Here is a 72089-nt window from a genome sequence, read left to right as displayed (position 1 = left end):
GTGACAGGACCAGTTACACAGTCTGTTTATAGAGACTGGACCAGTTACACAGACTGTTTATATGGACTTGAGCCATCACACAGACGGTTTATAGAGACAGGACCAGTTATGCAGGCTGTTTATAGAGACAGGACCAGTTACACAGACTGTTTATAGAGACAGGACCCATCACACACGCTGTTTATAGAGACATGACCAGTTACACAGACTGTTTATACAGACAGGACCCGTCACACAGACTGTTTATAGAGACAGGACCAGTTACACAGACTGTGTATAGAGACTGGACCAGTCACACAGACTGTTTAAAGAAACAGAACCCGTCACACAGACTGTTTATAGAGACAGGACCAGTTACACAGACTGTTTATAGAGACAGGACCAGTTACACAGACTGTTTATAAAGACAGGACCAGTCACACAGACAGTTGATAGAGACAGGACCCGTCACACAGGCGGTTTATAGAGACAGGACCAGTTATGCAGGCTGTTTATAGAGACAGGACCAGTTACACAGACTGTTTATAGAGACAGGACCCATCATCACACGCTGTTTATAGAGACAGGACCAGTTACACAGACTGTTTATAGAGACAGGACCAGTTACACAGACTGTTTATAGAGACAGGACCAGTTACACAGACTGTTTATATGGACTTGACCCATCACACAGGCTGTGTATAGAGACAGGACCCGTTACACAGACTGTTTTCGAGACAGGACCAGTTGCACAGGCTGTTTATAGAGACATGACCAGTTACACAGACTGTTTATAGAGACAGGTATCGTCACACCGACTGTTTATAGGGACAGGACCAGTTACACAGACTGTTGATAGAGACTGGACCAGTTACACTGACTGTTTAAAGAGACAGAACCCGTCACACAGACTGTTTATAGAGACAGGACCAGTTACACAGACTGTTTATAGAGACAGGACCAGTTTCACAGACTGTTTATAGAGGCAGGACCCGTCACATAGACTGTGTATAGAGGAAGTCCAGTTACACAGACTGTGTATAGAGACAGGACCAGTTATGCAGACTGTTTATAGAGACAGGACCAATTACACAGACGGTTTATAGAGACAGGACCAGTCACACAGACTGTTTATAGAAACAGGACCAGTTACACAGCCTGTTTATAGAGACAGGACCAGTTACACAAACTGTTTATAGTGACAGGACCAGTTACACAGTCTGTTTATAGAGACTGGACCAGTTACACAGACTGTTTATATGGACTTGAGCCATCACACAGTCTGTTTATAGAGACAGGACCCGTTACACAGACTGTTTATAGATGCAGGACCAGTTACACAGACTGTTTAAAGAGATAGGACCAATCACACAGACAGTTGATAGAGACAGGACCCGTCACACAGACGGTTTATAGAGACTGGACCAGTTATGCAGGCTGTTTATAGAGACAGGACCAGTTACACAGACTGTTTATAGAGACAGGACCCATCACACACGCTGTTTATAGAGACAGGACCAGTTACACAGACTGTTTATAGAGACAGGACCAGTTACACAGACTGTGTATAGAGACAGGACCAGTTATACAGACTGTTTATATGGACTTGACCCATCACACAGGCTGTGTATAGAGACAGGACCCGTTACACAGACTGTTTTCGAGACAGGATCAGTTACACAGGCTGTTTATAGAGACATGACCAGTTACACAAACTGTTTATAGAGACAGGACCCGTCACACAGACTGTTATTAGAGATAGGACCAGTTACACAGACTGTTTATAGAGACTGGACCAGTTGCACAGACTGTTTAAAGAAACAGAACCCGTCACACAGACTGTTTATAGAGACAGGACCAGTTACACAGACTGTTTATAGAGACAGGACCAGTTACACAGACTGTTTATAGAGACAGGACCCATCACACACGCTGTTTATAGAGACAGGACCAGTTACACAGACTGTTTATAGAGACAGGACCAGTTACACAGACTATTTATAGAGACAGGACGAGATGCACAGGCTGTTTATCGAGAGAGGACCAGTAACACAGACTTTAAAGAGACAGGACCAGTCACACAGTCTGTTTATAGAGACAGGACCAGTTATACAGACTGTTTATATGGACTTGACCCATCACACAGGCTGTGTATAGAGACAGGACCCGTTACACAGACTGTTTTCGAGACAGGATCAGTTACACAGGCTGTTTATAGAGACATGACCAGTTACACAAACTGTTTATAGAGACAGGACCCGTCACACAGACTGTTATTAGAGATAGGACCAGTTACACAGACTGTTTATAGAGACTGGACCAGTTGCACAGACTGTTTAAAGAAACAGAACCCGTCACACAGACTGTTTATAGAGACAGGACCAGTTACACAGACTGTTTATAGAGACAGGACCAGTTACACAGACTGTTTATAGAGACAGGACCCATCACACACGCTGTTTATAGAGACAGGACCAGTTACACAGACTGTTTATAGAGACAGGACCAGTTACACAGACTATTTATAGAGACAGGACGAGATGCACAGGCTGTTTATCGAGAGAGGACCAGTAACACAGACTTTAAAGAGACAGGACCAGTCACACAGTCTGTTTATAGAGACAGGACCAGTTATACAGACTGTTTATATGGACTTGACCCATCACACAGGCTGTGTATAGAGACAGGACCCGTTACACAGACTGTTTTCGAGTCAGGATCAGTTACACAGGCTGTTTATAGAGACATGACCAGTTACACAGACTGTTTATAGAGACAGGACCCGTCACACAGACTGTTTATAGAGACAGGACCAGTTACACAGACTGTTTATAGAGACTGGACCAGTTACACAGACTGTTTAAAGAAACAGAACCCGTCACACAGACTGTTTATAGAGACAGGACCAGTTACACAGACTGTTTATAGAGAAAGGACCAGTTACACAGACTGTTTATAGAGGCAGGACCAGTTACACAGACTGTGTATAGAGAAAGTCCAGATGCACAGACTATTTATAGAGACAGGACCAGTCACACAGACTGTTTATGGAGACAGGACCAGTTACACAGTCTGTTTATAGAGACAGGACGAGTTGCACAGGCTGTTTATCGAGAGAGGACCAGTTACACAGACTGTTTAAAGAGACAGGACAAGTCACACAATCTGTTTTTTGAGACAGGTCCAGTTATACAGACTGTTTATAGAGAGAGGACAAGTTACACAGGCTGTTTATAGAGACAGGACCAGTTACACAGACTGTTTATGGAGACAGGAGCAGTTACACAGACTGTTTATAGAGACAGGACCCATCACACACGCTGTTTATAGAGACATGACCACTTACACAGACTGTTTATACAGACAGGACCCGTCACACAGACTGTTTATAGAGACAGGACCAGTTACACAGACTGTGTATAGAGACTGGACCAGTTACACAGACTGTTTAAAGAAACAGAACCCGTCACACAGACTGTTTATAGAGACAGGACCAGTTACACAGACTGTTTATAGAGACAGGACCAGTTACACAGACTGTTTATAAAGACAGGACCAGTCACACAGACAGTTGATAGAGATAGGACCCGTCACACAGACGGTTTATAGAGACAGGACCAGTTATGCAGGCTGTTTATAGAGACATGACCAGTTACACAGACTGTTTATAGAGACAGGACCCATCATCACACGCTGTTTATAGAGACAGGACCAGTTACACAGACTGTTTATAGAGACAGGACCAGTTACACAGACTGTTTATAGAGACAGGACCAGTTACACAGACTGTTTATATGGACTTGACCCATCACACAGGCTGTGTATAGAGACAGGACCCGTTACACAGACTGTTTTCGAGACAGGACCAGTTACACAGGCTGTTTATAGAGACATGACCAGTTACACAGACTGTTTATAGAGACAGGTCCCGTCACACCGACTGTTTATAGGGACAGGACCAGTTACACAGACTGTTGATAGAGACTGGACCAGTTACACTGACAGTTTAAAGAGACAGAACCCGTCACACAGACTGTGTATAGAGACAGGACCAGTTACACAGACTGTTTATAGAGACAGGACCAGTTTCACAGACTGTTTATAGAGGCAGGACCCGTCACATAGACTGTGTATAGAGGAAGTCCAGTTACACAGACTGTGTATAGAGACAGGACCAGTTACGCAGACTGTTTATAGAGACAGGACCAATTACACAGACGGTTTATAGAGACAGGACCAGTCACACAGACTGTTTATAGAAACAGGACCAGTTACACAGCCTGTTTATAGAGACAGGACCAGTTACACAAACTGTTTATAGTGACAGGACCAGATACACAGTCTGTTTATAGAGACTGGACCAGTTACACAGACTGTTTATATGGACTTGAGCCATCACACAGTCTGTTTATAGAGACAGGACCCGTTACACAGACTGTTTATAGATGCAGGACCAGTTACACAGACTTTTTAAAGAGATAGGACCAATCACACAGACAGTTGATAGAGACAGGACCCGTCACACAGACGGTTTATAGAGACAGGACCAGTTATGCAGGCTGTTTATAGAGACAGGACCAGTTACACAGACTGTTTATAGAGACAGGACCCATCACACACGCTGTTTATAGAGACAGGACCAGTTACACAGACTGTTTATAGAGACAGGACCAGTTACACAGACTGTTTATAGAGACAGGACCAGTTATACAGACTGTTTATATGGACTTGACCCATCACACAGGCTGTGTATAGAGACAGGACCCGTTACACAGACTGTTTTCGAGACAGGATCAGTTACACAGGCTGTTTATAGAGACATGACCAGTTACACAAACTGTTTATAGAGACAGGACCCGTCACACAGACTGTTATTAGAGACAGGACCAGTTACACAGACTGTTTATAGAGACTGGACCAGTTGCACAGACTGTTTAAAGAAACAGAACCCGTCACACAGACTGTTTATAGAGACAGGACCAGTTACACAGACTGTTTATAGAGACAGGACCAGTTACACAGACTGTTTATAGAGACAGGACCCATCACACACGCTGTTTATAGAGACAGGACCAGTTACACAGACTGTTTAGAGAGACAGGACCAGTTACACAGACTATTTATAGAGACAGGACGAGATGCACAGGCTGTTTATCGAGAGAGGACCAGTAACACAGACTTTAAAGAGACAGGACCAGTCACACAGTCTGTTTATAGAGACAGGACCAGTTATACAGACTGTTTATATGGACTTGACCCATCACACAGGATGTGTATAGAGACAGGACCCGTTACACAGACTGTTTTCGAGTCAGGATCAGTTACACAGGCTGTTTATAGAGACATGACCAGTTACACAGACTGTTTATAGAGACAGGACCCGTCACACAGACTGTTTATAGAGACAGGACCAGTTACACAGACTGTTTATAGAGACTGGACCAGTTACACAGACTGTTTAAAGAAACAGAACCCGTCACACAGACTGTTTATAGAGACAGGACCAGTTACACAGACTGTTTATAGAGAAAGGACCAGTTACACAGACTGTTTATAGAGGCAGGACCAGTTACTGAGACTGTGTATAGAGAAAGTCCAGATGCACAGACTATTTATAGAGACAGGACCAGTTACACAGACTGTTTATAGAGACCGGACCAGTCACACAGACTGTTTATGGAGACAGGACCAGTTACACAGTCTGTTTATAGAGACAGGACGAGTTGCACAGGCTGTTTATCGAGAGAGGACCAGTTACACAGACTGTTTAAAGAGACAGGACAAGTCACACAATCTGTTTTTTGAGACAGGTCCAGTTATACAGACTGTTTATAGAGAGAGGACAATTTACACAGGCTGTTTATAGAGACAGGACCAGTTACACAGACTGTTTATGGAGACAGGAGCAGTTACACAGACTGTTCATAGAGACAGGACCGTCACACAGGCTTTTAATAGAGACTGGACCAGAGACACAGGCTGTTTATAGAGACAGGACAAGTAACACAGAATGGTTATAGAGACAGGACCCGTCACACAGACTGTGTATAGAGAAAGTCCAGTTACACAGACTGTGTATAGAGAAAGGACCAGTTAGAGAAAGTCCAGTTACACAGACTGTGTATAGAGAAAGGACCAGTTACGCAGACTGTTTGTAGAGACAGGACCAGTTACACAGACTGTTTATAGAGACAGGACCAGTACACAGGCTATTTATAGAGACATGACCCGTCAGTCAGACTGTTTATAGAGACAGGAGCAGTTACACAGACTGTTCATAGCGACAGGACCCGTCACACAGGCTGTTTATAGAGACAGGACCAGTTACACAGACTGTTTATATGGACTTGAGCCATCACACAGTCTGTTTATAGAGATAGGACCCGTTACACAGACTGTTTATAGAGGCAGGACCAGTTACCCAGACTGTTTATAGAGACAGGACCCGTCACACAGACGGTTTATAGAGACAGGACCAGTTATGCAGGCTGTTTATAGAGACAGGACCAGTTACACAGACTGTTTATAGAGACAGGAACCATCACACAGGCTGTTTATAGAGACAGGACCAGTTACACAGACTGTTTATAGAGACAGGACCCATCACACAGGCTGTTTATCGAGACAGGACCAGTTACACAGACTGTTTATGGAGACAGGAACCATCACACAGGCTGTTTATAGATACAATACCAGTTACACAGGCTGTTTATAGAGACAAGACCAGTTACACAGACTGTTTACAGAGACAGGACCAGTTACTCACACTGTTTATATGGAGTTGACCCATCACACAGGCTGTGTATAGAGACAGGACCCGTTACACAGACTGTTTAAAGAGACATGACCAGTTACACAGACTGTTTATAGAGATAGGATGAGTTACACAGACTGTTTATAGAGACTGGACCAGTTACACAGACTGTTTAAAGAGACAGGACCCGTCACACAGACTGTTTATAGAGACAGGACCAGTTACACAGACTGTTTATAGAGGCAGGACCAGTTACACAGACTGTGTACAGAGAATGTCCAGATACACAGACTAATAATAGAGACAGGACCAGTTACACAGACTGTTTATAGAGACAGGACCCGTCACACAGACGGTTTATAGAGGCAGGACCAGTTACACAGACTGTTTATAGAGACCGGACCAGTCACACAGACTGTGTACAGAGAAAGTCCAGATAAACAGACTGTTTAAAGAGACAGGACCAGTCACACAGTCTAGTTTATTGAGACAGGTCCAGTTATACAGACTGTTTATAGAGAGAGGACAAGTTACACAGGCTGTTTATAGAGACAGGACCAGTTACACAGACTGTTTATGGAGACAGGAGCAGTTACACAGACTGTTTATAGAGACAGGACCGTCACACAGGCTTTTAATAGAGACTGGACCAGATACACAGGCTGTTTATAGAGACAGGACCAGTAACAGAGAATGGTTATCGAGACAGGACCCGTCACACAGACTGTGTATAGAGAAAGTCCAGTTACACAGACTGTGTATAGAGACAGGACCAGTTACGCAGACTGTTTATAGAGACAGGACCAATTACACAGACGGTTTATAGAGATAGGACCAGTCACACAGACTGTTTATAGAAACAGGACCAGTTACACAGCCTGTTTATAGAGACAGGACCAGTTACACAAACTGTTTATAGTGACAGGACCAGTTACACAGTCTGTTTATAGAGACTGGACCAGTTACACAGACTGTTTATATGGACTTGAGCCATCACACAGTCTGTTTATAGAGACAGGACCCGTTACACAGACTGTTTATAGAGGCAGGACCAGTTACTCAGACTGTTTATAGAGACAGGACCAGTCACACAGACAGTTGATAGAGACAGGACCCGTCACACAGACGGTTTATAGAGACAGGACCAGTTATGCAGGCTGTTTATAGAGACAGGACCAGTTACACAGAATGTTTATAGAGACAGGACCCATCACACACGCTGTTTATAGAGACAGGACCAGTTACACAGACTGTTTATAGAGACAGGACCAGTTACACAGACTGTTTATAGAGACAGGACCAGTTACACAGACTGTTTATATGGACTTGACCCATCACACAGGTTGTGTATAGAGACAGGACCCGTTACACAGACTGTTTATAGAGACTGGACCAGTTACACAGACTGTTTAAAGAGACAGAACCCGTCACACAGACTGTTTATAGAGACAGGACAAGTTACACAGACTGTTTATAGAGACAGGACCAGTTACATATAATGTTTATAGAGGCAGGACCAGTTACACAGACTGTGTATAGAGAAAGTCCAGATACACAGACTATTTATAGATACAGGACCAGTTACACAGACTGTTTATAGAGACAGGACCCGTCACACAGACGGTTAAAAAGGCAGGACCAGTTACACAGACTGTTTATAGAGACAGGACCAGTTACACAATCTGTTTATAGAGACAGGACGAGTTGCACAGGCTGTTTATCGAGAGAGGACCAGTTACACAGATTGTTTAATGAGACAGGACCAGTCACACAGTCTGTTTATTGAGACAGGTCCAGTTATACAGACTGTTTATAGAGAGAGGACAAGTTACACAGGCTGTTTATAGAGACAGGACCAGTTACACAGACTGTTTATAGAGGCAGGACCCGTTACACAGACTGTTTATAGAGACAGGACCAGTTACACAGGCTGTTTATAGAGACAGGAGCCGTCAAACTGACTGTGTCTTGAGACAGGATCAGTTGCAGAGACTGTTTATCGAGTCAGGACCCGTCAGACAAACTGTGTATAATGGCAGGACGAGGTACACAGGCTGTTTATAGAGACAGGACCAGTTTCATAGACTGTTTCGAGACAGGACCAGTTACACAGACTATTTATAGAGACAGGACACGTCACACAGGCTGTTTATATACACAGGACCAGATACACAGACTGTGTATCGAGAAAGTCCAGATACACAGTCTGTTTATAGAGACAGGTCCAGTTGCACAGACTGTTTATAGAGACAGGACCAGTTACACAGACTGTTTATATGGACTGGACCCATCACACAGGCTGTATGTAGAGACAGGACCAGTTACACAGACTGTTTTCGAGACAGGACCAGTTACACAGGCTGTTAATAGAAGACATGACCAGTTACACAGACTGTTTATAGAGACAGGACCAGTTACACAGTCTATTTATAGATACAGGACCAGATTCACAGACTGTTTTTGGAGACATGACTAGTTGCACAGGCTGTTTATTGAGACAGGACCAGTTGCACAGATTGTTTATTGAGACAGGACCAGTTACACAGACTGTTTGTAGAGACAGGACCAGTTACACAGACTGTTTAAAAAGACAGGACCCGTCACACAGACTTTTTATAGAGACAAGACCAGTTACACTGATTGTTTATAGAGACAGGGCCAGTTACACAGACTGTTTATCGAGACAGGACCAGTTACACAGCCTGTTTATAGAGACAGGACCAGTTATACAAACTGTTTATAGAGACTGGACCAGTTACACAGACTGTTTATAGAGACAGGACCACTTACACAGGTTGTTTATAGAGACTGGACCAGATACACAGTCTGTTTATCGAGACATGACCCATTACACAGACTGTTTACAGAGACAGGGCCCATTACACAGACAGTTTATAGAGACAGGACACGTGACACAGACTGTTTATAGAGACAGGACCCGTCACACAGACTGTTTATAGAGACAGGAACCGTCACATAGACTGTTAATAGAGACAGGAGAAGATGCACAGACTGATTAAAGAGGCCGGACCAGTCACACAGACAGTTTATAGAGACAGGACCAGTAACACAGTCTGTTTATAGAGACAGGACGAGTTACACGGGATGTTTATAGAGACAGGAAAGTTACACAGACTGTTTATAGAGACAGGACTAGTCACACAGACTGTTTATAGAGACAGGACCAGCTACACAGCCTGTTTATAGAGACAGGACCAGTCACACAGACTGTTTATAGAAACAGGACCAGTTACACAGCCTGTTTATAGAGACAGGACCAGTTACACAAACTGTTTACAGAGACAACACCAGTCACACAGGCTGTTTATAGAGATAGGACCCGTTACACAGACTGTTTATAGAGGCAGGACCAGTTACACAGACTGTTTATAGAGACAGGACCCATCACACAGACGGTTTATAGAGACAGGACCAGTTATGCAGGCTGTTTATAGAGACAGGACCAGTTACACAGACTGTTTATAGAGACAGGAACCATCACACAGGCTGTTTATAGAGACAGGACCAGTTACACAGACTGTTTATGGAGACAGGACGCATCACACAGGCTGTTTATAGAGACAGGACCAGTTACACAGACTGTTTATAGAGACAGGAACCATCACACAGGCTGTTTATAGAGACAGGACCAGTTACACAGGCTGTTTATAGAGACATGACCAGTTACACAGACTGTTTATAGAGACAGAACCAGTAACACAGACTGTTTATATGTACTTGACCCATCACACACGCTGTTTATAGAGACAGGACCAGTTACACAGACAGTTTATAGAGACATGACCAGTTACACAGACTGTTTATAGAGACAGGTCCAGTTACACAGACTGTTTATATGGACTTGACCCATCACACAGGTTGTGTATAGAGACAGGACCCGTTACACAGACTGTTTTCGAGTCAGGATCAGTTACACAGGCTGTTTATAGAGACATGACCAGTTACACAGACTGTTTATAGAGACAAGACCCGTCACACAGACTGTTTATAGAGACAGCACCAGTTACACAGACTGTTTATAGAGACTGGACCAGTTACACAGACTGTTTAAAGAGACAGAACCCGTCACACAGACTGTTTATAGAGACAGGACCAGTTACACAGACTGTTTATAGAGACGGGACCAGTTACATAGAATGTTTATAGAGGCAGGACCAGTTACACAGACTGTGTAGAGAGAAAGTCCAGATACACAGACTATTTATAGATACAGGACCAGTTACACAGACTGTTTATAGAGACAGGACCCGTCACACAGACGGTTTATAGAGGCAGGACCAGTTACACAGACTGTTTATAGAGACCGGACCAGTCACACAGACTGTTTATAGAGACAGGACCAGTTACACAATCTGTTTATAGAGACAGGACGAGTTGCACAGGCTGTTTATCGAGAGAGGACCAGTTACACCGATTGTTTAATGAGACAGGACCAGTCACACAGTCTGTTTATTGAGACAGGTCCAGTTATACAGACTGTTTATAGAGAGAGGACAAGTTACACAGGCTGTTTATAGAGACAGAACCAGTTACACAGACTGTTTATAGAGACAGGACCAGTTACACAAGCTGTTTATAGAGATAGGATCCGTCAAACTGACTGTGTCTTGAGACAGGATCAGTTGCAGAGACTGTTTATCGAGTCAGGACCCGTCAGACAAACTGTGTATAATGGCAGGACCAGCTACACAGGCTGTTTATAGAGACAGGACCAGTTTCATAGACTGTTTCGAGACAGGACCAGTTACACAGACTATTTATAGAGACAGGACACGTCACACACGCTGTTTATATAGACAGGACCAGACACACAGACTGTGTATCGAGAAAGTCCAGATACACAGTCTGTTTATAGAGACAGGTCCAGTTGCACAGACTGTTTATAGAGACAGGACCAGTTACACAGACTGTTTATATGGACTTGACCCATCACACAGGCTGTATATAGAGACAGGACCCGTTACACAGACTGTTTTCGAGACATGACCAATTACACAGGCTGTTAATAGAGACATGACCAGTTACACAGACTGTTTATAGAGACAGGACCAGTTACACAGTCTATTTATAGATACAGGACCAGATTCACAGACTGTTAATATTGCCTTGAGCCATCACACAGGCTGTTTCCAGAGACAGGACCAGTTACACAGACTGTTTATAGAGGCAGGACCCGTTACACAGACTGTTTATAGAGACAGGACCAGCTACACAGGCTGTTTATAGAGACAGGACCAGTTACACAGACTGTTTATAGAGACTGGACCAGTTACACAGACTGTTTAAAGAGATAGAACCCGTCACACAGACTGTTTATAGAGTCAGGACCAGTTACACAGACTGTTTATAGAGACAGGACGAGTTTCACAGACTGTTTATAGAGGCAGGACCCGTCACACAGACTGTGTATAGAGGAAGTCCAGTTACACAGACTGTGTATCGAGACAGGACCAGTTACGCAGACTGTTTATAGAGACAGGACCAATTACACAGACGGTTTATAGAGACAGGACCAGTCACACAGACTGTTAAGAGATACAGGACCAGTTACACAGCCTGTTTATAGAGACAGGACCAGTTACACAAACTGTTTATAGTGACAGGACCAGTTACACAGTCTGTTTATAGAGACTGGACCAGTTACACAGACTGTTTCTATGGACTTGAGCCATCACACAGTCTGTTTATAGAGACAGGACCCGTTACACAGACTGTTTATAGAGGCAGGACCAGTTACACAGACTGTTTATAGAGACAAGACCAGTCACACAGACAGTTGATAGAGACAGGACCCGTCACACAGACGGTTTATAGAGACAGGACCAGTTATGCAGGCTGTTTATAGAGACAGGACCAGTTACACAGACTGTTTATAGAGACAGGACCCATCACACACGCTGTTTATAGAGACAGGACCAGTTACACAGACTGTTTATAGAGACAGGATCCGTTACACAGACTGTTTTCGAGACAGGACCAGTTACACAGGCTGTTTATAGAGACATGACCAGTTACAAAGACTGTTTATAGAGACAGGACCCGTCACACAGACTGTTTATAGAGACAGGACCAGTTACACAGACTGTTTATAGAGACTGGACCAGTTACACAGACGGTTTAAAGAAACAGAACCCATCACACAGACTGTTTATAGAGACAGGACCAGTTACACAGACTGTTTATAGAGACAGGACCAGTTGCACAGACTGTTTATCGAGGCAGGTCCAGTTACACAGACTGTGTATAGAGAAAGTCCAGATACACCGACTATTTATAGAGACAGGACCAGTTACACAGACTGTTCATAGAGACCGGACCAGTCACACAGACTGTTTATAGAGACAGGACCAGTTACACAGTCTGTTTATAGAGAAGGACGAGTTGCACAGGCTGTTTATCGAGAGAGGACCAGTTACACAGACTGTTCATAGAGACAGGACCAGTCACACAGTCTGTTTATAGAGAAAGTCCAGTTACACAGACTGTGTATAGAGAAAGGACCAGTTAGAGAAAGTCCAGTTACACGGACTGTGTAAAGAGTAAGGACCAGTTACGCAGACTGTTTATAGAGACAGGACCCGTCACACAGACTGTTTGTAGAGACTGGACCAGTTACACAGACTGTTTATAGAGACAGGACCAGTACATAGGCTGTTTATAGAGACAGGACCCGTCAGTCAGACTGTTTATAGAGACAGGAGCAGTTACACAGACTGTTTATAGAGAGAGGACCCGTCACACAGACTGTTTATAGAGACAGGACCAGTTACACAGACTGTTCATAGAGACATGACCCATCACACAGACTGTTTATAGAGACAGGACCAGTTACACAGACTGTTTATTGAGAAAGGACCAGTTACACAGTCTTTTTATAGAGACAGGAGCAGTTACACAGACTGTTTATAGAGACAGGACCCGTCACACGGACTGTTTATAGTGACAGGACCAGTTACACAGACTGTTTATAGAGACATGACCCATCACACAGACTGTTTATAGAGACAGGACCAGTTACGCAGACTGTTTATTGAGATAGGACCAGTTACACAGACTTTTTATAGAGACAGGACCAGTTGCACAGGCTGTTTCTAGGGACAGAACCCGTCACACATATTGTTTCTAGGGACCGTACCCGTCACACAGACTGTTTATACAGACAGGACCAGTTACACAGACTGTTTATATGGACTTGACCCATCACACAGGCTGTATATAGAGACAGGACCCGTTACACAGACTGTTTTCGAGACAGGACCAGTTACACAGGCTGTTAATAGAGACATGACCAGTTACACAGACTGTTTATAGAGACAGGACCAGTTACACAGTCTATTTATAGATTCAGGACCAGAGTCACAGACTGTTTATAGAGACAGGACCCGTCACACAGGCTGTTTATAGAGACAGGACCAGTTACACAGACTGTTTATAGAGACAGGACCAGTTTCACAGACTGTTAATATGGACTTGAGCCATCACACAGGCTGTTTACAGAGACAGGACCAGTTACACAGACTGTTTATAGAGGCAGGACCCGTTACACAGGCTGTTAATAGAGACATGACCAGTTACACAGACTGTTTATAGAGACAGGAACAGTTACACAGTCTATTTATAGATACAGGACCAGATTCACAGACTGTTTTTAGAGACAGGAATAGTTGCACAGGCTGTTTATTGATACAGGACCAGTTACACAGACTTTTTAGAGAGACAAGACCAGTTACACAGACTGTTTATAGAGACAGGACCAGTTACACAGACTGTTTAAAGAGACAGGACCCGTCACACAGACTTTTTAGAGAGACAAGACCAGTTACACAGACTGTTTAAAGAGACAGGACCAGTCACACAGTCTGTTTATTTAGACAGGTCCAGTTATACAGACTGTTTATAGAGAGAGGACAAGTTACACAGGCTGTTTATAGAGACAGGACCAGTTACACAGACTGTTTATAGAGACAGGACCGTCACACAGGCTTTTAATAGAGACTGGACCAGAGACACAGGCTGTTTATAGAGACAGGACCAGGAACACAGAATGGTTATAGAGACAGGACCATTCACACAGACTGTGTATAGAGAAAGTCCAGTTACACAGACTGTGTATAGAGAAAGGACCAGTTAGAGAAAGTCCAGTTACACAGACTGTGTATAGAGAAAGCACCAGTTACACAGTCTTTTTATAGAGACAGGACCAGTTACACAGGCTGTTTCTAGGGACAGAACCCGTCACACATACTGTTTCTAGGTACCGTACCCGTCACACAGACTGTTTATACAGACAGGACCAGACACACAGAGTGTTTATATGGACTTGACCCATCACACAGGCTGTATATAGAGACAGGACCCGTTACACAGACTGTTTTCGAGACATGACCAATTACACAGGCTGTTAATAGAGACATGACCAGTTACACAGACTGTTTATAGAGACAGGACCAGTTACACAGTCTATTTATAGATACAGGACCAGATTCACAGACTGTTAATATGGACTTGAGCCATCACACAGGCTGTTTACAGAGACAGGACCAGTTACACAGACTGTTTATAGAGGCAGGACCCGTTACACAGACTGTTTATAGAGACAGGACAAGTTACACAGGCTGTTTATAGAGACAGGAGCCGTCAAACTGACTGTGTCTTGAGACAGGATCAGTTGCAGAGACTGTCTATCGAGTCAGGACACGTCACACAGGCTGTTTATAGAGACTGGACCAGTTACACAGGCTGTTTATATAGACAGGACCGGTTACACAGACTGGGTATCGTGAAAGTCCAGATACACAGTCTGTTTATAGAGACAGGTCCAGTTGCACAGACTGTTAATAGAGATAGGACCAGTTACACAGACTGTTTATATGGACTTGACCCATCACACAGGCTGTATATAGAGACAGGACCGGTTACACAGACTGTTTTCGAGACAGGACCAGTTACACAGGCTGTTAATAGAGACATGACCAGTTACACAGACTGTTTATAGAGACAGGACCAGTTACACAGTCTATTTATAGATACAGGACCAGACTCACAGACTGTTTTTAGAGACAGGACTAGTTGCACAGGCTGTTTATTGAAACAGGACCAGTTACACAGACTTTTTATAGAGACAAGACCAGTTACACAGACTGTTTATAGAGACAGGACCAGTTACAGAGACTGTTTATATGGACTTGAGCCATCACACAGGCTGTTTATAGAGACAGGACCCGTTACACATACTTTTTATAGAGACAAGACCAGTTACACAGACTGTTTATAGAGACACGACCAGTTACACAGACTGTTTAAAGAGACAGGACCCGTCACACAGACTTTTTATAGAGACAAGACAAGTTACACAGACTGTTTATAGAGACAGGACCAGTTTCACAGACTGTTTATACAGACTTGAGTCATCACACAGGCTGTTTATAGAGACAGAACCCGTCACACAGACTGTGTATAGAGAAAGGACCAGTTAAGCAGTCTTTTTATAGAGACAGGACCAGTTACACATACTGTTTCTAGGGACCGTACCCGTCACACAGACTGTTTATACAGACAGGACCAGTTACAGAGACTGTTTATATGGACTTGACCCATCACACAGGCTGTATATAGAGACAGGACGCGTTACACAGACTGTTTTCGAGACATGACCAATTACACAGGCTGTTAATAGAGAGATGACCAGTTACACAGACTGTTTATAGAGACAGGACCAGTTACACAGTCTATTTATAGATACAGGACCAGATTCACAGACTGTTAATATGGACTTGAGCCATCACACAGGCTGTTTACAGAGACAGGACCAGTTACACAGACTGTTTATAGAGGCAGGACCCGTTACACAGACTGTTTATCGAGACAGGACCAGTTACACAGGCTGTTTATAGAGACAGGAGCCGTCAAACTGACTGTGTCTTGAGACAGGATCAGTTGCAGAGACTGTTTATCGAGTCAGGACCCGTCACACAGACTGTTTATAGAGACAGGACACGTCACACAGGCTGTTTATAGAGACAGGACCAGTTACACAGGCTGTTTATATAGACAGGACCAGTTACACAGAAAGTGTATCGTGAAAGTCCACATACACAGTCTGTTTATAGAGACAGGTCCAGTTGCACAGACTGTTAATAGAGACAGGACCAGTTACACAGACTGTTTATATGGACTTGACTCATCACACAGGCTGTATATAGAGACAGGACCCGTTGCACAGACTGTTTTCGAGATAGGACCAGTTACACAGGCTGTTAATAGAGACAGGACCAGTTACACAGTCTATTTATAGATACAGGACCAGATTCACAGACTGTTTTTAGAGACAGGACTAGTTGCACAGGCTGTTTATAGAGACATGACCCGTTACACAGACTTTTTATAGAGACAAGACCAGTTACACAGACTGTTTATAGAGACAGGACCAGTTTCACAGACTGTGTATATGGACTTGAGTCATCACACAGGCTATTTGTAGAGACAGGACCCGTTACACAGACTGTTTATAGAGGCAGGACCAGTTACACAGACTGTTAAAAGAGACAGGACCAGTCACACAGACAGTTTATAGAGACAGGACCAGTCACACAGATGGTTTATAGAGGCAGGGCCAGTTACACAGACTGTTTATAGAGACAGGACCAGTCACACAGACAGTTTATAGAGACAGGACCAGGTACACAGTCTGTTTATAGAGACAGGACGAGTTACACAGGCTGTTTATAGAGACAGGACCAGTTAGACAGACTATTTATAGACACAGGTTCCGTCACACAGACTGTTTATCGAAACAGGACCAGTTATGCAGGCTGTTTATAGAGACAGAACCAGTTACACAGACTGTTTATAGAGAGAGGACCCATCACACAGGCTGTTTATATGGACTTGACCCATCGCACAGGCTGTATATAGAGACAGGACCCGTTACGCAGACTGTTTTCGAGACAGGACCAGTTACACAGGCTGTTTATAGAGACATTACCAGTTACACAGACTGTTTATAGAGACAGGACCAGTTACACAGGCTGTTTATAGAGACAGGACCAGTTACACAGTCTATCTATAGAAACAGGACCAGATTCACAGACTGTTTATAGAGACAGGACCAGTTACACAGACTGTTTATAGACACAGTACCCGTCACACAGACTGTTTATTGAGACAGGACCAGTTACGAAGGTTGTTTATAGAGACAGGACCAGTTACACAGACTTTTTATAGAGACAGGACTAGTTACACAGCCTGTTTATAAAGACAGGACCAGTTACACAGACTGTTTATAGAGACAGGACCCGTCACACAGGCTGTTTATAGAGACAGGACCAGTCACACAGACTGTTTATAGAGACAGGACAAGTCACACAGGCTGTTTATAGAGACAGGACCAGTTACACAGATTTTGTATAGAGACAGGACCAGTTACACAGACTGTTCATATTGACTTGACCCATCACACAGGCTGTATATAGAGACAGGACCCGTCACACAGATGTTTCCGAGACAGGACCGGTTACACAGGCTGTTTATAGAGACAGGACCAGTTACACAGACTGTTTATATGGACTTGACCCATCACACAGGCTGTATATAGAGACAGGACCCGTTACACAGATGTTTTCGAGACAGGACCTGTTACACAGCCTGTTTATAGAGACAGGACCAGTTGCACACGCTGTTTATAGAGACAGGACCAGTTACACAGATTGTTTTCGAGACAGGACCCGTCAAACGGGCTGTTAATAGAGACAGGACCAGTTACACAGACTGTTTATAGAGACAGGACCCGTCACACAGTCTGTTTAAAGAGACAGGTCCAGTTATACTGACTGTTATAGAGACAGGACAAATTACACAAGCTGTTTATAGAGACAGGACCAGTTACACAGACATTTTATAGAGACAGGAGCAGTTACACAGACAGTTTATAGAGACAGGACCCGTCACACTTGCTGTTAATAGAGACAGGACCAGTTAGACAGGCTGTTTATCGACACAGGTCCCGTCACACAGACTGTTTATAGGGACAGGACCAGTTATGCAGGCTGTTTATAGAGACAGGACCAGTTACACAGACTGTTTATATAGACAGGAGCCATCACACAGGCTGTTTATAGACACAGAACCCTTTACATAGACTGTTTATAGAGACAGGACAAGTCACACAGGCTGTTTATAGAGACAGGACCAGTTACACAGATTTTGTATAGAGACAGGACCAGTTACACAGACTGTTCATATTGACTTGACCCATCACACAGGCTGTATATAGAGACAGGACCCGTCACACAGATGTTTCCGAGACAGGACCGGTTACACAGGCTGTTTATAGAGACAGGACCAGTTACACAGACTGTTTATATGGACTTGACCCATCACACAGGCTGTATATAGAGACAGGACCCGTTACACAGATGTTTTCGAGACAGGACCTGTTACACAGCCTGTTTATAGAGACAGGACCAGTTGCACACGCTGTTTATAGAGACAGGACCAGTTACACAGATTGTTTTCGAGACAGGACCCGTCAAACGGGCTGTTAATAGAGACAGGACCAGTTACACAGACTGTTTATAGAGACAGGACCCGTCACACAGTCTGTTTAAAGAGACAGGTCCAGTTATACTGACTGTTATAGAGACAGGACAAATTACACAAGCTGTTTATAGAGACAGGACCAGTTACACAGACATTTTATAGAGACAGGAGCAGTTACACAGACAGTTTATGGAGACAGGACCCGTCACACTTGCTGTTAATAGAGACAGGACCAGTTAGACAGGCTGTTTATCGACACAGGTCCCGTCACACAGACTGTTTATAGGGACAGGACCAGTTATGCAGGCTGTTTATAGAGACAGGACCAGTTACACAGACTGTTTATATAGACAGGACCCATCACACAGGCTGTTTATAGAGACAGAACCCGTTACATAGACTGTTTTCGTGACAGGACCAGTTACACAGACTGTTTATATGGACTTGAGCCATCACACAGGCTGTTTATAGAGACAGGACCAGTTACACAAACTGTTTATAGAGACAGGACTAGTTATGCAGGCTGTTTATAGAGACAGGACCAGTTACACAGACTGTTTATAGAGACAGGACCCGTCACACAGGCTGTTTGTAGAGACAGGACCAGTTGCACAGACTTTTTATAGAGACAGGACCAGTTACACAGACTGTTTATAGAGACAGGACCAGTTACACAGACTATTTATATGGACTTGAACCAACACACAGACTGTATATAGAGACAGGACCCGTTACACAGACTGTTTTCGAGACAGGACCAGTTACACAGGCTGTTTATAGAGACATGACCAGTTACACAGACTGTTTATAGAGACAGGACCTGTTACACAGGCTGTTTATAGAGACCGGACCAGTTACACAGTCTATTTATAGATACAGGACCAGATTCACAGACTATTTATAGAGACAGGACCAGTTATACAGACTGTTTATAGACACAGTACCCGTCACACAGACTGTTTATAGAGACAGGACCAGTTACACAGACTTTTTATAGAGACAGAACCAGTGACACAGCCTGTTTATAAAGACAGGACCAGTTACACAGACTGTTTATAGAGACAGGACCCGTCACACAGGCTGTTTATAGAGACAGGACCAGTCACACAGACTGTTTATAGAGACAGGACAAGTCACACAGGCTGTTTTCGAGACAGGACCAGTTACACAGACTTTTTATAGAGACAGGACCAGTTACACAGACTGTTTATAGAGACAGGACCAGTTACACAGACTGTTTATATGGACTTGACCCATCACACAGGCTGTATATAGAGACAGGACCCGTTACACAGACTGTTTTCGAGACAGGACCAGTTACACAGGCTGTTTATACATACATGACCAGTTACACAGACTGTTTATAGAGACAGGACCCGTCACACAGGCTGTTTATAGAGACAGGACCAGTCACACAGAGTGTTTATAGAGACAGGACCAGTTACACAGTCTGTTTATCGAGACAGGACCAGTTACACATACTGTTTGTAGAGACAGGACCAGTTACACAGACTGTTTATAGAGATAGGACCAGTTACACAATCTGTTTATAGGGACAGGACCAGTTACACAGACTGTTTGTAGAGACAGGACCAGTTACAGAAACTGTTTATAGTGACAGGACCAGTTACACAGATTGTTTTCGAGACAGGACCCGTCAAACGGGCTGTTAATAGAGACAGGCCCAGTTACACAGACTGTTTATAGAGACAGGACCAGTTACACAGATTGTTTATAGAGACAGGACCCGTCACACAGACTGTTTATAGAAACAGGACCCGTCACACAGACTGTTTATAGAGACAGGACAAGTTACACAAGCTGTTTTCGAGACAGGACCAGTTACACAGACAGTTTATCGAGACAGGACCAGTTACACAGACTGTTTATAGAGACACGACCAGTTACACAGACTGTTTATAGAGAGAGGACCAGTTGCACAGATTGTTTATAGAGAGAGGACCAGTTATACTGACTGTTTATAGAGATGGGACCAGTCACACAGACGGTCTATAGAGGCAGGACCAGTTACACATACTGTTTATAGAGACAGGACCCGTCACACAAACCTTTTATAGAGACGGGACCAGTTACACAGACTGTTTACAGAGACAGGACCCATCACGCCGGCTGTTAATAGAGACAGGACCAGTTAGATTGGCTGTTTATCGACACAGGTCCCGTCACACAGACTGTTTATAGGGACAGGACCAGTTATGCAGGCTGTTTATAGAGACAGGACCAGTTACACAGACTGTTTATATAGACAGGACCCATCACACAGGCTGTTTATAGAGACAGAACCCGTTACGTAGGCTGTTTTCGTGACAGGACCAGTTACACAGACTGTTTATATGGACTTGAGCCATCACACAGGCTGTTTATAGAGACAGGATCCGTTACACAGACTGTTTATGGAGGCAGGACCAGTTACACAGACTGTTTATAGAGACAGGACCAGTCACACAGACAGTTTATAGAGACAGGACCCGTCACACAGATGGTTTATAGAGGCAGGACCAGTTACACAGTCTATTTATAGATACAGGACCAGATTCACAGACTATTTATAGAGACAGGACCAGTTATACAGACTTTTTGTAGAGACAGGTCCAGATACACAGACTGTTTATAGAGACAGTACCAGTCACACAGACAGTTTATAGAGACAGGACCCGTCACACAGATGGTTTATAGAGGCAGGACCAGTTACACAGACTATTTTCGAGACAGGACCAGTCACACAGACAGTTTATAGAGACAGGACCATGTACACAGTCTGTTTATAGAGACAGGACGAGTTACACAGGCTGTTTATAGAGACAGGACCAGTTAGACAGACTGTTTATAGACACAGGTCCCGTCACACAGACTGTTTATAGAGACAGGACCAGTTATGCAGGCTGTTTATAGAGACACGACCAGTTACACAGACTGGTTATAGAGACAGGACCCATCACACAGGCTGTTTGTAGAGACAGGACCAGTTACACAGACTTTTTATAGAGACAGGTCCAGTTACACAGACTGTTTATATGGACTTGACCCATCACACAGGCTGTATATAGAGACAGGACCCGTTACACAGACTGTTTTCGAGACAGGACCAGTTACACAGGCTGTTTATAGAGATATGACCAGATACACAGACTGTTTATAGAGACAGGACCAGTTACACAGGCTGTTAATAGAGACCGGACCAGTTACACAGTCTATTTATAGATACAGGACCAGATTCACAGACTATTTATAGAGGCAGGACCAGTTACACAGACTGTTTATAGACACAGTACCCGTCACACAGACTGTTTATAGAGACAGGACCAGTTACACAGACTTTTTATAGAGACAGGACCAGTTACACAGCCTGTTTATAAAGACAGGACCAGTTACACAGACTGTTTATAGAGACACGACCCGTCACACAGGCTGTTTATAGAGACAGGACCAGTCACACAGACTGTTTATAGAGACAGGACAAGTCACACAGGCTGTTTATAGAGACAGGACCAGTTACACAGACTTTTTATAGAGACAGGACCAGTTACACAGACTGTTTATAGAGACAGGACCAGTTACACAGACTGTATGTATGGACTTGACCCATCACACAGGCTGTATATAGAGACAGGACCCGTTACACAGACTGTTTTCGAGACAGGACCAGTTACACAGGCTGTTTATACATACATGACCAGTTACACTGGCTGTTTATAGAGACAGGACGAGTTACACAGACTGTTTATAGAGACAGGACCAGTTACACAGTCTATTTATAGATACAGGACCAGATTCACAGACTGTTTATAGAGACAGGACCAGTTACACAGACTGTTTATAGACACAGTACCCGTCACACAGACTGTTTATAGAGACAGGACCAGTCACACAGAGTGTTTATAGAGATAGGACCAGTTCCACAGTCTGTTTATAGAGACAGGACCAGTTACACAGACTGTTTGTAGAGACAGGACCAGTTACACAGACAGTTTATAGAGATAGGACCAGTTACACAGTCTGTTTATAGAGACAGGACCAGTTACACAGACTGTTTGTAGAGACAGGACCAGTTACAGAAACTGTTTATAGTGACAGGACCACTTACACAGATTGTTTTCGAGACAGGACCCGTCAAACGGGCTGTTAATAGAGACAGGCCCAGTTACACAGACTGTTTATAGAGACAGGACCAGTTACACAGATTGTTTATAGAGACAGGACCCGTCACACAGACTGTTTATAGAAACAGGACCCGTCACACAGACTGTTTATAGAGACAGGACAAGTTACACAAGCTGTTTTCGAGACAGGACCAGTTACACAGACAGTTTATCGAGACAGGACCAGTTACACAGACTGTTTATAGAGACACGACGAGTTACACAGGCTGTTTATAGAGACAGGACCAGTTAGACAGACTGTTTATAGACACAGGTCCCGTCACACAGACTGTTTATAGAGACAGGACCAGTTATGCAGGCTGTTTATAGAGACAGGACCAGTTACACAGACTGGTTATAGAGACAGGACCCATCACACAGGCTGTTTGTAGAGACAGGACCAGTTACACAGACTTTTTATAGAGACAGGTCCAGATACACAGACTGTTTATAGAGACAGGACCAGTCACACAGACAGTTTATAGAGACAGGACCCGTCACACAGATGGTTTATAGAGGCAGGACCAGTTACACAGACTATTTTCGAGACAGGACCAGTCACATAGACAGTTTATAGAGACAGGACCAGGTACACCGTCTGTTTATAGAGACAGGACGAGTTACACAGGCTGTTTGTAAAGACAGGACCAGTTACACAGACTTTTTATAGAGACAGGTCCAGTTACACAGACTGTTTATAGAGACAGGACCAGTTACACAGACTGTTTATATGGACTTGACCCATCACACAGGCTGTATATAGAGACAGGACCCGTTACAGAGACTGTTTTCGAGACAGGACCAGTTACACAGGCTGTTTATAGAGACATGACCAGTTACACAGACTGTTTATAGAGACAGGACCAGTTACACAGGCTGTTAATAGAGACCGGACCAGTTACACAGTCTATTTATAAATACAGGACCAGATTCACAGACTATTTATAGAGACAGGACCAGTTACACAGACTGTTTATAGACACAGTACCCGTCACACAGACTGTTTATAGAGACAGGACCAGTTACACAGACTTTTTATAGAGACAGGACCAGTTACACAGCCTGTTTATAAAGACAGGACCAGTTACACAGACTGTTTATAGAGACACGACCCCTCACACAGGCTGTTTATAGAGACAGGACCAGTCACACAGACTGTTTATAGAGACAGGACAAGTCACACAGGCTGTTTATAGAGACAGGACCAGTTACACAGACTTTTTATAGAGACAGGACCAGTTACACAGACTGTTTATAGAGACAGGACCAGTTACACAGACTGTTTATATGGACTTGACCCATCACACAGGCTGTATATTGAGACAGGACCCGTTACACAGACTGTTTTCGAGACAGGACCAGTTACACAGGCTGTTTATACATACATGACCAGTTACACAGACTGTTTATAGGGACAGGACCAGTTAGACAGGCTTTTATAGAGACAGGACCAGTTACACAGTCTATTTATAGATACAGGACCAGATTCACAGACTGTTTATAGAGACAGGACCAGTTACACAGACTGTTTATAGACACAGTACCGTCACACAGACTGTTTATAGAGACAGGACCAGTCACACAGAGTGTTTATAGAGATAGGACCAGTTCCACAGTCTGTTTATATAGACAGGACCAGTTACACAGACTGTTTGTCGAGACAGGACCAGTTACACAGACTGTTTATAGAGATAGGACCAGTTACACAGTCTGTTTATAGAGACAGGACCAGTTACACAGACTGTTTATAGAGACAGGACCAGTTACACAGATTGTTTATAGAGACAGGACCCGTCACACAGACTGTTTATAGAAACAGGACCCGTCACACAGACTGTTTATAGAGACAGGACAAGTTACACAATCTGTTTTCGAGACAGGACCAGTTACACAGACAGTTTATCGAGACAGGACCAGTTACACAGACTGTTTATAGAGACACGACCAGTTACACAGACTGTTTATAGAGACAGGACCAGTTACACAGATTGTTTATAGACAGAGGACCAGTTATACTGACTGTTTATAGAGATGGGACCAGTCACACAGACGGTCTATAGAGGCAGGACCAGTTACACAGACTGTTTATAGGGACAGGACCCGTCACACAAACCTTTTATAGAGACGGGACCAGTTACACAGACTGTTTACAGAGACAGGACCAGTTAGACAGACTGTTTAGAGAGAGAGGACACATCACACAGGCTGTTTATAGAGAGAGGACACGTTACACAGACTGTTTCTAGAGACTGGACCAGTTACACAGTCTGTTTATAGAGACAGGACCATCACACAGACTGTTTATAGAGACAGGGCCCGTCACACAGACTGTTTATAGAGACAGGACCCGTCACACTGACTGTTTATAGAGACAGGACCCGTCACACAGACTGTTTATAGACACAGGACCCGTCACACAGACTGATTATAGAGACAGGACTTGTTACACAGTATGTTTATATAGACAGGACCAGTTACACAGACTGTTTCTGGAGACAGGACCCGTCACACAGACTGTATATAGAGACAGGACCAGTCACACAGACTGTTTATAGAGAAAGGCCATTTACACAGTCTGTTTATAGAGACAGGAACCGTCACACAGAACATTTATATAGACAGGACCAGTTACACAGTCTGTTTATAGAGACAGGACCCATCACACAGACCGTTTATCGAGACAGGACGCATCACACAAGCTGTTTACAGAGACAGGACCCGTCACACAGAGCGTTTATAGGGACAGGACCCGTTACACAGAGCGTTTATGGAGATAGGACCAGTTACGCAGACTGTTTATACAGACAGGTCCCGTTACAAAACTGCTTATGGAGACAGGACCCGTCACACAGCCTGTGTATACAGAGAAAGCCTGTCACACAGGCTGTTTATAGCGACATGACCGGGCACATAGGCTGTGTTTTGAGGACCAGTTTCACAGCCTGTTTGTAGAGACAGATCCAGACTCAGGTTTCAAAGAGACCAGACCAGTCCCATATCTTTTAAAAAATAGAACCCGTCAATCACAGGTTTCAGATTGACTGGACATGTCATAACTACGTGTTACAGAGATAGATCCTGTCACACAGGCTGTTTGAGCAGGAAAACGCTTAAATCAGGAGGGCTAGAAATTCCTCTCTATCGGTGGCACAGAACAGATGGCTTCAGAAAGGAAAAATGGGTCCGAAATTCTAAGACCTGATATCTGTCCTACAGGTTCATTTCCATTAATGTTCATTCACAGTTTCTAACCTTGTCCTATTATGACCACTTAGAGCTTGTTTATTTTGCAATGACTTAGTTTTAACATGTGTAATTCCTTAATATTGAAAAATATTTAATCAAGTTATTATAATTATAGGTTATTTCCCACATGTCCTATCTCAGTTTACAGATAGTGTACCATAACACACTTGACTTGTGCTTGTAGGCGTTGGAGCTGTTGTGCCGTGTGAGAAGGTGAGTGTAATGTTTTAAGAACAAAAGAAGATAAGGGATATGAGCAGAGCCTGCTCCACCTTTCAAATAAGATCATAACTTTAATTCAGGTGCTCCTTTTTATGAGGGCACAGAAATCTGCCAATTAAATAATAAACATTAAAGGGAACCTTGACAAATCAAACGAAATTCAAATTTTGTTCCCTGTTAAAATGATGCACTCCAGTCTATCCAGTGCTCAGCTCTCGTGGAAGGCCAGGAAAGGACCGGCATCAAAAGCTCCACAAATTTTGCAGTCGAGTATCCCACATTTGGGGACATCGCAGGAGTCAGCACACCCCAAGTGCAATGGGCTAGCAAGCCTGTGAGCATACTCACAGATTCATACATCACAGTGGGTTATTCACTGCAGAATACCCTGCCTCTGATGATAATGACACCAGAGCTGTGGGATTTCAGCTGTGTATGGAGACGAGATTAGCTGGGATAGTTCTCCTTATAGCAGAGAGGTTTCGGGGGTATGAGTGTCTTCGTACTCTTAGGATCATATTGGGATCTGGAATGCACTGTTTGAATGGACGGTGGAGTCAGAGTCAATTGTGGCTTTTAATGGGAATTAGATAAGTAAAGGAAGTGAAACAAATGCAGAGCTACGGGGAAAGGGCGGGGGAGGGGGGCGGTGTGACTTGCTGAAGTGCTCTTGTAGAGAGTCGGCCTGGGATCGACGGGCCAAATGTCGTCCTTCGATACTTCAAAATTTCTATGATGTACAAAATATTTACTATCCCCTCCTTGGTGTTGCTGCTGCAAGTATCTATGTCCAGTTATTAGTTCTATAAACGATGTTGCACTGTAATAGTATTGTTGCTATTTATCAGATACACAGGTATTAATGGTATTCTATGGTGCAAGTTGTGTCTTTGTTAATGCATGGTTTGTTGTTTACAAATACTGGAGCATGCTCTCTGTTCTTGGTGTCCATGATAAGTCTCTGTATCCAGCTATTCATTCTATAAGTAATGTTTAATTGTGATTCTCACCATATCCCTCCCCATTGCATCTGCCGTGCTGAAGGCTATTGATTCTGAACTTGACACATTGTCACCAAGATTTACATGTTCCATGTTCAACTGAGGAAACGATATTATACGACCCTCTTTATTTAATACATTTCAATCGGCTGAATGTTTGTAACACAGCAGAAGAATATTGTCTTGGTTTAGGAGTCTTTTCATCTAATGGCGACAGGTCATCGACCTGAAATGTTAAATCTCTTTCTTGCTCCACAGAAGCTGCCTGACCTGCTGAGAATTTCCATTTTCACTTTACATTTCTGATTTCCAGCACCTGCATTATTTTGCTGTTGTATTCCCCTTAAGCTCGGAATGGTTCCTGACAGAGTCACAGGAACAAACCCTGCCAGTTCACATACACAACTTTAAAAGTCTGAAATATTCGCAAATTATTCAGTTACAGTCAGTGTCCCGTTTTGCACCATCTCTATTTCTGCATTAGGGCCACTGCTTCTTATGGTTGGAATAGGATGATAAGATAATTTATATTCTTACAAAATGTTCATTCAGTCGGCTTTCACTTCATTTATTTCCAATCTATGTCTTTAATTTACAATTGGATCCCATGCCCGTGTTTCACAGTTCAGTGGATCTCTCAGGAACTCCCAGAGTGATTCCCTATCACCTCCTCTTGTATTTCATGATAAACAATCCCAGCTGATTGTAACTGAATTACCGAGGATAAGGAAATCATTTCATATTTTCTCATCTAATGTTCTCTGCGAAGTGGAAACCAACAGGTGAAAAAGTACAAAGATAAACCTCTTCCATTTGTGCTCAAAAATACTTTACAAAAACATTAGGCGGCTCTTTGCCTTTGGGATCAGTCTTCTGATTTTGATGCGAATGAATGCATTTATTGGGACATTCCCTGGTCAATTATAACTATTTATTTTAATTCAGTGGGGTCTATTCTTTGCAATGTTATTCATAATATCTTCCTTTCAATGAGATACAAGATGGGTATTTATACAAAAACACAGACACCTCAATCTATAACACACTTCTTACGGCCCAGTTATCCTTATAACCGCAGTCCATTCTATTTATTATCTGAGCATTGTGATATTACATCCATACATTTTAAATAGATTTACCTGAACTCATTGCATGCCAAGGTTGCAATTTCTGTATTTTGCTGTTAGGTTCAGTTTCAGTTGTAAATATAATGGATATTCTAACCAGGAGCAGGAATCCAAGTGGGATTTCCCGTTCCAACCACAGGGGTGCAGAAGCGAATTGCAACGCTCCAAATGCTGACTGATTCCGGGATAGAAGGCTTCCTGAGAATTTCTGGTCCTTTGCGTCCCTGGTACCTCGGGCAGAGCTTTTATCTGCTGGGATAAAGGTAGATCTATTATTTAATCTCTCACTGATCATACATCTGTTACTGTCCTGTTGCATTTATCCACATTTCATTTGCCGATTCAACAATGTTTTCCCAATTATTCTTTCAATAAGCCATGTATTCAGCTCCACGGGTGATCAAATCATTTAATGACGGTGATAAGTTGCAGATTTCATCCCGAATTCCATCAAGTTGCTTCTCTTGCTCCCAGCATGATGTATAATTTCCCTGTTTATTTTTCTTCCTCACAGTGAACTTAGTGACGATTGTGATCCTGTCCCGCGGCAAGTGCGGTCTCTCCAAATGTGTGACTCGCTACCTGATCGCCATGGCAGCAGCGGATCTCCTGGTCGTTATCCTGGACGTGATATTGAAGCAGCTTCCGATTAGTTACAGGAAAGCATTTGACTTTCTTCAGTCCATGCGCATGTGTAATATCCACGCTGGCCTGCTTCATGCAGCCACAGACTGTTCTGTCTGGTTCACTGTCACTTTCACATTTGATCGATTTGTGGCCATTTGTTGCCAGAAGCTGAAAACCAAATATTGCACCGAGAGAACCGCAGCTGTGGTCCTGGGAACAGTGACTGCGTTGACTGGCTTAAAGAACATGTTCTGGTGTTTTATGTTCAGAGGTTATTATAGATTCTCGAACCTCCACTGGTTTTGTTTGAGACGCTATTACCTTGATAGAGCAGTCTTTACAGTACTGGAGATCCTTCATTTTATTTTCACCCCGTGTATCGCATTTGTTCTGATCCTGCTGCTCAATACGCTCACCGTCAGACACATTTTGGTGGCCAGCAAATCCCGCAGGAGACTCCGGGGTCCCAGCACTGCGGAGAGTCCCAGAGACCCCGAGATGGATAGCCGCAGGAAATGTATCATTTCAATGTTCGTTATCTCGGGGAATTTCATCCTGTTATGGGCGTTGTATATGGTGCATTCCATATATCTACGAGTGTTTTATTCCATTGGAGATGTATCTGTACATCTACATAGATACGTCACGGTACTGGCTGCAATGCTGCAGCTCCTGAGTTGCTGCACAAACACGGGTATTTATGCTGTGACACAGACTAAGTTCAGAGGGCAGTTGCAGGATGCGGCGAACAATACATTTACCCAGTTTGTGAAATTCATTAAACCATGAGAAAAAGCAAAGACTTTGCAGCCTCAGACTCCTTACATTAAGATGGGGAAGCTGGATCCCTGCACAAACATGCAGGCCCAGGGTCACTGCACTAAGATGAAGGCTCTGCATCCCTGCACAAAGATGGTGGCGTGGGGATAACGCAGTATTTTATTAGTACACTAGCAGTGATGGGGGTGTGGGTTATATCAGTTTTACATTGAGGGGTGTGGGATATATTAGTGTTACAGTGAGGGGTGTGGGGTATATCAGTGCTACAGTGAGGGGTGTGGGGTATATCAGCGTTAAAGTGAGGGGTGTGGGGTATATCAGTGTTAAAGAAAGTTGTGCGGGGTTTATCAGTGTTACAGTGAGGTTTGTGGAGTATATCAGTGTTACAGTGAGGTTTGTGGAGTATATCAGTGTTACAGTGAGGGGTGTGGGGTATATCAGTGTTACAGTGAGAGGTGTGGGATATATCAGTGTTATAGTGAGGGGTGTGGGGTATATCAGTTTTACATTGAGGGGTGTGGGATATATTAGTGTTATAGTGAGGGGTGTGGGGCATATCAGTTTTACAGTGAGGGGTGTGGGGTATATCAGTTTTACAGTGAGGGGTGTGGGGTATATCAGTGTTACAGTGAGGGGTGTGGGGTATATAAGTGTGTTACAGTGAGGGGTGTGGGGTATATCAGGGTTACAATGAGGGGTGTGGGGTATATCAGTGTTAAAGAAAGTTGTGCGGGGTTTATCAGTGTTACAGTGAGGTTTGTGGAGTATATCAGTGTTACAGTGAGGGGTGTGAGGTATATCAGTGTTACAGTGAGGGGTGTGGGGTATATCAATATTGCCTTGTGGGGTGTGGGGTATATCAGTGTTACAGTGAGGGCTGTGAGGTTTATCAGTGTTACAGTGAGGGGTGTGGGGTATATCAGTGTTACAGTGAGCCGTGTGGGGTATATCAATGTTACAGTGAGCCATGTTGGGTATATCAGTGTTACAATGAGGGGTGCGGGGTATATCAGTGTTACATTGAGGGTTGCGGTGTATATCAGTGTTAAAGTGAGGGGTGCGCGGTAAATCAGTGTTACAATGAGGGATTTGGGGCATATCGTTGTTACAGTGAGGGGGGCGGGACATATCAGTGTTACAGTGAGGGGTGTGGGGTATATCAGTGTGTTACAGTGAGGGGTGTGGGGTATATCAGTGTAACAATGATGGGTATGGGGTATATCGTTGTTACAGTGAGGGGTGCGAGGCATATTAGTGTTACAGTGAGGGGTGTGGGATATAGCGGTGTTACATGAAGGGTGTGATGTATATCATTGTTAATGTGAGGTGTGTGGGGTATATCAATGTTACAGTGAGGGGTGTGGGTTGCATCAGTGTTACAGTGAGGGATGTGGAGTATATCAGTGTTACTTAGAGAGGTGTGGGGTATATCAGTGTTACAGTGAGGGGTGTGGGGTATATCAGTGTTACAGTGAGGGGTGAGGGTTATATCAGTGTTACAGTGAGGGCTGTGTGGTATATCAGTGTTACAGATAGGTGTGTGGGGTATATCAGTATTACACTGAGGGGTGTGGGGTATATCAGTGCAACAGTGAGGGGTATGGGGTATATCAGTGTTACGGTGAGGGGTGTGGGGTGTATCAGCGTGTTACAGTGAGGGTTGTGGGGTATATCAGTATTACAGTGAGGGGTGTGGGGTATATCAGTGATACAGTGAGTGGTGTGGGGTATATCAGTGTTGCAGTAAGGAGTTTGGCATATATCAGTGTTACATTAAGGGGTGTGGTGTATATCTGTGTTACATTGAGGGGTTTGGATTAGATAAGTGTTACTGTGAGGGGTGTGGGGTATATCAGTGTGTTACAGTGAGGGGTGCGGGGTATATCAGTGTTACAGTGAGGGGTGTGGGATATATCAGTGTTACAGTGAGGGATGTGAATTATATCAGTGTTACTATGAGAGGGTGGGGTATATCAGTGTTACAGTGCCGGGTGTAGGGTATATCAGTGTTACAGTGAGTGGTATGGGGTATATCAGTTTTACAATGATGGGTGTGGGGTATATCAGTGTTACAGTGATGGGTGTTGGGGTATATCGGTGTTACAGTGAGGGGTGTGGGGTATATCGGTGTTACAGTGAAGGGTGTGAGGTATATCAGGGTTACTGTGAGGTGTGTGGTGTATATCAGTGTTGCAGTGAGGGGTGTGAGGTATATCAGTGTTACAATGAAGGGTGTGAGGTACATCAGTGTTACAGTGAGTGGTGTGGGGTGCATCAGTGTTACAGTGAGAGGTGTGCGATATATCAGTATTACAGTGAGGTGTGTGGGATATATTAGTGTTACAGATAGAGTTGTGGGGTATATCGGTGTTAAAGTGAGGGGTGTGTGGTATATCATTGTTACAGTGAGGGTTGTAGAGCATATCGGTGTTACAGAGAGGGATGTGGGGAATATCAGTTTTACAGTGATGGGTGCGGGTTTATCAGTGTTACAGTGAGGGGTGTGGTGTATATCAGTGTGACACTGAGGTGTGTCGGGTATATCAGTGTTACAGTGAGGGGTGTGGGGTATATCAATGTTATTGTGAGGGCTGTGGGGTATATCAGTGTTACAGTGAGGGGTGTGGGGTTTATCGGTGTTACAGTGAGGGGTGTGGGGAATATCAGTGTTACAGTGAGGGGTGCGGGTTTATCAGTGTTAAAGTGAGGGGTGTGGGGTATGTCAGTGCGATAAGGTGAGGCTTGTGGGGTATATCAGTGTTACAGTGAATGGTGCGTGGTATATCAGTGTTACAGTGAGGGATGTGAATTATATCAGTGTTACTATGAAAGGGTGGGGTATCTCAGTGTTACAGTGCCGGGTGTGGGGTATATCAGTGTTACAGTGAGTGGTATGGGGTATATCAGTTTTGCAATGATGGGTGTGGGGTATATCAGTGTTAAAGTGAGGGGTGTGGGGTATATCGGTGTTACAGTGAGGGGTGTGGTGTATATCGGTGTTACAGTGAAGGGTGTGAGGTATATCAGGGTTACTGTGAGGTGTGTGGGGTATATCAGCGTTGCAGTGAGGGGTGTGAGGTATATCAGTGTTACAGTGAAGGGTGTGAGGTACATCAGTGTTACAGTGAGGGGTGTGGGGTGCATCAGTGTTACAGTGAGAGGTGTGCGATATATCAGTATTACAGTGAGGGGTGTGGGATATATTAGTGTTCAATGAGAGGAGTGAGGTATATTAGTGTTACAGAGATGTGTGTGGGATATATCAGTTTTCCAGTGAGAGGTGCAGGGTATATCAGTGTTAGAGAGAGTGGTGTGGGGTATATCTGTGTTAAATTGAAGGGAGTGGGGTATATCAGTGTTACCGTGAGGGGTGTGGGATATATCAGTGTTACATTGAGAGGCGTCGGGTATATCAGTGTTACAGTGAGGGGTGTGGGGTATATCAGTATTACTATGAGAGGGTGGAGTATAACAGTGTTACAGTGAGGGGTGTGGGGTATATCAGTGTTACTATGAGAGGGTGGAGTATAACAGTGTTACTGTGAGGTTTGTGGGGAAAATCAGTGTTCAAGTGAGGGGTGTGAGGTATATCGGTGTTACAGTGAGAGGTGTGAGGTATATCAGTGTTACAGAGAGACGTGTGAGGTATATCAGTGTTACAGTGAGAGGTGTGGGGTATATCAGTGTTACGATGAGAGGCTGGAGTATAACAGTGTTACAGTGAGGGGTGTGGGGTATATCAGTGTTACTATGAGAGGGTGGAGTATAACAGTGTTACTGTGAGGTTTGTGGGGATAATCAGTGTTCAAGTGAGGGGTGTGAGGTATATCGGTGTTACAGTGAGAGGTGTGAGGTATATCAGTGTTACAGTGAGAGGTGTGAGGTATATCAGTGTTACAGTGAGAGGTGTGGGGTATATCAGTGTTACTATGGGAGGGTGGAGTATAACAGTGTTACAGTGAGGGGTGTGGGGTATATCAGTGTTACAGTGAGGAGTATGGGGTATATCAGTTTTACAATGAGAGGTGTGGGGTATATCAGTGTTACATCAGGGGTGTGGGTGTATCAATGTTACAGTGAAGGGATGGGGTATATCGGTGTTACATTGAATGGTGTGAGGTATATCATTGTTACAGTGAGGGGTGCGAGGTATATCAGTGTTACGTTGAGGGGTGTGGGGTGCATCAGTGTTGCAGTGAGAGGTGTGGAATATATCAGTGTTACAGTGAGAGGTGTTGGTTATATCAGTGTTATAGTCAGTGTTGTGGGGTATATCCGTGTTAAAGTGAGATGAGTAGGGTATATCAGTGTTACCGTGAGGGGTGTGGCGTATATCAGTGTTACAGTTAGAGGCGTTGGGTATATCAGTGTTACAGTGAGGGATGTGTGGTCTATCAGTGTTAAAATGAGGGGTGTGGGGTAAATCAGTGTTAAAGTGAGGGGTGTGGGGTATATCAGTGTTACAGTGAGGGTTGTGGTGTATATCAGCTTTACAGAGAAGGGTGTGGGCTATATCAGTATTACAGTGAGGGCTGTGATGTATATCTGTGTGTTACATTGAGAGGTGTGGGGTATATCAGTATTACAGTGAGGGGTGTGGAGTATAGCAGTTTTACAATGAGGCGTGTGGGGTATATCAGTGTTACAGTGAGGGGTGTGGGGTATATCAGTGTTGCAGTGACGGGTGTGGGATATAGCGGTGTTACAGTGAAGGGTGTGAGTTATATCAGTGTTACCGTGAGGTGTGTGGGGAAAATCAGTGTTGCAGTGAGGGGTGGGCGGTGTATCGGTGTTACAGTGAGAGGTGTGAGGTATATCAGTGTTACAATGAGAGGAGTGGGGTATATCAGTGTTATTATGAGAGGGTGGAGCATAACAGTGTTACAGTGAGGGGTGTGGGGTATATCAGTGTTACAGTGAGGGGTATGGGGTATAACAGTTTAACAATGAGAGGTGTGGGGTATATCAGTGTTCCATCAGGGGTGTGGGTTATATCGGTGTTACAGTGAATTATGTGAGGTATATCAGTGTTATAGTGAGGGGTGTGAGGTATATCAGTGTTACAGTGAGGGGTGTGGGGTGATTCAGTGTTACAGTGAGAGGTGTGGGATATATCAGTGTTAGAGTGAGAGGTGTAGGGTACATCAGTGCTGCAGTGAGTGTTGGGGGGAATATCGGTGTAAAGTGAGAGATGTGGGGTACATCAGTGCTACAGTGAGTGTTGGGGGGTATATCGGTGTTAAAGTGAGAGATGTGGGGTTAATCGGTGTTACCCTGAAGGGTTGAGTTATATCAGTGTTACAGTGAGGGGTGTGGGGTATATCAGTGTTACTATGAGAGGGTAAAGTATAACAGTGTTACTGTGAGGTGTGTGGGGAAAATCAGTGTTGCAGTGAGGGGTGTGAGGTATATCGGTGTTACAGTGAGAGGTGTGAGGTATATCAGTGTTACAGTGAGAGGTGTGGCGTATATCAGTGTTACAGTGAGAGTTATGGGGTATATCAGTGTTAAATTGAGGGGTGTGAGGTATATCAGTGTTACAGTGAGGGGTGTGGGGTATATCAGTGTTACAGTGAGGGGTGTGGGGTATATCAGTGTTACAGTGAAGGGGTGTGGGGTATATCAGTGTTACATTGAGGGGTGTGCGGTATATCAGTGTTACAGTGAGAGGTGTGAGGAAAATCAGTGTTACAGTGAGAGGTGTGGGGTATATCACTCTTACAGTGAGGGGTGTGGGGTATATCAGTGTTACAGTGAGGGGTGAGTGGTATATCAGTGTTACAGTGAGAGGTGTGGGGTATATCAGTGTTACAGTGAGGTGTGTGTGGTCTATCATTGTTAAAGTGAGTGGTGTGCGATATATCAGTGTTACAGTGAGGGGTGTGTGGTATATCAGTGTGTTACAGTGAGGGTTGTGGGGTATATCAGTGTTACAGTGAGGTGTGTGTGGTCTATCATTGTTAAAGTGAGTGGTGTGCGATATATCAGTGTTACAGTGAGGGGTGTGGGGTATATCAGTGTGTTACAGTGAGGGTTGTGGGGTATATCAGTGTTACAGTGAGGGGTGTGGGCTATATCAGTGTTACAGTGAGGGGTGTGAGGTGGATCAGTATTATAGTGAGGGTTGTGGGGTATATCAGTGTTATAGTGAGGGGTGTGGGGTATATCAGTGTTAAAGTGAGGGCTGTGGGCTGTACCAGTGTTATAGTGACGGTGTGGGATATATCAGTGTTTAAGTGAGGGGTGTGAGCTATATCAGTGTCGCAGTGAGGGGTGTGGGGTATATCAGTATTACAGTAAGGGGTGTGGGGTATATCAGTGTTACAGTTTGCGATGTGGGGTATATCAGTATTACAGTGAGGTGTGTGGGGTATATCAGTGTAAAAGTGATAGGTGTGGGGGTTAATCGGTGTAACCCTGAAGGGTGTGAGTTATATCCGTGTTACAGTGAGGGGTGTGGGGTATATCAGTGTTACTATGAGAGGATGGAGTATAACAGTGTTACTGTGAGGTGTGTGGGGAAAATCAGTGTTGCAGTGAGGGGTGGGCGGTGTATCGGTGTTACAGTGAAAGGTGTGAGGTATATCAGTGTTACAATGAGAGGTGTGGGGTATATCAGTGTTATTATGAGAGGGTGGAGCATAACAGTGTTACAGTGAGGGATGTGGGGTATATCAGTGTTACAGTGAGGGGTATGGGGTATAACAGTTTTACAATGAGAGGTGTCGGGTATCTCAGTGTTACATCAGGGGTGTGGGTTATATCCGTGTTACAGTGAATTATGTGAGGTATATCAGTGTTACAGTGAGGGGTGTGAGGTGATTCAGTGTTACAGTGAGAGGTGTAGGGTATATCAGTGTTACAGTGAGTGTTATGGCGTATATCCGTGTTAAAGTGAGAGGAGTGGGGTATATCAGTGTTACCATGATGGGTGTGGCGTATATCAGTGTTACAGTGAGAGGTGTGGGGTATATCAGTGTTACAGTGAGGGATGTGTAGTATATCACTGTTACAGTGAGGGGTGTGGGATGTATCAGTGTTAAAGTGGGGGTGTGGTGTATATCAGTTTTACAGTGAGGGTTGTGGTGTATATCAGTTTTACAGAGAGGGGTGTGGGGCATATCAGTATTACAGTGAGGGGTGTGAGGTATATCTGTGTGTTACAGTGAGCGGTGTGGGGTATATCAGTATTACAGTAAGGGGTGTGGGGTATATCAGTGTTACATTGAGCGGTGTGGGGTATATCAGTATTTTAGTGAGGGGTGTGGGGTATAGCAGTGTTACAATGTGGGGTGTGGGGTATATCAATGTTACAGTGAGGGGGTTGCGGTATATCAGTGTTACAGTGACGGGTGTGGGATATATCGGTGTTACAGTGAGGGGTGTGCGGTATATCGGTGTTACAGTGAGGGGTGTGAGGTATATCAGTGTTACAGAGAGGGGTGTGGGGTATTTCAGTGTTACTTTGAGAGGCTGGAGTATAACAGTGTTACATTGCGGGGTGTGGGGTATATCATAGTTACAGTGAGGGGTGTGGGTTATATCAGTTTTACAATGAGGGGTGTGGGGTATATCAGTGTTACAGTGAGGGTTGTGGGGTATATCAGTGTTACAGTGAGGGGTGTGGTGTATATCGGTGTTACAGTGAAGGGTGTGATGTATATCATTGTTACTGTGAGGTGTGTGGGGTATATCAATGTTACAGTTAGGGGTGTGAGGTATATCAGTGTTACACTGAGGGGTGTGAGGTATATCAGTGTTACAGTGAGGGGTGTGGGTTGCATCAGTGTTACAGTGAGGGGTGTGGCGTTTATCAGTGTTACAGTGAGAGGTGTGGGGTATATCAGTGTTACAGTGAGGGGTGTGTAGCATATCAGTGTTACATTGATGTGTATGGGGTACATCAGTGTTACAGTGAGAGTTGTGGGGTATATCACTGTTACAGTGAGGGGTGAGTGGTATATCAGTGTTACAGTGAGAGGTGTGGGGTATATCAGTGTTACATCAGGAGTGTGGGTATATCAGTATTACAGTGAGGGGTGTGGGGTATATCGGTGTTAAAGTGAAAGGTGTGAGGTATATCAGTGTAACAGTGAGAGGTGTGGGATATATCAGTGTTACAGTGAGAGGTGTAGGGTACATCAGTGTTACAGTGAGTGTTGTGGGGTATATCCGTGTTAAAGTGAGAGGTGTGGGGTTAATCGTTGTTACCCTGAAGGGTGTGAGTTATATTAGTGTTACATTGAGGGGTGTGGGGTATATCAGTGTTACCATGATGGGTGTGGCGTATATCAGTGTTACAGTGAGAGGTGTGGGGTATATCATTGTTACAGTGAGGGATGTGTAGTATATCAGTGTTACAGTGAGGGGTGTGGGTTGTATCAGTGTTAAAGTGGGGGTGTGGTGTATATCAGTTTTACAGTGAGGGTTGTGGTGTATATCAGTTTTACAGTGAGCGGTGTGGGGTATATCAGTATTATAGTGAGGGGTGTGGGGTATAGCAGTGTTACAATGTGGGGTGTGGGGTATATCAGTGTTACAGTGAGGGGTGTGCGGTATATCAGTGTTACACAGACGGGTGTGGCGTATATCAGTGTTACAGTGAGGGGTGTGGTATATATCGGTGTTACAGTGAAGGGTGTGTAGCATATCAGTGTTACATTGATGTGTATGGGGTACATCAGTGTTACAGTGAGAGTTGTGGGGTATATCACTGTTACAGTGAGGGGTGAGTGGTATATCAGTGTTACAGTGAGAGTTGTGGGGTATATCACTGTTACAGTGAGAGGTGAGTGGTATATCAGTGTTACAGTGAGGGGTGTGGGGTATATCGGTGTTAATTTGAAAGGTGTGAGGTGTATCAGTGTTACAATTAGAGGTGTGAGTTATATCAGTGTTACAGTGAGGGGTGTGGGGTGCATCAGTGTAACAGTGAGAGGTGTGGAATATATCAGTGTTACAGTGAGAGGTGTAGGGTACATCTGTGTTACAGTGAGTGTTGTGGGGTATATCCGTGTTAAAGTGAGAGGTGTGGGGTTAATCGTTGTTACCCTGAAGGGTGTGAGTTATATTAGTGTTACAGTGAGGGGTGTGGGGTATATCAGTGTTACCATGATGGGTGTGGCGTATATCAGTGTTACAGTGAGAGGTGTGGGGTATATCAGTGTTACAGTGAGGGATGTGTAGTATATCAGTGTTACAGTGAGGGGTGTGGGGTGTATCAGTGTTAAAGTGGGGGTGTGGTGTATATCAGTTTTACAGTGAGGGTTGTGGTGTATATCAGTTTTACAGAGAGGGGTGTGGGGTATATCAGTATTACAGTGAGGGGTGTGAGGTATATCTGTGTGTTACAGTGAGCGGTGTGGGGTATATCAGTATTACAGTAAGATGTGTGGGGTATATCAGTGTTACATTGAGCGGTGTGGGCTATATCAGTATTATAGTGAGGGGTGTGGGGTATAGCAGTGTAACAATGTGGGGTGTGGGGTATATCAGTGTTAAAGTGAGGGGTGTGTGGCATATCAATGTCACATTGATGTGTATGGGGTACATCAGTGTTACAGTGAGAGTTGTGGGGTATATCACTGTTACAGTGAGGGGTGAGTGTTATATCAGTGTTACAGTGAGAGGTGTGGGGTATATCAGTGTTACATCAGGAGTGTGGGTATACCAGTATTACAGTGAGGGGTGTGGGGTATATCGGTGTTAAAGTGAAAGGTGTGAGGTATATCAGTGTTACAGTTAGAGGTGTGAGTTATATCAGTGTTACAGTGAGGGGTGTGGGGTGCATCAGTGTAAAAGTGAGAGGTGTGGGATATATCAGTGTTACAGTGAGAGGTGTAGGGTACATCAGTGTTACAGTGAGTGTTGTGGGGTATATCCGTGTTAAAGTGAGAGGTGTGGGGTTAATCGTTGTTACTCTGAAGGGTGTGAGTTATATTAGTGTTACAGTGAGGGGTGTGAGGTATATCAGTGTTACTATGAGAGGGTGGTGTATAACAGTGCTCCTGTGAGGTGTGTGGGGAAAATCAGTTTTGCAGTGAGGGGTAAGCGGTATATCGGTGTTACAGTGAGAGGTGTGAGGTATATCAGTGTTAATGTGAGAGGTGTGGGATATATCAGTGTTACTATGAGAGGGTGGAGCATAAAAGTGTTACAGTGAGGGGTGTGTGGTATATCAGTGTTACAGTGAGGGTTGTGTGGTATATCAGTGTGTTACAGTGAGGGTTGTGGGCTATATCAGTGTTACAGTGAGGGGTGTGGGCTATATCAGTGTTACAGTGAGGGGTGAGAGGTGGATCAGTATTATAGTGAGGGGTGTGGGGTATATCAGTGTTATAGTGAGGGGTGTGGGGTATATCAATGTTAAAGTGAGGGCTGTGGGCTGTACCAGTGTTAGAGTGACGGTTTTGGGATATATCAGTGTTGCAATAAGGGTTGTGAGCAATATCAGTGTTACAGTGAGGTGTGTGGGGTATATCATTGCTACAGTGAGGGATGTGGCTATACCAGTGTTTGAGTGAGGCGTGTGGGATATATCAGTGTTACAGTGAGGGGTGTGAGCTATATCAGTGTTACAGTGAGGGATGTGGGGTATATCAGTATTACAGTAAGGGGTGTGGGGTATATCAGTGTTACAGTGTGGGTGTGGGGTATATCAGTATTACAGTGAGGTGTGTGGGGTTAATCGGTGTTACCCTGAAGGGTGTGAGTTATAACAGTGTTACAGTGAGGGGTGTGCGGTATATCAGTGTTACTATCAGAGGGTGGAGTATAACAGTGTTAGAGTGAGGGGTGTGGGGTATATCAGTGTTACTATGAGAGGGTGGAGTATAAGATTGTTACTGTGAGGTGTGTGGGGAAAATCAGTGTTACAGTGAGGTGTGTGAGGTATATCGATGTTGCAGTTAGAGGTGTGAGGTAAATCAGTGTTACAGTGAGAGGTGTGGGGTATATCAGTGTTACTATGAGAGGGTGGAGTATAACAGTGTTAAAGTGATTGCTGTGGAGTATATCAATGTTACATCAGGGGTGTGGGGTATATCAGTGTTACAGTGAGGGATGTGTGTTATATCAGTGTTACAGTGAGGGGTGTGGGGTGTTTCAGTGTTAAAGTGAGAGGTGTGGTGTATATCAGTGTTACAGTGAGGGTTGTGGTGTATATCAGTTTTACAGAAAGGGGTGTGGAGTATATCAGCATTACAGTGAGAGGTGTGAGGTATATCTGTGTGTTACAGTGAGGGGTGTGGGGAATATCAGTATTACAGTAAGGGGTGCGGGGTATTTCAGTGTTACATTGAGGGGTGTGGGGTATATCAGTATTATAGTGAGTGGTGTGGTGTATAGCAGTGTTACAATGTGGGGTGTGGGGTATATCAGTGTTACAGTGAGGGGTGTGGGGTATATCAGTGTTACAATGACGGGTGTGGGATATATCAGTGTTAAAGTGAGAGGTGTAGGGTACATCAGTGTTACAGTGAGTGTTGTGGGGTATATCCGTGTTACAGTGAGAGGTGTGGTATATATAAGTGTTACAGTGAGAGGTGCAGGGTATGTCAGTGTTACAGTGAGTGCTGTGGCGTATATCAGACAGTGAGAGCTGTGGGGTATATCAGTGTTACAGTGAGGAGTGTGGGGTGTATCAGTGTTGCTGTGAGGGGTGTGGGGTATATCAGTGTTACAGTGAGGGATGTGTGGTATATCAGTGTTACAGTGAGGAGTGTGTGGTGTATCAGTGTTAAAGTGAGGGGTGTGGTGTATATCAGTGTTACAGTGAGGGGTTTGGGGTATATCAGTGTTACAGTGAGGGGTGTGTGTATATCAGTGTTACATTGAGGGGTGTGAGGTATATCAGTATTATAGTGAGTGGTGTCGGGTATAGCAGTGTTACAATGTCGGGTGTGGGGTATATCAGTGTTACAGTGAGGGGTTTGTGGTATAACAGTGTTACAGTGAGGGGTGTGTGTATATCAGTGTTGAAGTGAGGGGTGCGGGGGTTATCATTGTTACAGTGAGGGGAGTGGGGTATATCAGTGTTTCAGTGAGGGGTGTGGGGTATATCAGTGTTATAGTGAGGGGTGTGGGGTATATCAGTGTTAAAGTGAGAGGTGTAGGGTACATCAGTGTTACAGTGAGTGTTGTGGGGTATATCCGTGTTAAAGTGAGAGGTGTGGGGTTAATCGGTGTTACCCTTAAGGGTGTGAGTTATATCAGTGTTACAGTGAGGGGTGTGGGGTATATCAGTGTTACTATGAGAGGGTGGAGTATAACAGTGTTACTGTGAGGTGTGTGGAGAAATTCAGTGTTGCACTGAGGGGTGTGCGGTATATCGGTGTTCCAGTGAGAGGTGTGAGGTATATCAGTGTTAAAGTGAGAGGTGTGGGATATATCAGTGTTACTATGAGAGGTTGGAGCATAACAGTGTTACAGTGAGGGGTGTGTGGTATATCATTGTTAAAGTGAGTGGTGTGCGGTATATCAGTGTTACAGTGAGGGATGTGTGGTATATCAGTGTGTTATAGTGAGGGGTGTGGGGTATATCCGTGTTATAGTGAGGGGTGTGTGGTATATCACTGTTAAAGTGAGGGCTGTGGGCTGTACCAGTGTTACAGTGACGGTGTGGGATATATCAGTGTTACAGTAAGGGTTGTGAGCAATATCAGTGTTACAGTGAGCTGTGTGGGATATCTCAGTGTTACAGTGAGGGGTGTGGCTATACCAGTCTAACAGTGAGGGGTGTGGGGTATATCAGTATTCCAGTAAGGGATGTGGGGTATATCAGTGTTACAGTGAGGGGTGTGGGGTATATCAGTATTACAGTGAGGTGTGTGGGGTTAATCGGTGTTATGCTGAAGGGTGTGAGTTCTATCAGTGTTACAGTGAGGGGTGTGGGGTATATCAGTGTTACTATCAGAGGGTGGAGTATAACAGTGTTACAGTGAGGGGTGTGGGGTATTTCAGTGTTACTATGAGAGGGTGGAGTATAAGAGTGTTACTGTGAGGTGTGTGGGGTGATTCAGTGTTACAGTGAGAGGTGTGGTATATATAAGTGTTACAGTGAGAGGTGCAGGGTATGTCAGTGTTACAGTGAGTGTTGTGGCGTATATCAGACAGTGAGAGCTGTGGGGTATATCAGTGTTACAGTGAGGTGTGTGGGGTGTATCAGTGTTGCTGTGAGGGGTGTGGGGTATATCAGTGTTACAGTGAGGGATGTGTGGTATATCAGTGTTACAGTGAGGAGTGTGTGGTGTATCAGTGTTAAAGTGAGGGGTGTGGTGTATATCAGTGTTACAGTGAGGGGTGTGTGTATATCAGCGTTACATTGAGGGGTGTGAGGTATATCAGTATTATAGTGAGTGGTGTCGGGTATAGCAGTGTTACAATGTCGGGTGTGGGGTATATCAGTGTTACAGTGAGGGGTTTGTGGTATAACAGTGTTACAGTGAGGGGTGTGTGTATATCAGTGTTGAAGTGAGGGGTGCGGGGGTTATCATTGTTACAGTGAGGGGAGTGGGGTATATCAGTGTTTCAGTGAGGGGTGTGGGGTATATCAGTGTTATAGTGAGGGGTGTGGGGTATATCAGTGTTACAGTGAGGGTTGTGGGATATGTCAGTATTACAGTGAGGGATGTGAGGTATATCAGTGTTACGGTGAGGGGTGTGAGGTATATAAGTGTCATAGTGAGGGGTGTGGGGTAGTTAATTGTTACAATGAGGGGTGTGGATTATAGCAGTGTTACAGTGAGTGGTGTGTTGTATATCAGTCTTATCGTGAGGGGTGTGGGGTATATCAGACTTAATGTGTGGAGTGTGGGGTGTATCAGTGTTACAGTGAGGGGTATCAGGTATATCAGTGGTGTATGAGTTGTGTGGGGTATCTCAGTGTTAAAATGAGATGTGTGGGGTATATCGATGTTACAGTGAGGGGTGTGGGGTATATCAGTGTTACAGTGATGGGTGTGGGGTATATCAGTGTTACAGTAAGGGGTGCGAGTTATATCAGTATTACAGTGAAGGGTGCGGGGTATATCATTGTTAAAGAGATGGGTGCGGGGACAATCAGTGTTACAGTGAGGGGTGTGGGGTATATCATTGTTACAGTGAGGGGTGTGGTGTATATCAGTGTTCCAGTGAGGAGTGTGGTGTACATCAGTGTTACAGTGAGGGGTGTGGGGTATAACGGCGTTACATGGAGGGATGTGGGGATAATCAGTGTTACAGTGAGGGTTGTGGGGTATATCAGTGTTACAGTGAGGGGTGTGGGGTATTTCAGTGTTACAGTGAGGGGTGTGAGGTATATAAGTGTTTCAGTGAGGGGTGTGGGGTATATCAGTATTACAGTGAGGGATGTGAGGTATATCAGTGTTACAGTGAGGGGTGTGGGATATATCAGTGTTACAGAGAGGGATGTGAGGTATATAAGTGTTACAGTGAGGTGTGTGGGGGAGATAATTGTTACAATATGGGGTGTGGATTATATCAGTGTTACAGTGAGTGGTGTGGTGTATATCAGTGTTATCATAAGGGCTGTGGGGTATATCAGTGTTAATATGAGGGGTGTGTGGTATATCAGTGTTAATGTGAGGGGTGTGGGGTAGATCAGTGTTACAGTGAAGGGTGTGGGGGAGATCAGTGTTACAGTGAGGGGTATCGGGTATATCAGTGTTATATGAGTTGTGTGGGGTATATCAGTGTTACAGTGAGGGGTGTGGGGTGTATCAGTGTTACAGTGAGGGGTGTGGGGTATATCAGTGTTACAGTGAGGGGTGTGAGGTATATAAGTGTTACAGTGAGTGGTGTGGTGTATATCAGTATTACAGTGAGGGATGTGAGGCATATCTGTGTGAGGGGCTGGTCCCTCACACACTGAGCCTCACATTCATACACACTTCAGCTGGGTCTGGATCACTGGACCCTGAGACTGGTCCCTCACACACTGAGCCTCACATTCACACACACTTCAGCTCGGTCTGGTTCACTGGACCCTGAGACTGGTCCCTCACACACTGATCCTCACATTCACACACTCTTCAACTGGGTCTGGATCACTGGACCCTGAGGCTGGTCCCTCACACACTGAACCCTTACATTCACACACACTTCAGCTGGGTCTGGATCACTGGACCCTGAGGCTGGTCCCTCACACACTGAACCCTTACATTCACACACACTTCAGCTGGGTCTGGATCTCTGGACCCTGAGGCTGCTGGTCCCTCACACACTGAGCCCTTACATTCACACACACTTCAACTGGGTCTGGATCACTGGACCCTGACGCTGGTCCCTCACACACTGAGCATCACATTCACACACACTTCAGCTGGGTCTGGATCACTGGACCCTGAGGCTGGTCCCTCACACACTGAGCCCTTACATTCACACACACTTCAGCTGGGTCTGGATCACTGGACCCTGAGGCTGGTCCCTCAAACACTGAGCCTCACATTCACACACTCTTCAGCTGTGTCTGAATCACTGGACCCTGAGGCTGGTCCCTCACACAGTGAGCCTTACATTCACACACACTTCAGCTGGGTCTGGATCACTGGACCCTGAGACTGGTCCCTCACACACTGAGCCTCACATTCACACACACTTCAGCTGGGTCTGGATCACTGGACCCTGAGGCTGGTACCTCACACACTGAGTCTCACATTCACACACACTTCAGCTGGGTCTGGATCACTGGACCCTGAGACTGGTCCCTCACACACTGAGCCTCACATTCACACACACTTCAGCTGGGTCTGGATCACTGGACCCTGAGACTGGTCCCTCACACACTGAGCCTCACATTCACACACACTTCAGCTGGGTCTGGATCACTGGACCCTGAGGCTGGTCCCTCACACAGTGAGCCTTACATTCACACACACTTCAGCTGGGTCTGGATCACTGGACCCTGAGGCTGGTCCCTCACACACTGAGCCTCACATTCACACACACTTCAGCTGGGTCTGGATCACTGGACCCTGAGACTGGTCCCTCACACAGTGAGCCTCACATTCACACACACTTCAGCTGGGTCTGGATCACTGGACCCTGAGACTGGTCCCTCACACAGTGAGCCTTACATTCACACACACTTCAGCTGGGTCTGGATCACTGGACCCTGATACCGGATATGCAGTGCATGAGTTAGGACAATGGCGGGGTTTTCATGCAGAAAGTGAGCCTCAGTATGTTTTCGGTGAAGGAGAGCTCGATGAAAGCGACACTATTTTACTGTTCACAAGGTTAGAATCACATTGCTGTCACGGTGCCCAATCTGACCTGTGGTCACAGATATCTGACAGCAGGTAATGGCCACCTGGGTCATTTCTTCCTGAGAAGAGTCTGCAGCTGTCCACACACCGTGCTACTGGTTCTCATTGCCAGTGGTGTTGTTACTCTGCAAACACCATTGTACATAGACAGTGGGAAAAGGGACTCACTGCTGGAAACACCACCGTTCACAGACACCAGGACAATGGAATCAGGTCCACAATGAACATCACTTCAGTTCCAATAAATTCCACAGAGCCGCAGGTGATGGAGAAGCTGTTCGTGAACTGGAGAATGTAAACTTTCAAAGACAATTCATGCTGATTGATATAATGATCTGTTTATTATTCTCCAGGTATTTCCACACACAAAAACCAACACAGTTATCATTCACTTCCTGATATTCTTCAGCTATTAAATCGAAAGGTGTATTCTCCTTTTACACTACCCTGGGATAACCCACGTGTTCTGATGTTCATCCGGCAATAAACATTCCATGGTCACAAAATCCGAAACCTCAATGCTGGGACTTGTATCTCTTTGTGTCCAGGAGCATGATTTAATCCAATTAAACTGCTACTGCTATTATAAACCACTGTCTACATAATGGTCTTCTACCTTGTTCACAGACACTTACATAGGAAACCGTAGGCCTTGTCAGATATTGCCCAGTGTTATGTCTGAAGAAGCCTGGGCCTGAGTTGTAGCCTGCTGAGGTTCAGGTAAAATATAACTCAGGATACGATATGTGATGTAATGCAGATCTAATGTTGGGAATTGCTCTGAACTTTTCTTTCCTGAACTAAATTAAATATTATTCTCAGAGGATACTTCAACCCATTTTTCAGCTCATCTCTGAATTTACTCTGGGTTACTGCATAAATACACGTGTTTGTACAGCAGCTCAAAAGCAGCAGCATATAGCTGGTATAGTCTGCAATAAGCATCGGATCATTGTAACCTGTATAATAATACTGGTTTGTAATTCGCATTAATAAGAAAAATATCACATAGGTTGCCCAGAGCAGTATGAAGTTACCGGATATAGTGAAGAGTAAGATGATGGATTTCCTTCGGTTCTCCATCTCCGGATCATTGTGATTCTCATCTTTCTTGCTGCCCCTCAGCCTCCTGCGGACTCTGTTGGCCGCCAAAATGTATTCTACAGTCAGAGCATTGAGCAGCAATATCAGGAATATTGGGAGCAGTGGGGTTAAACAACGGTTAATCCAGCCAAATGTTACCCAAGCAGTTACAGTGTAATACTCGGGTTTTACATTACACAACCAGGGTACATTGTCGATTGTATAGTTGGGTTCAAAAGTAAAGAACCAGGGGATGTTTTTTATACAGAACAGCAGGCACACGGTTCCTATAACCAGGGATGCAGTTTTTTCGATGCAATATTTAGTCCTCAGCTTCTGGCAACAAATGGTAACAAAACGATCGAAAGTGAAAGCGATTGTGAACCAGACAGAAATATCGGTGACTGCACGAATCAGCGCTATGAGGAAAGAACACACAGGTGTGATGTACAGGAAGGTAGTCGGGAAATAATAATCATTAATCCGAACCAGTATCACATCAGTGATAATGATCAGTAGATCCGCCGCTGACATGGCCACCAGGTAGCGAGTGATACATCTGGAGAGACCGCACTTTCCCCGGGACAGGATCACAATCGTCACCACATTAGCTGTAAAAGTGAAACAAACAGAACCAGGGAATCAGGCGTCAGGTTACAGCAAGGGAGCCAGTTACACAGGATTTGGTGTGAAATGTACTTTACTGCAGGATCTGGGGACTGGAACTGAACTCTTTACCGCTGCTAGAATTGTCTAGCAGAACAGGATTTTAACATACAATTGCAATGTTAAATATCTATGAGTGTGCGTTAAATACCCGAAAATAAACGATTCACAAAGAGTATAGAATAGACATATAGACTCTGGAAATTTCCTCGGAGCTGTTACCCTTCTGCCACTGCAACTTCGTAGAAAGTGGTGTAGAAATCCACCGGAGATCCGAGTAAACTACTGGCCATTTAAATGTATAAATAAATGGACAGTGTGAGAAGGAGTTATGGATAATTGCGAAAAGTAGCAGTTCAGTGACGGAAGAAGAAATGAACAGAAAACTAATTGAAAATAAGTCGTGAATGGTCAATTCTCAATTGGGAGATGTTTGGGCAGAGCTGAGAATGCCCCCAGACCGAAATGCAGTGAATGCTAAAGGGGAACAACCGAGGGTGAGACAAAGTGCGGGATTTGGGTCCGTGGACAGGAAAGGGGAGCGGATACAAGGTGTGGGCACGAAATGGCTCAGAGTTCTCATGTTGTATTCGCAGACTGTTTCTAGGATTAAAGACCTTTGGACAAACTACTGTCAAACACCACGATAATAGGGGAGTTGATATGTTTCAACTCAACCAAGTTACAACAGTTACGTTTATAATCCACCAGATAAACATTTAATCTGATCAACTGACTTCTTGGCCGGAAGTCGCAGGTCTTTGCATTGGTGCCTTGGACAGTGCAACCCCCATCTGGACAAACTCTAACAATAACCACAAGGGGGAGAAGTTCAGATGTGATCATGAACAAACAACCTTATCTTGCACCTTCTTCTGTAATCCTAGGAAAAATATACATTCCAAAGTACACAATGGCACAAGGGGCATAATCTTCTCCTCGCTTTTGACGCCTCTAATAATGGAGCAAACTTCAGAGGGAGTTGTGGGTGGCGATCTCCAGACCGAAGCAAAGATACAGTACAAGTGACAATAGAGGCTGTAGTCCAGCCCAGGAGATACCTGCCGAGATTGAGCTTCAGAAAAGCTCCGTGGTGAAGTCTAAGCTCTGAATTGGCAGAATCCATCTTTAATATTAATCCGGCACTTAGCAATATGGAGAATCTGTATCTCTGGTGAGAAAGACTGGCGGAAAATACATCCCAGCGGATGTGGGACATTATATATACCTGAGCTTCCAGCGCAATCTATCAACAATGTAAGATATGCTCAGAAGTGTTTGATTCGGATTCCTTTGGTGTGCAGAATAGTGTGATACAAAGCAGTTGTTCCAACTTGATATACGTAAAGAGCTCCATGTGTTCATTTGTAAAAAAATAGAGAAAGGCAGAGAGCGAGAGAAAGACTACATATACAAAAGAAACATCAGCACTGAAAATATATCCTGAACAAGATAACGCGGCTGGAGTAGAAATAATTAACTGCATTCCCGTTCAACTGTGTTTAGACAATACAGTCTTAGCTGGAAATTAAATCACATGGGTATATAATATTAATATAGTTAAGTATGAGTGTGTGGTATGTGGGGTGGGGGGGTGGTTACCATGAATACAGAAGTATAATAGAAATCTACAGAGAAAAATGGACACAGTAACTCTGAATCAAACACAAGAAATGTGCCGTCCTGTGCTGTTTACAAGACGGAGGTGGGCCTTCTTGAACCGCTGCAGTCCGTGTGGTGACGGTGCTCCACAGAGTTGTTAGCTGGTGAGCTGCATGAAATAATGGCGAAGATATGAGGAGATAATATTTCCGACTGGACATTGCAAACGACCAAATCTGTCAGTAATTTATGTATCTGAACTATACAACCTCATAAAAGTTGGTAAAATCATGTCTCCTGTTCAGTATTTGTCAAATCATTTAATTAATTCAACAATTGTAACATTATTACAACAACAACAATAATTTCTACTTATATAGCGCCTTTATAAAACTTCCCGAGGTGCTTCACAGGAGTGTTATAAGACATAACAAATAAATTTGGCACCGAGCCACATAAGAATAAATTAGGACCGATTACCAAAAGTTTGGTCAGAGGTAGGTTATAAGCACTGTCTTCAAGGAAGAAAGGGAGGTATAGAGGCGGTGAGGATTTAGGGAGGCTGTTCAAGAGCTCAGGGCTCGGACAGCTGAAGGCACGGCCACCAATGGTTGAGCAGTTATAATCAGGGATGCACAAGAGGGTAGAATTTGAGGAGCGCAGACATCTTGGGAGGTTGCGATGCTAAAGCAGATTACAGAGATAGCGAGGGACGAGGCCATGGAGGGATTTGTACAAAGAAGGATAATTTTGGAATCGAGGTATTGTTGAACCGGGATCAATGTGGCTCAGCGAGCACAGGTGGGATTTCGTGCGAGATTGGACATGCACTGGCGAGTTTTGAATGACCTCAAGTTTACATAGGGTAGAATGTAGAAGGTCAGCCAGGAGTGTGTTGGAGCTGTACAAACTAGAGGTAATTAAGGCATGGATGGAGGTTTCATCAGCAGAGGAACTGAGGCAGGGGCGGAGACGGGCAATGTTATGGAGGTGGAAACAGGTGCATTTATATATGCTGCAGATATATGGCCAGAATATTATTTCCCGTTCTAATATGATAGCTAGATTGCGAACTGTCTGGTTCAGTCACAGACAGAACACGGGAGAGGGATCGAGTATTTGGTTAGTGAACACAGTTTGTGGCGGGACCCAAAGAAAATTCCATCGGTATTCCCAATATTTAATTGGACAACATTTCTGCTCAACAAGTACTGAATGTCAGACAAGCAGTCTGCCAATTTAGAGAGTTTGGAGGCCTCGAGAGAAGTGGGGGTGAGGTAGAGCTAGGTATCAGCAGTCTACATGTGGAAACTGAAGCTGTGTTTTCGGATGATGTCGGCAAGGAGCATCATATCGTGGAGAACATGTGGGGGCCAATGATAAATTCCTGGGGAACACGATATGCAACGATTTATCGTGAGAATAGAAGCGAATGCAAGTGATGTTCTGGCTACGATTAGGGAGATACGGATGGAACCAGGCATGTGCACTCCCACCCAGTTGGAGAGCCATTGGTGGAAAATGGAGCACTCAACCATATCAAAGGCTGCGGACTGGTCGAGAATGATGAGGAGGGAAAGTTTATCTTTGTCAATGTCACAAAGGATGCCATTTGTGACTTTGATAAGAGCAGTTTCGGTAGTGTGGCATGGTCAATACCAGACTGAAGGGTTTCAAACATGGAGTTCCGGGAGGTGACAACATGTTCAAGGACTTTGGAGTGGAAATTAAGGTTGGAGAGAGAGCGGTAGCTTGCAAGGCCAGTGTGGTGAAGGGTTGTTTTTTGAGCAGAGGGGTGATGACGGTAGATTTGAAGGAGAGGAGCTTGGTGGGAATAGGGTCAAGATCAAGTGAGCAGGAAGTGGGTCTCATGGATAAGATGAGCATGGAGAGGTCAAGAGGGGCAGATCAGGGAGAGACTAGAGAGAGATGCGACTTCATGGCTCGGGCAGGGTGGAAAGTTAGATGATGTTTGACCTGTTGGGCTAGAGGAAGGAAGCGAAGTGGCAGAGGCAGCTGATTGGATGGTCTCAATCTTTGAGATAAATAATTCCATGAGCTACTCACACTTGTTGTTGGAGGTGAGTGTGTTGGAGACTGGGGAGAGGAGTTTAACAAGATGGTTAACAGTCGAGAATAGTAGCCGGGGGTTATATTTCCATTCTAGAATGATGTTGGAATAGTGAGCAGTTTTAGCAGACACGTGTAGGGCCCGATAATACTTTATGCAGTCTAGCCAAATCTGGCGTAGAATGGTTAAATCAGTTGTCCGACACATCCGTACAAGTCTGCGGCCCTTGTACTTGAGTGAGCGAGAATGAGGGCTGTACCAGGGGAAAGGCCAGGGTGAGAGAGATTGATTGTTTTAATAGGAAATAGGGCATCAAAGGTTATGGTGAGGGGATATTGGGGGAGATTGGTGGCTGCAGAAATGTCATTGTCAATTCATTCATTATCTCCTCTGCTTAAACAGGGTCACAGTTTAAATATTGGTGATACCTGATTAACAAATATTCTCGTAACAAAACGATTTGACAATTATTCTTGTTTCTAATTGAAGCTGCTATATAATGAGAGGACAAAAATGGAAACAATGTCCTTCTCTCACTGAATCCAACCACCACTATTGCCAGTTACAAATCAATATATCATTATTACTGTGTCTTAATATTTCTATTTTCCAAGCCCTCCATCCCTTCAGTCACCGGTTCCACTGCCAGTGCAATGTCACAAATATAATCATTACATGTGTGTACAACTGATTGCAAATATTTAAAAATGAAATTTGTGGCTACGGACCATAACTGTGCTTGGTGCACGAATTCAGCTCTGAATAAATACATCACCACTATGGTTTCAGGATTTCCTTAAAACACAACCGTATTTGTCCGAAATGGCGTGAAATAAAACACGTGTATTTTACACTCCAGCAAAGTTAATGTGGCCTTTCACTGTTTGTCAGAAGATGGTTTCTGCAACTTCGTAACATACCTTGTAATGTAACTGAATGTATATATATACTACATCAAGGTCCACAAACACAACATCTGGTTGGTAAAGTTGGCTAAGGTTTGCGTTATTCGGAAAAACTGCCATGCGAATGCCATGCGAATGTCAGACTAGATTTTCGACAGGATATCAAACCCAAAAACTTCTGATTCAGATGGGAGCCCCGGCTGTTACATTTAAAGGCCAGGTAGATAAGTTACCCAGAGCATGCAAAGAGGAGAACATTAGCGAGGGGTTCCTGACGCTGCTAACGATTAATTGAAACAATTCCACACTCTAACGACATCCCACTGTGTGAATACTGGGCTCATTCTCACTTAGAACCGCATTGCTCCGAGACATTCCATGAAAAACAATGTTAGATTTTGAGTCGGAGATTCAAAAACATTGTAATATCAATAAACATCTCGCAAAGATTGGAGGGAATGGAGGACAGATATTCTCGGAATTTCCGATAGTGACCCAAACCTGACAAATAATCACCTCAGGACCGACAGAGCAATGACCAGGCCCTCCAGGTAATACAGCGAGACACGGATTTATACAATCGGTAACCTGTTAAAATGAGTGCTGGAATCTCTATAGGCTGCAATAATATCATCGGATATTTTTTCCTGTAGAACATTCAGATACACTGAAATTGGACCTGCGATTAACGGAAATCTCATTGCAGAAATGACTCTGGTGCTTGACGGATAGGAACGCAGGATTAGATCATTCTGCCCCACAAGCCTTTTCCACCATTCCAGTAGACCATGGGTGATCGGCACCCTAACTCCAATTACCGTCTTGGTTCAATATCCCTTGATACCCTGACCTTAACAAATCTATCGATCAGAGTCTGTAAAATTTACAACTGACCATTAATTGACAGGATTTTGGGAGAACGAGTGTAAATTTCGACTAAACTTTGTGTGAGAAAGTGTTTACTGATGTCACTCCTAAATGGCCGAGCTCCAATTTTAAGATAACGCCTTCTGGTTCAGATTACACCGTCATAGGAAACAGTTTCTGTGCCGACACTATCGAACACCTTTATCTATTTAAATAGCTCGGTTATATCACGTTTCACCCTTCTAAACACAATGGAATGCAAGGCAAAGTTAGGTAAACTTTCCTCATATTTGAATACTTTAAACCGTGGTATCAGTCTGGTTAACTTGCGCTGAAACCCCTCGAAGGCCAATCCATATATCATGCGATATGCTGCACAAAACTCAACGTATATATTCGAAATGAGATCTGACCAAATCTCTGAACAGCACTTCCTCAGTTGTAAATATCTTCCCCCTTGTGTAAAAGCCAAAATTCGGTCAACATTTAACTCTATTCTGTGGTTCCTTCCGTGCAACCAACTATCGAACCAAGTCGTAAGATTACCGCCAATTACGTGGGTTCCCATTTTTACGAATAATAACTGAAAAACATAATCAAAGCAGGGCCTTAACTGACACTGTAATACAATTTGAGACGATGGGAACAGACATTCCAATGCACCGAGTACTGATCATATTTATTGTTAAAATTACCGCAGCTGACACAATATTGAATGGAAATAACAATTTGGCGCTTTTGCTTCACAAACTAAGCACGTCACCGGGAACACCAATTACCAAGCCGAGAACTGGAACACCACAAATGGTAATACAATAAGTCAAACTGTATTGATCTCTGAGAAATGATGGGGACTCTTGGTGCGGCACATGTTACAACGGACCATGTGAGCTCATATAGTCAGAGATACTCTTAGTACTACAGGGGCGAAACTTGCAGTAGGAGCATTAGGCTGCATTGATCCTGAGATGTGTGAGAGTCTGCGGGACAGTGAGACAACTCACTTCAATCTGTTCTCATTGAGTAACCTCTTCAAACAGCCTCTGCAGAGTGTTAAAAAGAAAACAGCCGTAATATTGGACTTTAATGCTGACCATATTTCTTCAAACATAAACATGCAATGCAATTTATTAGTACAAGGTGATGGGAACACAGGAGACGGAATGTGAGATTTCAGTCTCCCAACTGAAGTGGGAAAGTTAGTCAGTGGTACAATGGGTGATAAAACACACTGGTTCGATACCCTGGGCTCTGCCACATAACCTGGAAATGTGAGGTAGAGGAATGTAATACAGACACAGATTACAGGGCGATATGACAGATGTGTTCAAAATTATTGACAGGATGGAAGAAGGTAGATAGAAGCAGACTGATTCCAGTAGATGTGTGTTGCAGAATGAGGAGCTGCAGAAAGTAGATGAAATAGAAGACAATGGAACAGAGACAAGAGAGAGCGGGAGAAGCTTTTTTTTACAGGGATTGGGGAGGCGGTGGAGTTCAGTTACATGGATAGAGGTTGAGGCAGAAACTGTCAGAATTCAAAGTAGATTGGGTCCGTGGCTGGAGGAAGAGACGATAAAGGGATATGGAGACCGGGTGGGTAAATGTGACTAGAAATTCCTCTATCTCTCAGTATCTGAAGCGAAATTAAAGTGAATGTGTGTGGATCACGAGCGGACAGACTTACTGAGGGTACAGTCGATGTTCTATCACCCTGCAAGCGTTTGGTCTGAACAATAAATGTGTGCGATTAGTATAAAGGGACCATGACCCGGCATGGAGACGGTGCTTTGGTTAAAATGCAGGTATTGAATCTAAAGCGGGTTTTTAAATGTGGACATACCCAGGACAGCTGCATAGAGCGCCGCTGCCTTGTTCCAATCGTTCTCTCACAGCACGGATTCCCGGTCTGACCTGTACCGCTGCAGGAATGGATGTGACAGAAACCAGCTGCCTCCCACCGGCTGAAGGTAGAACAATCTCCGCCGGGAGGGTGAAGGCGAGTCTGAGAACAGGCTGGTCACCGGTCAGTGGCGAGGATGAGGGAGAGAGTCTGTGTTCCTGCATGGAGCAAAATCCCACACTCGGCATGGATTGTGATCACCAGGAATAATATCCGGCACTTTGCTGGAACCAGACCGAGAACAGCGGCTAGATTCTGATTAACGGGACTGAACAAATCCCGGTCCTGACTGTCCGAATTCCCAGGTACATGTCCATGATCGGCTGTCAGTGTCTGTCTCCACAGCGGGAGTCAATGGAGCATTTTACAACACGCGGAATGATCAGTGAAATATAATCTGTCAGATATTACCGAGTGTTACGGGAAAGGAGAGCAGGCACGGAAAAATGGGATTAAAATAATCCATTGAATCACACATCTCAGATAAAACGGAACCACTTTGAAAGACATGACATGGGGAAATAATGTGAAGATTTTATGAGGGTTAATGAAAATTAAAAAGGCATCAAATGATCAGTCACTTAAAAAGGTAGAGCGGGAAATACAGTCACTGACTTTCAGCCTTTTAATTGAATTGAGAAGAATATTTTAAAAATATAATTACTGAAATAAGAGCAAGAATAAAGTTAATCCCAACTTTATTCACGACGTCAGTAACGGAATTTAATCACTTACCGGAGATTCCCACGGCTGCTATAATCGGATAGTAAATCATTACCGCCTGTATAACTGGCGGTAACCAGGAAAATGGATAGGCAACAAACTGAACTCTCATTCTGTCCGAGAAGTGATGATGACTCTTGGCACTGAACACAGGGCTCCAACTGACTGTGAGATGAGAGCTGATGAGAAAAATGTAATTATAATTGCGGGAGATTTCCCGTGGGACCATGAAAGATCAGGAGCATTGATATTACTTCCAGTCATTTGGCAGCGCGTCAACACCCTGCACAGTAATGTTTGTGCTGCACTGATTATATCCAAACTAATAATACAAGTGTTTGTCGTGAAACCACCCAAAGATTGGAGTGATATTTTGCTCACATTTCTAACTAACAATGTACAGAAAGCCGGGCTCTGCCGGCAATGCTGCACCACATTTAACAGAAGCAGCTCCAGTTTTCCTCCTGGTATGTGAGACGGTTAAATCCTGTCGATGCACCAACTGAATTCCCCGAATTCTGAAAGATGTTTCAATGTTTACACCACTCCGGGCGTTCGTCACTCATCCGTCTCACTGTGGGAGTTCTGGTTGGCAATTGAATCAGAAATATATGTCTTTAGCACGGAAGGGGTCGGGCATTGCACCAGCACCTTGCAGAAAAATGAATGTTACTGATAGTGTAAAAAGTTGCTGAATTAATAGTGCAGAAAATGCAGTCTCATACTATAGCTCACTCACTTATTTTGCCTGCATATCGTAAAATTGTCAAAATAATGCTTGGTGATGAAGCGCAACAAGAAATTGCAAAAATTCCGCTGTCTGACGACACAATTCGGAGAAGGATCAATGATATGTCATCTAACATTGAAGAAAATGTATCCCAGAAACTTACAAACTCGAATTTTGCTTTGCAAATCGACGAGTCGGTCGACATTATTGGTAAAGCACAATTATTATCATTTGTTCACTTCATTAATGAAAACGAGACATTGCACCAATTTCTGTGCTGGAGAGAACTTCCAGAAAATACTAGAGGTCAAGACATGTTTGATTCTGTGAATTCATATTTAGAAGATTTCAAAATTTCCTGGGACTCGTGTGTTGGAATCTGCACGGACGGTGTTCCATCTGTGGTGGGACATGTCAAAGGATTCATTACCCTCGCAAAAATGATTAATCCAAATATATTATTCACCCATTGCTTTTTGCATAGAGAAGCACTTGTTGCAAAGACATTACCACTACAATTAAAATCTTGTTAGATCAAGTTGTTAATATTGTAAATTGTATAAAATCAAGTGCTTCAAAAACTCGCTTGTTTAAACAGCTCTGCAAAGCTATGGATGCACAGCACGAATGTTTACTTTTGCATTCAGAGGTAAGATGACTTTCAAAGGGAAATGTCTTATGTCGTGTATTTGAACTTAAAAGAAGAATTCTCAGTATTTTTGAAAGAGAAGGAAACAATACCTTTTGCAAATACCTTAAGAGTGAAATGTGGTGTGCTAAGTTACCATATTTGTCAGGTATATTTAATTGTTTTAACAGTGTTAATACCAGTATGCAAGGGCCAAATGTAAACATTCTCACCTCTGCAGACAAGCTATTAGCTGTTCAGGAAACATTTCTATCTGGAAAAAGAGAGCAACAGAAAACAATCTTGAAATGTTCACTTTGATACCAAATCACAGTATTAAAAAGGTTGCTCCTATAGTGATAGAGCATTTGACATCACTGGAAGAGAACATCAAAAAATATTTTCCATCTTTGGATGTAGAGAAGTGTGATTGGGTAAGAAATCCATTTTCTCCAATTAGTATGTCAGATTTTGATCTTACATTGCAAGAAGAAGAATTGACTTCTATTTCTACAGACCGTCGTCTTAAAATGAAACATTCAGGTATGTCTCTTGATGCGTTCTGGATTTCTATTGAAGAAGAATATCCTGTAATATCAAAAAAAGCCTTGATAATACTGATGCAGTTTTCAACATCATATCTCTGTGAATTAGGGTTCTCAAATCTTACGAACATCAAATGTAAAAAAATGGGAAAAAGCTGGCGGAATTGAACACGAAATGAGAGTCGCCTTATCGGTTATACGCCCTAATACTGGTGACATAACTAAAAAACGTCAGGTTCAAGTATCACGTTAAAATACTTATTAATCTATAATTAACGTGAGGAATTATTATTACAGTTTATTATGTTATTGTTACATTCAGAATGAAAAATAATTAATAATATACATGTGTACAATGTTGAATATCTTCATATACTGTGATTAATAAAATGTTTTTTAAATTTTCTGAAACTTGATTTTATTTAACCTGTGTTCACCTTTTAATCCCTTCATGTGTGCCGCCAAAAATTCTAGTATTTGAAAGTGTGCCGCGAACACAACAAGGTTGAGAGCCACTGTTCCAGACAGTATCTCTGTTCATAAATAGAAGTATAGAGTACAAAAGTGTGGCTATTAAGATGAACCTGCACAAAGCATTGGTTCGGCCTCAACTGGAGCATTATGCCCAATTGTGGGCAACGCACTTTAGGGAGAATATGAAGGCCTGCGAGAGGGTGCAGGAAAGATTTACGAGAATGATTCCAGGGATGAGGGACTTCAGTTACCTGGATAGATTGGAGAAGCTGGGATTGCAAGGGGAATAGAGTATAAAAGCAGAGAAGTCCTGCTACAACTGGACAGGGTATTGATTCGGCCACACCTGGAGTACTGCGTGCAGTTTTGGTCTCTGTCTTTAAGGAAGGATATATTTACATTGGGGGCAGTTCAGAGAAGGTTCACGAGGTTGATTCCTGAGGTGAGGGGGTTGACTTATGAAGAAAGGTTTGAGTAGTTTGGGCCTTTACACATTGGAGTTAAGAAGAAAGAGAGGTGATTTTATTGAAACAAAAAGGTCACTGAGGGGGCTTGACAAGGTGGATGCAGAGAGGATGTTCCCACTCATAGGGGAAACTAAAACCAGGGGGCGCAGATTCAAAGTAAGGGGTCGCCCATTTAAAACTGAGATGAGGAGGAATTTTTTCTTTGAGGGTTGTAAATCTGTGGAATTCTCTGCCCCAGAGAGCTGTGGAAGATTGGACGTTGAATATATTTAAGGCGGAGATAGACAGATTTTTGAGCGATTATGGGAGTAAAGGTTTATGGGGAGCGGGCAGCGAAGTGGAGCTGAGTCCATGATCAGATCAGCCATGATCTTATTGAATAGTGGGGCAGGCTCGAGGGGCCGTATGGCCTTCTCCTGCTCCTATTTCTTATGTTCTAATGCTATTCTTTCACATTACTTTACAGAAGTTCACTTTACAGGGTATTAAACGGGGAGGATTTGTCGACCAGAGGTTCAAACCAAACATTACATTCAAATCTGATGGAGTCACTAGTTTCATCGGGACCTGAATATCCTCGGCCTTTGGCCATGGAAGCAAAAAACACTGTTCACAGCGGGGAGAAACTGTACACGTGCTGTGTGTGTGGGCAAGGATTCAGCCGATCATCCAACCTGGAGAGACATAGAAACATAGAAACATAGAAAATAGGTGCAGGAGTAGGCCATTCGGCCCTTCTAACCTGCACCACCATTCAATGAGTTCATGGCTGAACATGCAACTTCAGTATCACATTCCTGCTTTCTCGCCATATCCCTTGATCCCCCGAGTAGTAAGGACTACATCTAACTCCTTTTTGAATATATTTAGTGAATTGGCCTCAACAACTTTCTGTGGTAGAGAATTCCACAGGTTCACCACTCTCTGGGTGAAGAAGTTCCTCCTCATCTCGGTCCTAAATGGCTTACCCCTTATCCTTAGACTGTGTCCCCTGGTTCTGGAGTTCCCCAAGATTGGGAACATTCTTCCTGCATCCAACCTGTCTCACCCCGTCAGAATCTTAAACGTTTCTATGAGGTCCCCTCTCATTCTTCTGAACTCCAGTGAATACAAGCCCAGTTGATCCAGTCTTTCTTGATAGGTCAGTCCCGCCATCCCGGGAATCAGTCTGGTGAACCTACGCTGCACTCCCTCAATAGCAAGAATGTCATTCCTCAGGTTAGGAGACCAAAACTGTACACAATACTCCAGGTGTGGCCTCACCAAGGCCCTGTACAACTGTAGCAACACGTCCCTGCCCCTGTACTCAAATCCCCTCGCTATGAAGGCCAACATGCCATTTGCTTTCTTAACCGCCTGCTGTACCTGCATGTCAACCTTCAATGACTGATGTACCATGACACCCAGGTCTCTTTGCACCTCCCCTTTTCCTAATCTGTCACCATTCAGATAATAGTCTGTCTCTCTGTTTTTACCACCAAAGTGGATAACCTCACATTTATCCACATTTTACTTCATCTGCCATGCATTTGCCCATTAACTAACCTATCCAAGTCGTTCTGCAGCCTCATAGCATCCTCCTCGCAGCTCACACTGCCACCCAACTTAGTGTCATCCGCAAATTTGGAGATACTACATTTAATCCCCTCGTCTAAATCATTAATGTACAGTGTAAACAGCTGGGGCCCCAGCACAGAACATTGCGGTACCCCACTAGTCACTGCCTGCCATTCTGAAAAGTCCCCATTTACTCCTACTCTTTGTTTTCTGTCTGACAACCAGTTCTCAATCCATGTCAGCACACTACCCCCAATCCCATGTGCTTTAACTTTGCACATTAATCTCTTGTGTGGGACCTTGTCGAAAGCCTTCTGAAAGTCCAAATATACCACATCAACTGGTTCTCCCTTGTCCACTCTACTGGAAACATCCTCAAAAAATTCCAAAAGATTTGTCAAGCATGATTTCCCTTTCACAAATCCATGCTGATTTGGACCTATCATGTCACCTCTTTCCAAATGCACTGCTATGACATCCTTAATAATTGATTCCATCATTTTACCCACTACTGAGGTCAGGCTGACCGATCTATAATTCCCTGTTTTCTCTCTCCCTCCTTTTTTAAAAAGTGGAGTTACATTGGCTACCCTCCACTCCATAGGAACTGATCCAGAGTCAATGGAATGTTGGAAAATGACTGGCAATGCATCCACTATTTCCACGGCCACCTCCTTAACTACTCTGGGATGCAGTCCATCAGGCCCTGGGGACTTATCGGCCTTCAATCCCATCAATTTCCCCAACACAATTTCCTGACTAATAAGGATTTCCCTCAGTTCCTCCTCCTTACTAGACCCTCTGACTCCTTTTATATCCGGAAGGTTGTTCGTGTCCTCCTTAGTGAATACCGAACCAAAGTACTTGTTCAATTGGTCCGCCATTTCTTTGTTCCCCGTTATGACTTCCCCTGATTCTGACTGCAGGGGACCTACGTTTGTCTTTACTAACCTTTTTCCCTTTACATATCTGTAGAAACTTTTGCAATCCGTCTTAATGTTCCCTGCAAGCTTCTTCTTGTATTCCATTTTCCCTGCTCTAATCAAATCCTTTGCCCTCATCTGCTGAGTTCTAAATTTCTCCCAGTCCCCGGATTCGCTGCTATTTCTGGACAATTTGTATGCCACTTCCTTGGCTTTAATACTATCCCTGATTTCCCTTGATAGCCACGGTTGAGCCACCTTCCCTTTTTTATTTTTACGAAAGACAGGAATGTACAATTGTTGTAGTTCATCCATGCGGTCTCGAAATGTCTGCCATTGCCCATCCACAGTCAACCCCTTAAGTATCATTCGCCAATCTATCCTAGCCAATTCACGCCTCATACCTTCAAAGTTACCCTTCTTTAAGTTCTGGACCATGGTCTCTGAATTAACTGTTTCATTCTCCATCCTAATGCAGAATTCCACCATATTATGGTCACTCTTCCCAAGGGGCCTCGCACAACGAGATTGCTAATTAATCCTCTCTCATTACACAACACCCAGCCTAAGATGGCCTCCCCCCTAGTTGGTTCCTCAACATATTGGTCTAAAAAACCATCCCTTATGCACTCCAGGAAATCCGCCTCCACCGTATTGCTTCCAGTTTGGTTAACCCAATCTATGTGCATATTAAAGTCACCCATTATAACTGCTGCACCTTTATTGCATGCACCCCTAATTTCCTGTTTGATGCCCTCCCCAACATCACTACTACTGTTTGGAGGTCTGTACACAACTCCCACTAACGTTTTTTGCCCTTTGGTGTTCTGCAGCTCTACCCATATAGATTCCACATCATCCAAGCTAATGTCCTTCCTAACTATTGCCTTAATCTCCTCCTTAACCAGCAATGCTACCACACCTCCTTTTCCTTTTATTGTATCTTTCCTGAATTTTGAATACCCCTGGATGTTGAGTTCCCAGCCCTGATCATCCTGGAGCCACGTCTCACAAGTGCAGTCACACTGGAGAAAAACTGTGCGAATGTTGGGATTGTGGGAAACGTTTCAACTATCCGTCCCAGCTGGAAACACATCGGCGAGTTCACACTGGGGAGAAATTGTTCAATTCTCTGAGTGTGTGAAGGGATTCACTCAGTTATCCCACCTACTGATACACCAGCGAGTTCACACTGGGGAGAGACCGTTCACCTCTCTGAGTGTGGGAAGGGATTCACTCAGTTATCCCACCTGCTGATACACCAGTGAGTTCACACTGGTGAGAGACCGTTCACCTCTCTGAGTGTGGGAAGTGATTCACTCAGTTATCCCACCTACTGATACACCAGCGAGGTCACACTGGGGAGAGACCGTTCTCCTCTCTGTATGTGGGAAGGGATTAATGCAGTTATCCCACCTACTGATACACCAGCGAGGTCACACTGGGGAGAGACCGTTCACCTCTCTGAGTGTGGGAAGTGATTCACTCAGTTATCCCACCTGCTGATACACCAGCGAGTTCACACTGGGGAGAGACCGTTCACCTCTCTGAGTGTGGGAAGTGATTCACTCAGTTATCCCACCTGCTGATACACCAGCGAGTTCACACTGGGGAGAGACCGTTCACCTCTCTGAGTGTGGGACGGGATTCACTCAGTTATCCCACCTACTGATACACCAGTGAGTTCACACTGGGGAGAGGCCGTTCACCTCTCTGAGTGTGGGAAGGGATTCACTCAGTTATCCCACCTGCTGATACACCAGTGAGTTCACACTGGGGAGAGACCGTTCACCTCTCTGAGTGTGGGAAGGGATTCACTCAGTTATCCCACCTACTGACACACCAGTGAGTTCACACTGGGGAGAGACCGTTCACCTCTCTGAGTGTGGGAAGGGATTCACTCAGTTATCCCACCTGCTGATACACCAGTGAGTTCACACTGGGGAGAGGCCGTTCACCTCTCTGAGTGTGGGAAGGGATTCACTCAGTTATCCCACCTGCTGATACACCAGTGAGTTCACACTGGGGAGAGACCGTTCACCTCTCTGAGTGTGGGAAGGGATTCACTCAGTTATCCCACCTGCTGACACACCAGTGAGTTCACACTGGGGAGAGGCCGTTCACCTCTCTGAGTGTGGGAAGGGATTCACTCAGTTATCCCACCTGCTGATACACCAGTGAGTTCACACTGGGGAGAGACCGTTCACCTCTCTGAGTGTAGGAAGGGATTCACTCAGTTATTAGAGTCAGGCAGAGAATTCCGCAGGTTCACAATTCTCTGAGTGAGTTATGTACTCAGAAAGATGAGGGGATTTAATGGCAGCTTTCCAGGCCCCTGTTTATTTCACCTTCTCTCTGATCCAATTATCTCTCAGTTGTGAAGAAAGACCTTGCCTGAATTGTGAAATGAGGCGAATGTTTCTCCAATGTTGGTATTACTGCAGTACTGATGTGCACCAGCAGCTGGTGATATTGAACTGTAAAACTTTGCAGACCATTGCCCAGCTCACTATCCCCATCTCCTGGCTGTGAATTGGTCTACAATGGGCTACAAGGGAAGGTTAAACACTCTGGGGTGAATTCTCACTTTTACCTCCCACAACTCGGGTGTTAGGGGATCGGCTCCAGTTGTACAGCCCGCACGGAGGAAATGTGAACATTCAGCCCTTTAAAGCGAAGGTTTACAAACTCCGGGTCTCTGTGAAGAGAGATAGTTTGTGTATTACCCATCACCAATGATGCGTGGTGCTGATACCTGAGCAATGTGCTCACTTTCAGAGCACAACTTATTGCAGTGATGAGAAAGGGCGGGGATGGATCTGCTGTCTGCGTTTACATTTTATTAAAGTCTTCTCACATTTTATATTTGTATCGGTTTATTTACAGTCTCACTGGGATTTACAATGTGTCATTTGGTATTACATGTTCTAACTCCCGACCTCTGCTCCTGATCCTATCCGCGCGGGGTCAAGTCGTTGTCAGGTCACGGATGATGCGGGCAGAGAGAGAGACAGAGAGGGAGAGGGAGAGAGACAGACAGACATAGAGAGAGAGAGACAGAGAGAGAAAGACAGAGAGAGAGAGGGAGAGAGAGCGACAGTCAGAGAGAGTGAATGACAGAGAGAGAGAGAGAGAGGGAAAGGCGCAGAGAGAGAGAGAGAGGGAGAGAGGGAAAGACAGAGAGCGAGAGAGAAGGAAAGACAGAGACCGACACAGAGAGTGAGAGACAGAGAGAGAGAGAGAGACGGGGAAAGACAGCGTGAGAGAGAGGGAAAGACAGAGAGAGAGAGAGAGAGAGGGAAAGACAGACAGAGAGAGAGAGAGAGAGACAGAGAGCGAGAGAGAAGGAAAGACAGAGACCGACACAGAGAGTGAGAGACAGAGAGAGAGAGAGAGGCGGGGAAAGAGAGAGTGAGAGAGAGGGAAAGACAGAGAGAGAGAGAGAGAGAGGGAAAGACAGACAGAGAGAGAGAGAGAGAGAGACAGAGAGCGAGAGACAGAGGGAGAGGGAGAGACAGAGAGAAAGATAGACACAGAGAAACAGCGAGAGGAAAAGACAAAGAGAGAGACAGGCAGAGAGACAGAAACCGAGACACACAGAGAGTGAGAGAGAGAGAGAGAGACAGAGAGAGAGAGAGAGAGAGAGAGAGAGAGAGAGGGGGGGGTGAGACAGAGAGAGAGACAGAAAGTGGGAAAGACAGAGAGAGAGAGAGAGAGGGAAAGACATTGATAGAGAGGGAAAGAGAGTGAGAAAGAGACAGACAGACAGAGAGAGAGAGAGAGAGAGGGATAGAGAGATAGACAGAGAGAGGGAGATGGACAGAGAGAGAGAAGGAGACAGAGAGTGAGAGAGGAAAAGAGGGAAAGGCACAGATAGAAGGAGGGAGAGAGACGGAGAGAGCGATAGGGGGACAGAGAGAGAGAAAGACAAACAGAGAGAGATAGAGACAGAAAGAGAGAGAGACAAAGAGAGAGAGGGAGAGAGAGAGAAAGAAAACGAGTGAGAGAAATAGAGAGAGAGACAAAGAGATAGAGAGACAAAGAGAGAGAAACAAAGAGAGAGAGAGAGAGAGGGAGAGCGGGATAGACAGAGAGACACAGGGAGAGAGAGACACACACTCAGAGACAGACAGAGAGAGAGCGGGGCAGTGGGATTAGTTTGGGGATTGATACAGGGCTATGGGGAGAGAGCGGGGCAGTGGGATTAGTTTGGAGATTGATACAGGGCTATGGGGAGAGAGCGGGGCAGTGGGATTAGTTTGGGGATTGATACAGGACTATGGGGAGAGAGCGGGGCAGTGGGATTAGTTTGGGGATTGAAACAGGACTATTGGGAGAGAGCGGGGCAGTGGGATTAGTTTGGGGATTGATACAGGGCTATGGGGAGAGAGCGGGGCAGTGGGATTAGTTTACAGATTGATACAGGGCTATGGGGAGAGAGCGGGGCAGTGGGATTAGTTTGGGGATTGATACAGGGCTATGGGGAGAGAGCGGGGCAGTGGGATTAGTTTGGGGATTGATACAGGGCTATGGGGAGAGAGCGGGACAGTGGGATTAGTTTGGGGATTGATACAGCGATATGGGGAGAGAGCGGGGCAGTGGGATTAGTTTGGGGATTGATACAGGACTATGGGGAGAGAGTGGGGCAGTGGGATTAGTTTGGGGATTGAGACAGGGCAATGGGGAGAGCGGGGCAGTGGGATTAGTTTGGGGATTGATACAGGGCTAAGGGGAGAGAGCGGGGCAGTGGGAATAGTTTGGGGATTGATACAGGACTATGGGGAGAGAGCGGGGCCGTGGGATTAGTTTGGGGATTGATACAAGACTATGGGGAGAGAGCGAGGCAGTGGGATTAGTTTGGGGATTGATACAGGACTATGGGGAGAGAGCGGGGCAGTGGGATTAGTTTGGGGATTGATACAGGGCTATGGGGAGAGAGCGGGGCAGTGGGATTAGTTTGGGGATTGATACAGGGCTAAGGGGAGAGAGCGGGGCAGTGGGAATAGTTTGGGATTGATACAGGACTATGGGGAGAGAGCGAGGCAGTGGGATTAGTTTGGGGATTGATACAGGAGTATGGGGAGTGAGCGGGGCAGTGGGATTAGTTTGGGGATTGATACAGGGCTATGGGGAGAGAGCGGGGCAGTGGGATTAGTTTGGGGATTGATACAGGGCTAAGGGGAGAGAGCGGGGCAGTGGGAATAGTTTGGGGATGATACAGGGCTATGGGGAGAGAGCGAGGCAGTGGGATTAGTTTGGGGATTGATACAGGGCTATGGGGAGAGAGCGGGGCATTGGGAATAGTTTGGGGATTGATACACGTGTATGGGGCGAGAGCGGGGCAGTGGGATTAGTTTGGGATTGAAACAGTGCTATGGGGAGAGCGGGGCAGTGGGATTAGTTTGGGAATTGATACAGGACTATGGGGAGAGAGCGGGGCAGTGGGATTAGTTTGGGGATTGATACAGGGCTATGGGGAGAGAGCGGGGCAGTGGGATTAGTTTGGGGATTGATACAGGGCTATGGGGAGAGAGCGGGGCAGTGGGATTAGTTTGGGGATTGATACAGGACTATGGGGAGAGAGCGGGGCAGTGGGATTAGTTTGGGGATTGATACAGGGCTAAGGGGAGAGAGCGGGGCAGTGGGATTAGTTTGGGGATTGAGACAGGACTATGGGGAGAGAGCGGGGCAGTGGGATTAGTTTGGGGATTGATACAGGACTATGGGGAGAGGGCGGGGCAGTGGGATTAGTTTGGGGATTGATACAGGGCTATGGGGAGAGAGCGGGGCATTGGGAATAGTTTGGGGATTGATACACGGGTATGGGGAGAGAGCGGGGCAGTGGGATTAGTTTCGGTGAAATTGAGCACCCGTTTTACATCAGGTGCGTGGTGACCATTTTGCACCAGGACAAGTGTCTAGTTGATCTGTGAACAAACCTGGTTCAAGCATTTTAAGCCTTTTTGCAGAGTCCGAGTGTGAGAGAGAGACAGAGAGAGTGAGAGGGAAAGACAGCGAGAGAGACTGAGCGGGAGAGACACAGAGAGAGAGGGCACGACAGTGACAGAGAAAGAGAGAGACAGAGAGAGTGAGAGGGAAAATACAGCGAGAGAGACTGAGCGGGAGAGACACAGAGAGAGAGGGCACGACAGTCACAGAGAGAGAGAGAGACAGAGAGAGGGAAAAACAGGTGGAGAGAGACAGAGAGAGAGAGAGAGAGAAGAGGGAAAGACAGAGAGCGAGAGAGAGAAACAGATAGAGAGAGAGAGAAACAAAGAGAGTGACAGAAAGAGACATAGGGAAACCGCGAGCAAGAGAGACAGATAGAAAGAGACAGATAGATGGAAGGAGAGTGGCAGACAGAGAGAGAGTGAGAGAGGGGGAAAGATGGAGAGAGAGAAACAGAGAGAGAGAGAGACAGAGAGAAATAGAGAGAGAGAGAGGGAGGGAGGGGGCCATGCTGCTTTATCGGGGTGTTTAAGTACAGATTGATTTGATGTAAAAGGAGAAGAATACAGATTGTCACAACTCAGGGTGACAGTGATGTGGAGCTGTGTGTAGTGTGGGCCCAGCCTCCAGGGTGACATCACCCAGCCACCCCGAGACTCACTCCCAGAGCTGACACTGGCGCCTGGAGATCCAACATCGCGTCCGCAGAGATACGATATAGCAATCTCTGGACAAGTGAGGAAAGGCCGTTGGGAACCTGGCCCTCATCCTGATGGCCACCTTTGTGTGCGGCTGCATCAAGCTGTGCAGAGACACTCGGTACGCTGACACCAAGTGTCAGTACGTGCTGAGGTTCTATCTCTCCCCGCTGTTGTGAAGGATGGGTCTGGCCAGGCTCCAACCAGGTGGACCACGCCTCACCACCTGTCCTTTGTGGAGAAGTTTTTCAAGACAAACACCTTTGAGCACAAGGCCGTAAAGCAGTGGTCGGCCGCGCAAGGTCCTGGACGCCCTACAAAAGAAGGAGAGGGTGGAATCTGTCAGGCGGTTCCCCAAGCAGACTGTCAAACTGGTTTGGCAGAAGGCCTCATCGCCAGAGCTTTCACACAAGTACCAAGCCGTAGCTTAGTTGGCAGTGAGAAGGTCCCTACCCGTCAGAACCGTCATGCACAGCCAGGGTTTCAGAGACACGGCACTCTGCCCCCAGTCGGCTCTGGTGTGGACGAGACTGTCAGACTGCAATATGTCAGGGACTTTTCAATCAAGGAGACCTTAGAATGGGAATGAGAGACAGGGAGAGAGAAAAAAAGAGTTGGACAGGGAGAAGCAGTGAGAGAATTAGGGACAGAGAGAGCGTGTTGGCAGAAAAGAGAAAGGAAGAGAGATCGGAAATGGACGGCAGCAGAGACAGAGGAAAATGTGAAAGAGAGATAGATGGATAGAAATTGGGAGCGAAAGAGAGAGTGAGGGAGCGAGATGGAGAGAGGGAGACAGAGAGACTGACAGAGAGCGAGAGAGAGAGAGACAGAGATACAGAGAGGGAGAGACAGGGAGAGACAGGGAGACTGAAAGAGAGAGCAAGAGAGAGAGAGAGAGACTTACAGAGAGAAAGTGAGAGGGACAGAGAGAGTTGGGCATTTAATCTCCCTCCATACTGTCCCATCATACACTCCGCGGTCAGGTTAAGCACGGGGTTAGATACAGAGTAAAGCTCCCTCTACACTGTCCCATCAAACACTCCCAGGACAGGTACAGCACGGGGTTAGATACAGAGTAAAGTTCCCTCTACACTGTCCCATCAAACACTCCCAGGGCAGGTACAGCACGGGGTTAGATACAGAGTAAAGCTCCCTCTTCACTGTCCCATCAAACACTCCCAGGGCAGGTACAGCACGGGGTTCTATGAAGAGTAAAGTTCCCTTGACACTGTCCCATCAAACACTCCCAGGACAAGTACAGGGAGTTAGATACAGAGTAAAGCTCTCTCTGCACTGTCCCATCAAACACTCCCAGAGCAGGTACAGGGGGTTAGATACAGAGTAAAGCTCCCTCTGCACTGTCTCTTCAAACACTCCCAGGGCAGGTACAGGGGGTTAGATACAGAGTAAAGCTCCCTCTACACTGTCCCATTACACACTCCCAGGGCAGGTATATGGGGTTAGATACAGAGTAAAGCTCCCTCTACACTGTCCCATCAAACGCTCCCAGGGCAGGTACAGGGGTTTAGATATAGAATAAAGCTCCCTCTACACTGTCCCATCAAACACTCCCAGGGCAGGTACAGCACGGGGTTAGTTACAGAGTAAAGCTCCCTCTACACTGTCCCATCAAACACGGGGTTAGATACAGAGTAAAGCTCTTTCTTCACTGTCCCATCAAACACTCCCAGGGCAGGTACAGCACGGGGTTCTATAAAGAGTAACGTTCCCTCTACACTGACCCATCAAACACTCCCAGGGCAGGTACAGCACGGGGTTAGATAGAGAGTAAAGCTCCCTCTACACTGTCCCATCAAACACTCCCAGGATAGGTACAGGGCCTTAGATACAGAGTAAAGCTCCCTCTACACTGTCCCATCACACACTCCCAGGGCAGGTACAGGGGTTTAGATACAGAGTAAAGCTCCCTCTACACTGTCCCATCAAACACTCCCAGGGCAAGTACAGCACGGGTTTAGATACAGAGTAAAGCTCCCTCTACACTGTGCCATCAAACACGCCCAGGGCAGGTACAGAGTGTTAGATACAGAGTAAAATTCCCTCTACACTGTCCCATCAAACACTCCCAGGGCAGGTACAGAGTGTTAGATGCAGAGTAAAGCTCCCTCTACACTGTCCCATCAAACACTCCCAGAGCAGGTACAGAGTGTTAGATACAGAGTAAAGCTCCCTCTACACTGTTCCATCACACACTCCGAGGGCAGGTACAACTTTAAGCAGTTAATATTAAATTAGAGAGTTGTCGGCCTCTATGATCAATCTCCCGGTGCTGTGTTTTCATAAAATGGGGTCCATGAACAAATGTAAAATGCATGGCTATAGATCTGTCCGTGCATTGTCACCGTGGTTCTGGGAGAGCTTCAGAGAGAAAGAGAGAGAGAGAGGGAGAGAAATACAGAGAGTCTGAAAGAGAGAGAGAGAGACAGAGAGAGAGAGATACAGAGAGAGAGAGAGAGAGAGCTAGAAGGAGTGATAGACAGAGAGACAGAGAGCGAGAGAGAGACAGAGATTGAGAGGGAGAGAGAGAGAGAGACATGGAGGAAGTATACAGAGAGAGAGACAGACTGACAGAAAGCTGGACAGAGAGAGAGGCAGAGAGAGAGAGAGAGAGAGAGAGACAGAGAGAGACAGAAACACAGAGAGAGAGAGCGTCAGAGAAAGAGAGAGACAGACAGACAGAAAGGGAGACAGAGAGGGAGAGGGAGAGAGAGACAGCCAGACAGAGAGAGAGAAACAGAGCGAGACAGAGAGAGTCAGAGAGAGAGTCAGAGAGACAGAGAGCGAGAGACAAAGAGAATGGGAGAGACAAACAGAGTGAGGGGGAGAGACAGACAGATAAAGAGAGACATACAGAGAGAGACAGAGAGACAGCAAGAGACAGAGAGGTAGATAGAGACAGAGATAGAGAGAGTGAGGGAAAGACAGAGATAAGGACAGAGAGAGACATTCAGAGAGAGAAAGAGAGAGCGAGAAGGAGAGAGAGACAGAGAGAGAGGGAAAGCTAGAGAGAAAGCCAGAGAGAAACAGAGATGGGGAGAGAGAGCGCGAGAGAGAGAGAGAGAGAGAGAGATAGACAGAGAGAGAGAGAGAGATAGTGAGAGACAGAGAGAGAAAGACAGATCGAGACAGCGAGAGTCAGAGAGAGAAAGACAGAGAGACAGATAGACAGAGAGCGAGAGAGAAAGGGAGACAGAGACAGAGATGGAGACAGAGAGGGAGACAGAGAGGAAGACAGACAGAGAGATAGACAGAGAGACAGTGATAGAGACAGAGAGCGAGAGCGACAGAGAGTCAGAGAAAGAGACAGAAATAGGGAGAGTGAGAGAGAGAGAGAAGCAGAGAGAGAGACAGACAGAATGAGAGCGAGGCAGAGAGAGAGGCAGAGAGAGAGAGAGAGAGAGAGAGAGAGAGAGAGAAAGAGAGAGAGAGAGAGAGAGGGAGAGAGAGAAAGAGAGAGAAAAAGAGAGAGAAAGACAGAGGCAGAGAGAAAGACAGACAAAGTGAGGCACAGAGACACAGAGTCAGAGAGTGAGAGAGAGACAGAGAGAGACAGAGTGG

At 44.9% G+C, this 72089-nt stretch overlaps 2 protein-coding genes across 2 annotated transcripts; one reads left to right on the top strand and one right to left on the bottom strand.

Annotated features, from left to right (window-relative positions):
- Nucleotides 1-29561: 29561 nt before the first annotated feature.
- LOC139256032 (probable G-protein coupled receptor 139) lies at nt 29562-30463 on the top strand (the record flags this gene model as incomplete). Its single annotated transcript, XM_070874113.1, has 1 exon — nt 29562-30463. A coding segment is annotated over one exon (902 nt), but the record flags the coding sequence as incomplete, so codon positions are not given.
- Nucleotides 30464-46905: 16442 nt separating this feature from the next.
- LOC139256031 (probable G-protein coupled receptor 139) lies at nt 46906-56591 on the bottom strand. The gene is made up of 3 exons (XM_070874112.1): nt 56552-56591; nt 47521-48413; nt 46906-47004 (listed from the first exon to the last, which is right to left on the bottom strand). The coding sequence occupies exons 1-3, from the start codon at nt 56589-56591 to the stop codon at nt 46906-46908; spliced, it is 1032 nt and encodes a 343-aa protein (XP_070730213.1).
- Nucleotides 56592-72089: the final 15498 nt, after the last annotated feature.

This window comes from Pristiophorus japonicus, unplaced genomic scaffold (assembly GCF_044704955.1).
Source record: "Pristiophorus japonicus isolate sPriJap1 unplaced genomic scaffold, sPriJap1.hap1 HAP1_SCAFFOLD_680, whole genome shotgun sequence".
Taxonomy (NCBI): Eukaryota; Metazoa; Chordata; class Chondrichthyes; family Pristiophoridae; genus Pristiophorus; species Pristiophorus japonicus.
This window is presented reverse-complemented; position numbering and strand designations above follow the sequence as displayed.

Coding starts and splice junctions, on each gene's coding strand:
- LOC139256031 (XM_070874112.1), bottom strand. CDS start 56,591: ATGATTTACTATCCGATTATAGCAGCCGTGGGAATCTCCG. Junction 48,414..56,551: donor AGCAGCCGTGGGAATCTCCG/GTAAGTGATTAA, acceptor TCACTTTTACAG/CTAATGTGGTGACGATTGTG. Junction 47,005..47,520: donor TGAGAATAATATTTAATTTA/GTTCAGGAAAGA, acceptor TACATTCTCCAG/TTCACGAACAGCTTCTCCAT.